Below are 72,089 nucleotides of genomic sequence, written 5' to 3' on the forward strand. Positions count from 1 at the left end.
ATTATAAACTGCATTACAGAGCAGGGGGAGAAGAGTGTGTCGGAGAGAAACCGTTGTGTGTTATAATACTGTTGCAACCCTTGAGTTCGCAAGTGCTATAAAAGTTGCTTCGGCATTGAAAATACGATACGTTTCTGTTACTTCATTTTACTGATTCACGGTGTTCATCATCGACGATAACTCACTAGCGTTAAACTTCCATATATGAGAGGATCTTTCGTCCTCCTCCAAAAATTGTTGTCCAAATAGCTTTCCCAAACAAAACGTTCGGGTTTAGCTTTAGGTCACTTGAACATCAGGTCCAACTCCTAATTCAGATTTCACGAAAGTGGTACTTCATAGGCGTATTTGAATGTACCCATTGTGAGAACACTCATATTTTTGCCAATTTTGAGGAAAATCATCTACATTTACGTGTTATGGGTGTAATTTTAAGTAAAATTAATTTGTTTTCAACAGTATAACAATTCTTCGTTTCTGAAATTTATATCCAGAAGTCAAGTAGCGCAGTTCAGGGTGACAGCGTTTGATGCTGACATCTGTCGGCAGGTAAGTTAACCGCCAACCTACTCTACCGCATGATCGGCAGACGTTTGAAGCTGACATCTGTCGGCAGCTAAGTTAACCGCCAACCTGTTTTACCGCATAATCGGCAGATGGCAGTGTGAACACTTGTGTACACGGTGTCTGCTGCTTTAAACGTGTTCCATTGTGATCAGTGCCGGGCAAAGTATCACACTCAGACTTATTTTACTATGTACTCAGCAAATTATTATAAACTGCATCAGAGCAGGTGCCGGAGAGAAACCGTTGTGTGTTTTAATACTGTTGCTACCCTTGAGTTTGCAAGTGCAACAAAATATTGCTTCGGTATTAAAACTACGATACGTTCCTGTTGCTTCATTTTACTGATTCATGGTGTTCTGAAAATCCGATCTAAAATGAAAACCTTCCGGGGTATGGGACGAGACATTACAGTGAACTATTACTATGCTCCTCAATACCAGTTGTGAGTTAAGTCTGGTTAGTTAGTTGGAGAACCGATTTTTTTTGTTTTTTTTCTTTTTGTTCTGTACTGTTCCTTGAATTTGTTCGTGGAGGACTTCCGATGACACAACCCCCACAGCTTCCAATAAATCTCCCTTGCCGCCAGCTCCGTTTTCCACCTGAACACCTTTGCCACTTACTCCCACAACCAAGCCCACTTCATCTTCACCCGCCTCTACACCCTAGTTTATGACTCTTCCCTTCCCTCTCTTCCCCCCCCCCCCTCTCTTCCCGTCATGGCGCGGCAGGCACGAGTATCGCATCCTCTTCCAGAACATTCGCTCCTTCCGCACCAACAAATACCTACTCATGCACACCCTCTCGCACCACCAGGTTGACACCTTCCTCTTGAACGAAACCTTTCTCCAGACCCACCATTCTATCCGCACCTCTCCCTGTATCCTCCACCACACTGACACTCCTGGTCCTCATGCGCCGGGTGGAGTCATAATTGGCCACCTTAAGCATATCCCTGTCCGGCCACAACATCTCCTCAGTGACCCCACAGAACACCTTATCCTCAGCGTCTTCTTCCCCTCCCTCACCATTACCTGTGCCACCACCTATGTCCACTCCACTGCTCCTCTTCCTTGTGACTTCATCTTCCACATTGACTGCACCTTCTCCACCTATGTGATTGCCACCGACCTCAAAATCCATAGCCGCTTCCCTGCCGCTCTTCGGCGGTGGCATCAGTTCCTCTCCACAATGCAAGGTGACCTTGTTCCTCTTCCCCAGCACACCCGACCTGAAAGTGACACCACCCCTGATGTTGTCATTGCCTCCGCCAACTTCCTTGGGCGTATCGCCGTCGCCATCCTTGACCCCACAGGTAACGATCACCTCCCCATCCTTCTCACCATAACGTATGCTCACCACCCCCCTCTGGCTCCCGACCCTGCACCCCCTCCCAAGGTCGTCCATGATTACCACCATGCCAACTGAGATGCCTACCGGGAATCCATCACCACCCAGGTCGAAAGCCACCCTCTTACCTATCGCCATCTGATGACATCATCCACACCTCGTCCTTGCTTCAGAAGGTAATTACTGACGCCATGGAGGCCCATGTTCCTACTAAAACCATCAACCCCCACCGTCCCACTCCCTCCGTGGGCTGTCCTCCTCCTCCGCGAATCCCGCCGCCTCTATCGCTCCTTCCTGTGCACTTCTGAAAGGGATACACTCCAACGCCACCGACAAATACAGCGAAGCATACGGAACCTTATTACAGCAACGAAACACCGGGACTGGCGCCAGACCTGCACATGACTCAACGCCACCTTCCCTATCAACTCCAAGTACTGGTCCACCTTCCATTGCCCTACTGGTTCCCATTCCGCTCCCCACTATCCCTTCTCCATAATGACCGCCCCTTTCCTGACAACCTCAGTAAGGCCAACCACTTCGCTTCCCACATTTCCAAGATCTTCTCCATCCCAGATGATCCCCATTTTGATTATTCTCTTTTCCCCACCATCACGGAACACGCCAATACCTCGGTAGCTCCACTTGCTCCTAGTCTCCAGTACTTGGGGCAGTTGCCCCCCTCTGACATCAACACTAAAATCATGGCACAAGACATTGAACTTATTCTCTGGTCCAAATGCAACACAGCCCCTGGTCACGACTGTGTCACCTACCGCCACCTTAGAGAAAGCCCCTTTTCCTCCCTGACTGTCCTTGCCCATCTCTATAACGTCATCCTCTCTCTACCAGCTTCTACCTTGACCTGCGGAAGACTTCCCGCATCCTCTTATTCCTCAAACCCAACAACCCCCTTCCGTCGCCTCTTCCTATCATCCCATCTGCCTCACCATCTTCAGTAAGGTCTACGAATCCATCCTCTCCCGCCGTATCCATCAGCACCTTAATCAACACCACCTCCTCCCTGTCACCCAGTGTGGCTTCCGACCACCCTCCTCCCCTCAAGACCAACTCCTTAACCTCATTCACCTTCTCTCCCTCCAGCTTAACTCCCGTCGCTCTGCCATTTTTGTTTCCCTCGACCTCCAAAATGCCTATGGCTGTGTATGGCATCCCAGTCTCCTCTTTAAACTCTGAACCTTCGCCCTGGCAATCAATTTTGTCCATCTGGTCGCTTCCTTCCTCTCACGCCGTCCTTCCTATGTCATCCTCCACAACAACAACTCCCATATCTTTTATCCCACTGCTGGCGTCTCCCAGGGCTCTGTCCTCTCCCCTCTCCTTTATCTCTTGTATACGGTTGATATGCCCAAGCCACGCCCACCTGTCCACCTTCTCCAGTATGCTGATGACACCACCTTCCTGGCTCTCTATCCTACCCTTTAACGGTCCTCTCTTGGACCCCTCACCTCCAGACCATCCAGCAGAAAGCCCATTCCTGCCTCCACCTCCTGAAACTCCTGTATGACCTAATCCCCTTCCCACATCTTCTCCTTTTCCTTGAACACATCCACACCCTGTATGTCGTCTGCAGACTCGCCCCCCAGGGCTCTGTCCTCTCCCCTCTCCATCTCTTGTATACGGCCGATATGCCCAAGCCACTCCCACCTGTCCACCTTCTCCAGTATGCTGATGACACCGCCTTCCTGGCTCTCTATCCTATCCTACCCTTCAATGGTCCTCTCCTGGACCCCTCACCTCCAGACCATCCAGCAGAAAGCACATTCCTGCCTCCACCTCCTGAAACTCCTGTCTGGCTGGACATGGGAATTGCATCCTTCCACCATCCTCCACACCTACAATTACCTCATCCATTCTATCCTCTGTTATGCCAGCATTGCCTGGGTCTCCGCACCCACCCGCTTTTACAAGGCTTTCCAAATCCTTGAACGCCATGCGCTCCGCCTTGCCTTCCGTATCCTCCTTCCTTCCCAAACACAGCTGCTGTACGAACTCATCCTCTTCCCCCACCTCCTCCTTTTCCTCCAACATCTTCGCATTCTTTGCATTGTCCGCAAGCTTGATCCCCCCCACCCCCTGGTTTCCTCCTTCCTCTCCACCCATAGCCCATTGCTGCGCCTCTATCGCTGTATCCCTCCCTCTCTCCACCTCCACACCCTCCATATCCTTCATCAGAGCAATTTGCAGCACCTCCCTCTCCTGGATGATTAACTCTGCCATGACATATACACTTCCTTCCAACTATAACCTGGCCTTGTTCACCCCTCTCCCCAGGGCCCGCTTTTTTCTCTCCCCTCCTTCTCCTAGAGTGGATTTTCCTCCTTCCCCCCCCCCCCACCAAGACCCTACACCCCATCCTCGCCCTCTCCCTCCCACATCCCTCCCTACCTGGCCCTTTTTTCGGCGTGGCCCCCGCTCATTTCCCCCCTCTCTTCCCCACCCTCCCTTCTGCCCTTCTTCCTCATCTCCTTGCACCTGGCAGATCCTCCGTTTAGATCATCATCAGTGTGCCACGTCAGTGTTGTGTTTAGTGCTGTTCTCCTGTGTGTCGAGAGGTGTGATTTTAATTATGTGCTGGCCTTCTACTTAGTGTTACTGTCAGTGATTGTTATGTGCTACGCCATCCATCGATACTTTTATGCTCTGGTCATACTGCACCGTTTTTTTAATTGACCCAGGGTGTGGTTTTTGTGTGCACTACTTTTTTACAGTTTTTATCTCCATTTTACAGTCGCCCCTTTTTTGTCTATTGTCTTCCATAATGTTCCCCCTTTTTTATGTCTGTACACAATGTTTTCTCCTTTATCTTATTTTTAAATGTCTTCTATTGTTCGTTCTATGTCTTTCGGCTGAAGAGCAGCGCATATGCTGTTGCCAGCCCGCCCGTTTGGGGAATTGAAATACAATAAAGAAAAAAAAACGGAAAAACCGATGACACCCGTTTAGGTTGTTCCTTGATCCGTTCACTCAGTTGTTTTATTACACACAGTAGCTAACCCCTCTGACCAACACACTGAGCTACCATGCCTGCTTGTTAGAAAAGGCGCTGTGGCCACCTCCTCAAGCGTGTTAGGTAGCTACTGTTCATCGCCCTATGTTTACATGCGTACAATGGTATTTTAACGGAAATAGTTACCTGTGTCTGTAACAACTGAAGGAATTAATTCATTCTTTGCGTTCCGATAATATCTCTAAGAAGAAGAACAGTAAGTGATGAGGTTGTGGATAGTATACAGAGTGTTACAAAAAGGTACGTCAAAACTTTCAGGAAACATTCCTGACACACAAAGAAAGAAAATATGTTATGTGGACATGTGTCTGGAAATGCTTACATTCCATGTTAGAGCTCATTTTATTACTTCTCTTCAAATCACATTAATCATGGAATGGAATCACACAGCAACAGAACGTACCAGCGTGACTTCAAACACTTTGATGCAGGAAATGTTCAAAATGTCCTCCATTAGCGAGGATACATGCATCCACCCTCCGTCGCATGGAATCCCTGATGCGCTGATGCAGCCCTGGAGAATGGCTTATTGTATCACAGCCGTCCACAATACGAGCACGAAGACTCTACATTTGGTACCAGGGTTTCGTAGACAAGAGCTTTCAAATGCCCCCATAAATGAAAGTCAAGAGGGTTGAGGTCAGGACAGCGTGGAGGCCATGGAATTGGTCCCCCTCTACCAATCCATCGGCCACCGAATCTGTTGTTGAGAAGCGTACGAACACTTCGACTGAAATGTGCAGGAGCTCCATCGTGCATGAATCACGTGTTGTGTCGTACTTGTAAAGGCACATGTTCTAGCAGCACAGGTAGAGTATCCCGTACGAAATCATGATAACGTGCTCCATTGAGCGTACGTGGAAGAACACGGGGCCCAATCAAGACATCACCAACAATGCCTGCCCAAACGTCCACAGAAAATCTGTGTTGATGAAGTGATTGCACAATTGCGTGCGGATTCTCGTCAGCCCACACATGTTGATTGTGAAAATTTACAATTTGATCACGTTGGAATGAAGCCTCATCCGTAAAGAGAACATTTGCACTGAAATGAGGACTGACACATTGTTGGATGAACCATTCGCAGAAGTGTACCCGTGGAAGCCAATCAGCTGCTGACAGTGCCTGCACACGCTGTACATGGTACGGAAACAACTGGTTCTCCCGTAGCACTCTCCATACAGTGACGTGGTCAACGTTACCTTGTACAACAGCAACTCCTCTGACGCTGACATTAGGGTCGTCAACTGCACGAAAAATTGCCTCGTCCATTGCAGGTGTCCTCGACGTTCTAGGTCTTCCCCAGCCGCGAGTCATAGGCTGGAATGTTCCGTGCTCCCTAAGACGCCGATCAATTGCTTCGAACGTCTTCCTGTCGGGACACCTTCGTTCTGGAAATCTGTCTCGATACTAACGTACCGCGCCACGGCTATTGCCCCGTGCTAATCCATACATCAAATGGGCATCTGCCAACTCCGCATTTGTAAACATTGCACTGACTGCAAAACCACGTTCGTGATGAACACTAACCTATTGATGCTACGTAATGATGTGCTTGATGCTAGTACTGTAGAGCAATGAGTCGCATGTCAACACAAGCACCGAAGTCAACATTACCTTCCTTCAATTGGGCCAACTGGCCGTGAATCGAGGAGGTACAGTACATACTGACGAAACTAAAATGAGCTCTAACATGGAAATTAAGCGTTTCCGTACACATGTCCACGTAACACCTTTTCTTTATTTGTGTGTGGGGAATGTTTCCTGAAAGTTGGGCCGTACCTTTTTGTAACACCCTGTATACTGTCTGATCGAAAGTATCCGTACACCTATCAGTGGACGTTAACAGAGGGTGTGTCCACTCATCGTCTTTATGACTCTGCTGGGGGGCTCTGACCATGAGGGGTCTGAACGTCTGTGGAGCAATGGCAGCCCAATCTTCGTCAAGAGCCGAAATCAGGAAAGGCAGTGATGTAGAACGCTGGGGTTTGAGGCTAAGTCGACTTTCTAACTCATCCCAAAGGTGTTCCATTGCGTTCAGGTCGGGACTCGAGGCACGCCAGTTCATTTCACTAATGTTATTGTCCGCGAACCATTGCCACATTAAAAAAAAAAATCGGTCAAATGGCTCTAAACACTATGGGACTTAAAATTTGAGGTCATCAGTCCCCTAGACTGAGAACTACTTAAACCTCACTAACCTAAGAACGTCGCACACATCCATGCCCGAGGCAGGATTCGAACCTGCGACTGTATCAGCAGCGCGGTTCCGGACTGAAGCGCCTAGAACTGCTCGGCCTCGGCGGCCGGCTCATTGCCTCATAGATGCTGCATCATGACAAGAGTGCAACGTCCTGGCCGGCCTGTATGGCAGAGCGCTTCTAGGCGCTTCAGTCCGGAACCGCCTCGAGCATGGATGTGTGTGATGTGCTTGGGTTAGTTAGTTTTAAATAGCTCTAAGATCTAGGAGACTGGTGACGTCAGATGTTAAGTCCCATAGTGCTCAAAGCCATTTGAACCATTTTTTGCGTCGTCCTGCTGATAGCAACAATCATTCTCTCAAAATTGTGAAATTCTTGCTCTGTAGTATGCAGTATACAATCCTGTAAAATGTGTCCGTATCCTTTCGCATTTAGCGTTTTCTTATGCGCAACAAGGGGACCACATTCTAACCACGAAAATCACCCCAATATCGTAACACAACCTGCCCTGTTGTTCACTGTAGACACTACACATAATGGTAGGTAACATTCTCCAGTAATTCATCAAACCCAAACTCTTCCATCAGATTGCCACAGAATACAGCGTGATTCATCCACGTAACATCTTTTCTTTATTTGTGTGTGAGGAATGTTTCCTGAAAGTTTGGCCGTACCTTTTTGTAACACCCTGTAGATCATAGATGAAAGCTAAATGCTAATAAATCAGAATACGTATTTTTCTCCCTCTGGAATTCCGATACCGACCAGCATAATATTAAGGAAAAGTTAGTGAGATTGTTAGGAATTCATCTTGGTACTAAGAGTTATGTTGGAATACCCAGACAGAAAAAGATTGCAATAAATTATCGAGAGTAGTGTAGATGAAAAGAAGCTTAAAAATCTATGCAAATGAAGACCTGCTCCTTATAGTCTCTAATGAATTTTTCCATACACATTTGAACCGTGGATAATACGCTATGTAAATTTTGCTGGGCCTGTGGATGTCTTCCTCTGACAGAAGAAAGTAATAAGATGCATTTTTCGTCTACAAAACACAACTTCCTCCAAAAAACACACCACTGAATATGAAATACTTACTGTTCCTAGCTTCTACACAATCTAACTTCTTGTCTATCCCAAAGAGATTAAATGCCCATATATCTGACACCGGGGCTAGTGCACATACTTACGAAACAAGAAACAGAAACCTAAATGTCCCATGGACTAGACTCCCAAGCCCAATACCAGTTTTGCACACATTCGCGAGATGTTTCTGAACAAAGGACCACAAAGTGTGACGGAACTGCCACACAACAAATATGAAACTGTGATGGAATCCTAGTTAAAACGGAAGGCATCCTATAATGTTGAAGAATTCATATTTAATAATGTAAACGATTTAGTAATTTAATTATGATGTGAGCTAAATGCTGTACTATGTAAGCTGTGTAACATTCAGATGTTAACTTACATCTGTGTACTGTAAATATAACACATTTCATCCTGTTGTCTGTAAAGAAATATCTTGTACTTTGGGATGTCTCATGCAGAAACAATGTTGTCTTGTTCGCGACTCGTGGTTTTGCGGTAGCGTTCTCGCTTCCCGTGCACGGGGTCCTGGGTTCGATTCCCGGCGGGGTCAGTGATTTTCTCTACCTCGAGATGGCTGGGTGTTGTGTGTCTTTTATCATCATTTCATCCTCATTCACTCGCAAGTCGCCGTAGTGGCGTTAACGAACTTGTGGAGCGGCGGCCGAACCGCACCGCGAGGGGTCTCCCGGCCACCAATGCCATAATGCCGCTCATTAATTAACGTTGTCTTCAGACAAATAAACGGATTTAAGTTGGTTTGATATACTGTAAAAAAAAAGTGGTAATCGTTCTGTGGTGCTGTAGTTTTCCTGAATACTTTTTCACCAGATTACACAGCCCCAACCTGAACTGTAGATACCCAAGATTTTTAAAGAGAACTCTGCAAGGTAGATATGAATCTGCTTAACACAGTAGTCTGTTTGCTTCTGCAGAATATTACTTTAGGTGCAATCATTCATTCATTCGTGACGACCTGTAGATCACGCCAAGAAAGATAATCTTCACAGATGTGGAAGGAGTCAAGATATGCATTAACACGACACAGTGATGTCATAGATGTGGTGTCTAGCAAGCCTGCATACTCGGTGCGGTAGACAAACATTCAAACAAATCGTATTAATGATTTTTATTACAAGAAGAAAATTACAACACTTTAGCAGTGGTTCATGGTGTGGGTTCCTGTAGTCATGTCCTAGTTCACGAACCACGGGCAACTTATGAGTGGCCAACTAAGTGGTCCCGACAGTCGGGATACCAGTTACTTTGGAATAAGGCTGGGCATCTCGGACATATTCTGAGTCGTGGTCACCTTTGTGCTCATATGGCAAAGACTACCAAATCCACCGGTTAGTCCCTCATCCGTTAGGGGTAAAACTCAATGGGACTCGGGGCAAGTAAGGCTAGCAACCTGCTTCCCTGGTACTTTAAATATGATGCTGGCAACAATCAGAGCAAAATGCCTCGGATCTTTGGAGGTGACGGAATCCCACCTCTAACTGACAAACCAGGAACTCCTAAGATACCACTTGGCAAACAAATGGTAATGAGATGGGGAGCTATTAATATCAATGGGGGCTACTCTGGGAAGATGGTAGAGCTGGCAGAGGCTGCAAGTAAGATGGGGCTGGACATTTTAGCTGTTAGTGACATTCGGGTAAGGGGTGAGAAAGAAGAGGAAGTGGGAGAATACAAGGTCTACCTGTCAGGAGTCAAAGCAGGAATAGCACAATGGGGTGTATGGCTTTACATCAGGAAAGAAATGGAACCCAGCGTAGTTGCAATAAGGTATGTAAATGAACGACTGATGTGGATAGATTTGACAGTGTCTAGCAAGAAAATTAGGATTGTGTCAGTATATTCGCATTGTGAAGGGACAGATCAAGATAAGATGGGGCTTTTTTGGCCGACTGCAGTGCTTGATGTTCAAAATATTTCATGAATAAATTAGCAATTGCGGGACTTAGGGGGGCTTCCCATGGCTACCCCATCGCTCTGTTCATAAAATTCACCATTGTACTGAAAATAGGCCGAGGATATACAGTGTTGGAACAAGGCTACTATATCAGTAGGGAACATATATTTTGAACATCAAGCACTGCAGTCGGCCAAAAAAAGCCCCTCAAAGAGGTATTGGTATGTGGATGATACCTTTGTAATATGGAATCATGAGGAAGAAGACTTTAATGATTTCCTGGTACACTTAAATAGCATCAACCCAAAGATTAAATTTACTATGGAGAAGGAGAAGCATGGACAACTTAACTTCTTGGATGTATCAGTTATCAAACGGGCGGATGGGACCTTAGGCCATAAGGTCTACAGGAAAGGTACACATACTGATCGCTACCTCCATAAGAACTCAAACCACCACCCTAGGCAAAAGAGATGGGTCATAAAAGCACTAGTGGATAGGGCCAATAATATTTGTGAACCAAGCTACTTACAAGAAGAACTAAATCATTTACGAATGGCCTTTGCGAAAAATGGTTATACGAAAAACGAGATTAACCGAGCACTTCACCCAAATAGAAAAATGCCTGAAAATAGGAGACAGCAACAACCATCAGCTGGAAAAGTATTTCTTCCGTTCATCCATAATATCACGGATCGCATTGGGAAAGTACTAGCCAAGTTTCAGGTAGAGACCATTTTTAGACCTACTAAGAAAATTAGTGAATGCCTAAGATCAACAAAAGATGCTCGTCACGCCATAGCCACCCCAGGGGTATATAAAATTCCGTGTAGTTGTGGCAGGGTTTACATAGGAACTACAAAAAGAAGCATCAATACACGGTTGACGAAGCACAAAAGAAACTGTCGCTAGGGACATATCGACAAATCGGCTGTAGCGGAACATGTTTTTAAGGATGGAGATCACGAAATAAAATTTGGTGAAACAAGCGTGCTAGCGAGGACGTCGCATTATTATACACGTATGTATAGAGAGGCAATTGAAATCCACAAACATCAATACAATTTTAATCGTAAAGAAGAAGGATTAAAATTGGATAAGATATGGCGGTCGACGTTGCATCAATCACGTGACAATCGATTGCCTGCAATCGAGAGAACAAACGATAGCCAGAGATAGCTGCACATCGACGCCACGTGACGTGCGGTGGCGCCCCCTACGATATCCATATAAGCGGCGGCCCCAGCTCCTAGCAGCCAGTCGTTGACTCACCTCGGAAGATGTTCTCCGTAGTTGAGAACGAAACGTCAGGGAGAAGTAGTTCTACAGATCGACCACGGCAACTTAGACCGGAAGTGTTTACTGATGAAGACGCCGGCCGTGAAAGCCTACATGGAATGAACAAACTCCTTTTTTAAACATAAGAACATTCACCGGTATACTTGGGAAGGCAGGGGAACCAGATCTGTCATTGACTATATAATAACAGATCAGGAATTCAGGAAGGCTGTGAGGGACACACGTGTATTCAGGGGATTCTTTGATGACACTGATCATTATTTAATCTGCAGTGAAATTGGGATTGTGAGGCCGAAAGTGCAGGAGGTCAGGTCCATATGGAGGAGGATAAGAGTGGAGAAACTTCAGGATAAGGAAATCAGGCACAAGTACATAACAATGATCTCAGAAAGGTACCAGGTAGTTGAATGTAGTAAATTACAGTCATTGGAAAAGGAATGGAGAAGGTACAGGGACACAGTAGTAGAAGTGGCTAAAGAATGTCTTGGAACAGTAGTGTGTAAAGGTAAGATAAAGAAAACAGCTTGGTGGAATGACACAGTCAAGGCAGCCTGTAATAGGAAAAAGAAGGTGTATCAAAAATGGCTACATACTAGAACTCAGGTAGACAGAGAAAGTTATGTTGAAGAAAGAAACAAAGCCAAACAGATAATTGCAGCATCCAAGAAGAAATCTTGGGAAGACTTTAGAAACAGGTTGGAGACTATGGGTCAAGCTGCTGGAAAACCATTCTGGAGTGTAATTAGCAGTCTTCGAAAGGCAGGTAAGAAGGAAATGACAAGTATTTTGGACAGGTCAGGAATACTGCTGGTGAATCATGTTGATGCCTTGGGCAGACGGAGGGAATATTTTGAAGAGTTGCTCAATGTAGGTGAAAATACGACCAGTAATGTTTCAGACTTCGAGGTAGAATGGGATTGGAATGATGATGGAAATAGGATCACATTTGAGGAAGTGGAGAAAATGGTCAGTAGATTGCAGTGCAATAAAGCAGCTGGGGTGGATGCAATTAAGTCGGAACACATCAAATACAGTGGAATGTCAGGTCTTAAATGGCTACACAGGGTAATTGAAATGGCCTGGGAGTCGGGACAGGTGCCATCAGACTGGAAGAAAGCAGTAATCACACCAGTCTTTAAACATGGAAACAGAAAAGATTGTAACAACTACAGAGGTATCTCTAATCAGCGTTGTGGGCAAAATCTTCTCAGGTATTGTTGAAAGGAAAGTGCGAGTATTAGTTGAGGACCAATTGGATGAAAACCAGTGTGGGTTTAGGCCTCTTAGAGTTTGTCGGGACCAGATCTTTAGCTTACGGCAAATAATGGAGAAGTGTTATGAGTGGAACAGGGAATTGTATCTATGCTTTATAGATCTATAAAAGGCATATGACCGGGTTCCTAGGAGGAAGTTATTGTTTGTTCTACGAGATTATGGAATAGGAGGCAAACTTTTGCAAGCAATTAAAGGTTTTTACATGGATAGTCAGGCAGCAGTTAGAGTGACGGTAAATTGAGTTCATGGTTCAGAGTAGTTTCAGGGGTAAGACAAGGCTGCAACCTGTCTCCACTGTTGTTCATATTATTTATGGATCATATATTGAAAACAATAGACTGGCTGGGTGAGATTAAGATATGTGAACACAAAATAAGCAGTCTTGCATATGCCGATGACTTAGTTGTGATGGCAGATTCGATTGAAAGTTTGCAAAGTAATATTTCAGAGCTAGATCAGAAATGTAAGGACTATGGTATGAAGATTAGCATCTCCAAAACGAAAGTAATGTCAGTGGGAAAGAGATATAAACGGATTGAGTGCCAAATAGGAGGAACAAAGTTAGAACAGGTGGACGGTTTCAAGTACTTAGGATGCATATTCTCACAGGATGGCAATATAGTGAAAGAACTGGAAGCGAGGTGTAGCAAAGCTAATGCAGTGAGCGCTCAGCTACGATCTACTCTCTTCTGCAAGAAGGAAGTCAGTACCAAGACTAAGTTATCTGTGCACCGTTCACTCTTTCGACCAACTTTGTTGTATGGGAGCGAAAGCTGGGTGGATTCAGGTTACCTTATCAACAAGGTTGAGGTTACGGATATGAAAGTAGCTAGGATGATTGGAGGTACTAGTAGATGGGAACAATGGCGGGAGGGTGTCCACAATTAGGAAATCAAAGAAAAACTGGGAATGAACTCTATAGATGTAGCAGTCACGGCGAACAGGCTTAGATGGTGGGGTCATGTTACACGCATGGGACAAGCAAGGTTACCCAAGAGACTTATGGATTCAGCAGTAGAGGGTAGGAGGAGTCGGGGCAGACCGAGGAGAAGGTACCTGGATTCGGTTAAGAATGATTTTGAAGTAATAGGCTTAACATCAGAAGAGGCACCAATGTTAGCACTGAATAGGGGATCATGGAGGAATTTTATAAGGGAGACTATGCTCCAGACTGAACGCTGAAAGGCATAATCAGTCTTAAATGATGATGATGATGAACTTTAGCAATTTCACAGATGTATCGCAAGCAAAGGACAACACAGAAAATAATCGATCTTTCTCACTATAAACAATCCCAAGTCTGCGCTACATAGAGAGTACAAGCGAAGCGATCTAGCGTTGACTATGCTGGTCAAGTTACTAGTCTTGAAGCTGCTATTGAACTGGGCAGTCACCAGTCGGTCGCGGAGCATGTCCTCTTGATCTAGGGGCCGCTGCTCTCGTCCTGGAGACACGTCGGTCAGCGTGCGATTGGCTGATGTCTTCTCACAGCCATATCTTCTCTCTCGTTCCTGACTGGCGTGCCGGCGTTTGACTTTACACCGCAACATTCCTCTCCCACAAAGCGACGGACCGTCGTCGTATATGGGGCACGGCAACAGCAGGGGAGGCAGGAGCGTGGGCGCTCTGAGGACCAGAGCTGTGGCTGCAGGGGACGTCAGCCTTCCGGTCGTATCCCGCCATCCGGCCTTCGCTGTGGTGGAAACGTTCCCCTGAAAACGCCCGGAACCTGAGGCCCTTAACAAGATGTAGAATGTGTCAGCCGTGGTGGCGTGGGCGGGTCCAGCTCCATCGGTAGGACGAGAGGAGGTGGAGGAGGCGAAGGCTCCGTCTTCATTGGGTCGTCCCAGAATGTCGTGATGACACCCTCAGGCGGCTGCTGTGGCCGCGCTGACCTCGGGATCCGTGAATCTGGGGAAAGAGATATAGAACGATCACTGTGCACATGATAGTGGCGCATTGTGATGTCGGCGCTGCAATCCGTCTGGGCCTGAAATGAGATACATTCATGCGCCAAGTCGACGAAGGATCTCGCCTCGTGCCCACCGTCTGCTGCCGCAAAAAAACCCTGAAAAAACACAACATCATGCGGCGCGAAGCGATACTTGCGGCCTTCCTTCGGCGCCGGATGCTGAGGATGGTGGGGCAGGTGTAGCAGTGTTCGATGGCGATGGCCGTGATGTTATTCTGCCGGCGATGGTCCATCTCGAGGATGCGAACGATAGGAGGCGAGAAACAGTTACAATGCTTGATCCGTTGTGTGTGTGTGGTACAAAGTTTGGCCATCTGCTGCTTGAAGGTTCTGACAACACGTTCCGCTTCGCCGTTGGACTGTGGATGGGACGGTGCACTAGTTAGATGCTGTATGCCATTGTGTTCACAGAATGTTTCAAAGTCATTTGACGTGAACTGAGGGCCGTTGTCCAACAGTATGACTTCAGGCAAACCTTCGAGGCAAAAGTAGAGGACAACGCCTGAACTGTGTTACGTGACGTTGTCGAGTTCATTGGCACAGCAAAAAGAAACTTGTTATATGAGTCTACCACAATCCACTAACGAATGTTCCAAAACTGTCCCGCAAATTCTATGTGCATACGTTGCCGTGGTGAATGCGACTTAGGCCAAGCAGAGAATTTTTTTGGTGGAGCGGAATGACTTTCCGCGCATACGTGACACTGTGACGTCATCTGTTCTATTTGGTTGTCCATACCCTGCCAAGTACAGTGAACGATGCTCTGTTTCGTACGAACAATCCACCAATGTCCTTGGTGAAGTAACCGCAACACTTCTTTTTGCAAAGCTTTGGGGATCAATACACGTGACTGTCCACTGTCTTTTTGAACAAGAATCACAACTTGCTGTATAGCGAGGCTATACCGATGTGCAAAGTATTGGCGCACTACAGAGTTCTTTATGCTATGCAATAAGGGATGCCAAGATGTGCGAATGTATTTAGTAAAATGTTCAAATCTGAATCACCTTCCGTGGCCTGTGCAACTTTCCTGTAGCTCAGAGCAATGGACTGAAGCAATTCAGAATCGTGTGCATCGATGTGACAACAAGATGCAGCAGAAGCGTCAAATTCTGTATCAGAGCCAATCGGAAGACGTGAAAGTGCGTCCGCATTACCATGTTGAGCTGTCGGAAGGTTCACAATTTCCTATTGGTGTTAAAACAACAACAAAACCCAACTTTGCAGTTTTTGGGCAGTTCGTACAGGAACCGGCTTCATCGAATGAAACAAGGACTGCAATGTTTTGTGATCCGTTACTAAGTAAAGTTTTCTGCCATACAAATAGTGGGGGAATTTGCTGACACCATACACAATAGCCAACGCCTCTTTCTCTTCTCGTGAATAGTTACATCTACATCTACATGGTTACTTTGCAGTTCACACTTAAAGTGCCTGGCAAAGGGTTCATCGGACCATTTTCGTATTACTTCTGTACCATTCCACTCTCGAATGGCGTGTGGGAAAAAGGAACACCTAAATCTTTCCGTTCGAGCTCTGAATTCTCTTATTTTATTATGATGATCATTTCTCCCTACGTAGGTGGACGTCAACAAAATATTTTCGCATTCGGAAGAGAAAGTTGATGATTGAAATTTCGTAAATAGATCACGCCGCAAAGAAAACCGCCTTTGTTTCAGTGACTGCCACCCCAACTCGCGTATTATATCAGTGACACTCTCACCCCTATTGCGCGACAACACGAAACAAGCTGCTCTTCTTTGCTCTTTTCGATGTCCTCCGTCAATCCTACCTGGCAAGGATCCCATACCGCGCAGCAATATTCCAGCAGAGGACGGACAAGTGTAATGTAGGCTGTCTCTTTAGTGGGTTTGTCGCATCTTCTAAGTGTTCTGCCAGCAAAGTGCAGTCTTTGTTTCGCCTTCCCCACAATATTTGGTCTTTCCAATTTAAGTTGCTCGTAAATGTAATTCCTAGGTATTTAATCGAATTGACAGCCCTTAGATTTGTGCGATTTATAGTATACCCAAAATTTATCGGATTTCGTTTAGTACCCATGTGGATGACCTCGCACTTTTCTCTGCTTAGTGACAATTGCCGCTTTTCGCACCATAGAGAAATTCTCTCTAGATTATTTTGCAATTGGAACTGATCGTCTGATGATTTTACTGGACGGTAAAATACAGCGTCATCTGCAAATAATCTGAGGGGGCTGCTCAGATTATCTAGATCATTTACGTAAATCAGGAACAGCAGAAGGCCTATGACACTATCTTGCGGAAAGCCAGATATCACTTCTGTTCTACTCGATGATTTACCGTCTATCACTACGAACTGTGACCTCTCTGAGAGGAAATCATGAATCCAGTCACACAACTGAGACGATACTTCATATGCACACAGTTTGATTAATAGTCACTTGTTCTGAGCTTTGGACAACACTTTTGATACGAAAGCTATAGGCATCCTCGTCGCGAGATATGTAGTGTCTAGGAAGTCTGCATACTCGGTTCGATAGACAAACATTCAAACAAATCGTGCTAATAAGTTTCATAACAAAAAGAAAATTACAGTAGTTAACTTTAGCAATTACACAGATGTGTCGCAAGCAAAGGGAGACACATAAAATAATCGATCTTCTTCAGTATAAACAATCCCATGTTTGTGTTACATAGAGAGTACAAGCGAAGTGATGTAGCGTTGATGCTGCAATCCAAGTCACTGGTCTTGAAGCTGCTATTGAACTGGTCGGTCACCAGTCGGTCGCGGCGCTTATGTCCTCTTCACATAGGGGCCGCTGCTGTTGCGTTGTCGTCCTGGAGACAGGTCGGTCAGCGTGCGATTGGCTGACGTCGTCTCAGAGCCATCTCTTCTCTATCGTTACTGACTGGCGTACCGGCGCTTGGCTTTGCGCCGTAACAATAGAATCTTAATCTGTATACAAGGTGGGATGAAAGCTACTTTCATTTTTTTTAAAAAAAATTCTTATGTTGTGACCTTGCTTAGCGCTGGGGAACCACAACGTAAGAATCATAAATTATTATTATTGGTGGATATCTATTTTGTGTGTGTGTGTGTGTGTGTGTGTGTGTGTGTGTGTGTGTGTGTGTGTGTGTGTGTGTGTGTGTGTGATACTAATAACTCTCACTTCTTCCTTTGCAGAAATATCGGAGCCATCTGGTCGACGTACTTACCACTCCAGCGTGGTCCCTCGAACTGGCGTCCGGAAGCACCACAACCTAGCCCATCATGCACGTTGTGCTCACAGCTTGAGACCCCATCGCCGCAGCCCTGGTTGATGACAATGGGTGTATATAACATTCACATTTTTTTGCCACTATCTACAGGCGTACGCTTGTTTTCTTCTTATGCACAAGTATGATTTTTGTAATCTGTATACGTACGCATTTGGATTACTTGTATTGTGATGTACACATGTATTTTTTGTATTTATATACATGTATGCTTTAGTACGAGTGGCATTCGACAGGTAATGCAACACATTTTTGTACTCAGCCAATTTCAGCTGAAAAATGCGGAATTTGTTGTGGAACGTTGTGGAATATCCCCGCTTCAACCGCTGTCGTTTCATGAAGTCCCAATAGGTGGTGGCGCTATACGCAGCCTTCAAAATGACGCCTGTAACGAAGGTACGTTCAAGCAGAGAGCGGTTACTGAGTTACTTTTGGCGGAAAACCAGAGCATTGCAAATATTCATAGTTGCTTGCAGAATGTCTACGGAGACTGAGCAGTGAACAAAATCACGGTGAGTTGTTGGATGAGGCGTCTGTCGTTATCACAGAAAGGTCCCGCAAACCTACCGGATATCCCGCGTGCCGGCCGGCCGCAGACAGCTGTGATACCTGCAATGTTGGAACGTGCGGACACTCTTATTCGAGATGATCGCAGGATAACAATCAGACAACTCGATGGTAACAGGATGTCTTTGTTGATAGTGCCGACCCTCTCGTCCACCTGTTAGGGTACTAAAAGCTGTAGGTCCACTGGTTTCCTCGCCGCATAAACCGCAATGTAGGACCATCTCTTCGGAATTTGCTTGCGCATTACGAGGCTAATCATGACAATTTTTTGTCGAACACTGTCACAGGCGATGAACATGGGTTCATCACTTCGAATTGGAAACAAAACGCCAATTCATGGAGTTACGCCTCACCGCTTCTCCTCCGAAGAAAAGGTTCAAAGCCCCTCTCTCAGTCGATAAAGTCATGGCGACAGTCTTCCAGATCTCTGTAGGGGCTACTCCGTTAGATGTCCTCCCTCTGGTGCAACGATCAAATCTGAAATATATTGTTGTACCCTCAGGAAACTGAAGAAACGACTAGTTTTTATTCGCCATAAAAATGGGAATGAACTTCTCTTTCACCAAGACAACGCAAAGCCTCACACAAATCTGCGCACCCGAAAGAAGGTCACAAAACGTCATTGGATTGTTCTTCCTCATTCACCCTACAACCCGGATCTCACACCTTCCATCTATTTGGTCCAATGAAGAATGCACTCTGCGGGAAGCAGTACATTGATGATGGGAGATTATTGATGCAGCAAGACATTAGCTCTGATGCCAACCAATAGAGTGGTACCATGCGGGCATACGCGCCCTCCTAGTAATGTGGCGCACGGCCGTCGCATTGAACGGATATTATTTTGAAAAATACGGTTTTGTAGTCAAAAGCGTGTGTAATGATATGTTGTATTGGAATCTTTAATAAAACCAACCTGCTTTCGGAAAAAAAAATTATTTATTGAACGCCCCTCGTGTATGGTTGCTCTGTATAGCTACACATATATGCTGTCCAGAAGTGTCAGTGATAGTAATTATTTAACAGTATAAAGCAGGAGTGAACGGGAGTTTACAATCATGTATTCAATGAAGAGTATGTCTGAACTAGTTACTAAGCTGTCAATGTGTGAGTGATAATATTGAGGCAATGCCATTTCATAGAGTAAGTAACTGTGAGTGAGGAATTTAAGCAGAGCATACTTGTGAAGTTGGCATAAAAGGATTAATGAAAGGCTCTGAACTAGTAATCCCTTTGAACATGATGTTCCATGAAATACAGTTTACCATAACATCAGCAGTAAGAGAGAATGTGTGGTGGCTTACAATAAGGATGAATGCATCCTTGGCGAAGATACTTTCCTTCACTATAACGTGCACAGAAACTCAATTTCAGATACATGAAAAATACCCTGATGTACTTACGCTATGAGACGTGTAAGCGTAATTACATAAGCACTGATTTTGAAAACCAGGGAGGAGTGATGGTACTCGATTTTTTTCTTCAAAACTGTCATGTACCATAATTGAATTCCAATAAATTAGTAAGCCCAGCTAATCAACATTACTGGCCATTAAAATTGATACATGAAGAAAAAATGCAGATGATAAATGGGTATTCATTGGACAAATATATTATACTAGAACTGACATGTGATTACATATTCATGCAATTTGGGTGCATAGATCCTGAGAAATCAGTACCCGGAACAACCACCTCTGGCCGTAATAACGGCCTTGATATGCCTGGGCATTGAGTCAAACAGAGCTTGGATGGCGTGTACAGGTACAGCTGCCCATGCAGCTTCAATACGATACCACAGTTCATCAAGAGTAGTGACTGGCGTATTGTGACGAGCCAGTTGCTCGGCCACCATTGACGAGACGTTTTCAATTGGTGAGAGATCTGGAGAATGTGCTGGCCAGGGCAGCAGTCGAACATTTTCTGTATCCAGAAAGGCCCGTTCAGGACCTGCAACATGGGGTCGTGCATTATCCTGCTGAAATGTAGGGTTTGGCAGGGATCGAATGAAGGGTAGAGCCATAGGTCGTAACACATCTGAAATGTAACGTCCATTGTACAAAGTGCTGTCAGTGTGAACAAGAGGTGACCGAGACGTGTAACCAATGGCACCCCATACCATCACGCCGGGTGATACGCCAGTATGGCGATGACAAATACACGCTTCCAATGTGCGTTCACCACGATGTCTCCAAACACGGATGCGACCATCATGATGCTGTAAGCAGAACCTGGATTCACCCTAAAAAAGACATTTTGCCATTCGTGCACCCAGGTTCGTCGTTGAGTACACCATCGCGGGCGCTCCTGTCTGTGATGCAGCGTCAAGGGTAACCGCAGCCATGGTCTCCGAGCTGATAGTCCTTGCTGCTGCAAACGCCGTCGAACTATTCGTGCAGATGGTTGTTGTCTTGCAAACGTCCCCACCTGTTGACTCAGGGATCGAGACGTGGCTGCACGATCAGTTACAGCCATGCGGATAAGATGCCTGTCATCTCGATTGCTAGTGATACGAGGCCGTTCTGATCCAGCACGGCGTTCCGTATTACCCTCCTGAACCCACCGATTCCATATTCTGCTAACAGTCATTGAATCTCGACCACCGCGAACAGCAATGTCGCGATACGATAAACAGCAATCGCGATAGGCTACAATCCGACATTTATCAAAGTCGGAAACGTAGATAGGCATTTCTCCTCCTTACACTAGGCATCACAACAACATTTCACCAGGCAACGCCGGTCAACTGCTGTTTGTGTATGAGAAATCGGTTGGAAACTTTCCCCATGTCAGCACATTGTAGGTGTCGCCACCGACGCCAACCTTGTGTGAATGCTCTGAAAAGCTAATAATTTGCATATCACAGCATCTTCTTCCTGTCGGTTAAATTTCGCGTCTGTAGCATGTCATCTTCGCGGTGTAGCAATTTTAATGGCCAGCAGTGTCAATTACAGCCAACCTACTAGAAATGAGAGCACAAGTATAATAAAGTCAATGTCAGCAACTGCCACAGCTAATGACTATATTTCCATATTATATTCTTCTTCTTCTGGAAGTCTGTCTAAATATATTTGAGAGTGAGTACATGCTGCGCAAAGGCCAACCGAGCGTGGGAGACAGGCAGCGTCCTGTCATAAAGGGGGACTGTAGGCCTTGTCTAAGGACAAACGCCGCCAGGGGAAGGAGAAGTGCAGCGAAAAAGTTTGGAACAGTATATGGCGTCTGGCCTAAACTCCAACAAAGATCCATCGTCTTTGTTGTGTCTTAACCGACGGAAAGCTGTTGTATCGTGGACATTTTGCGAGCAGACAATAATGGATAGCAGTATCGTGGTGCCCTGCCGTCTGCAGGAAGCCAGTATTCTGAGAAACACTAGACCCGAAGTGGTAAAAAGATAAAAACCTGTGAAGTCGAGCAAAATGATAGGTCATACGGCACTTGTGGTTATGAATGCAGCACCTGCAGCCGTCAATCTAACACTAAGTTAATTGCCTTGTTGTTGATTCTGATAAGAAGAGCATCTATTATTGGATAATAACAATAATGTCTAGAGTGCTGTGACCGCTAACCGTACATGGAAAAGGACTGGTCGGGTAAAAACAAGGAGCTGGGCAGATGATGGTAGTCAGCAACTGCTTATTTCTGAACTCCAGCACGAAAAACTCTCAAAAATGGTTAATTATGTTGAAACTGAGTATAGAAGGATTGTTACATTATTAGAACGGACCTGATTGGTCAGCACTCAGAAGAATTATTGTTATTGGTATGCAACATCATGCTCAAGTTAAAATTCTGCTTCTTGCTGGAAGCGCTCTGTGGAACATTCTTCCGTCCAAGACTCGCCAGAAGACACTTCAGCCGAGAGAGTGACTTCGATTCTGGGCTATGAGGAAGTGTACTTCAGTCCAGACCAGATGACAAAATATTCAGCCATCACAGGCGCCACTCGCTGGCGCCTAACACTAAGTCTGGTATTCTGATCCGACAATTTGGATAGCCTGCCAGAAGGCATGGATGTAGACAGCCGCTAGGCGGCGCCTCTATAACCTGCGAGCGTTGCTGTGGCCGCCACAGAACTCTGTGCGGGCCACGCCTACCGCGCCAGACTACCGGCAGTGATGGGGGCCTTGTAAAGGCGGCAGCGCAGTCTTTTTTGAAAGCTAGATATTTTACTGAATTACTTCAGGGAGTTCCCTTCCATCAAATTGGATTTGGAGGTTACGTGGTCTCCTCCTAGTTGTGAACAGTATGGCCTGACATTTATCAGGGTTTATTTTTACCTTCCAAATGGTGCACCATTGGGTTATTTATTCCACGTGCCTTGTTAGGTTTAGACAATGTAATTAGCCGGCCGCTGTCGCCGAGCGGTTCTAGGCGCTTCAATCCGGAACCGCGCGCCTGCTACGTTCGCAGGCTCGAATCCTGCCTCAGGCATGGATGTGTGTGATGGCCTTAGGTTAGTTAGGTTTAATTCGTGTGTAAATAAGCTGATTCGAAAAACAAACATTAAAAGGAAACAAATGTGTGCTCGTTTTAGCAAATGTAAAATATTAGATACAGGCAAACTGAACAGAAGCATACATACCAGACATGGTATGCACCTAAATTTTGAAGGCAAAAAATTCTTGTGTGACAAAATATGGGAAATTATCAAAGAAAAAGACGAATTAAACAGAGTTCTCAGTCACAAAGTAAACAATGATTTTTTTAAAGAGGAAAGCGTAGTAAATTAACCCGCCAACTAATAAAACAGAGCAGCTAAGTGTTTACTTAAATAAAACTAAACCCCACCTCTTCTTAGCGAGTGAATTGGGATGCAAGGAAGAGGAAGCATATGGTTACAGACTAGAAAAATACAAACTTATAAACTTGTACTGCAGAAAGACACACAAAAGTGGTGGGGTAGGCATTTATAGTAGAAATGATGTAAAATGTGAAAAAGTGAAATGGATAGATGATCTGAGTACTGAAATGGTATTTGAGGTTACAGCACTAAACCTAAAGCCTGGAAACAAGAGCCTTATTATAGCAGCACTGTATAGGTCACCTGGAAGTAGCACAGAAGAGTTTCTAAATTGCCTAGAGGACTTGCTGGAGCGGACAGCAGTGTATTAAAAACACTTGTTGCTTGTTAGATACATCAACATAGACTCATTAAATAATAGTGTTAATTATTTGGGCTATATGGATGTATTACAGTGTTATAACATTAAACAAATGAACTCAGAACCCACAAGAGTCACTGCAAATACGAAACAGAGCAGCTGAGTGTTTACTTAAATGAAACTAAGCCACACCTCTTTCTAGCGAGTGAATTGGGATGCAAGGAAGAGGAAGCATATGGTTACAGACTAAAAAAATACAAACTTATAAACTTGTACTGCAGAAAGACACACAAAAGTGGTGGGGTAGGCATTTATAGTATTGACCATGTTCTCACAAATGTAGGAAAACAGAAAGTAAATGTAAACATCCTAGAAAACTACATTTGTGATCACAGAGCCCTTACTATGGAAATTGATGTAGGGAACACAGATGTAACTGAAAGTGGTACAGTTATATATAAAAGAAAATTTAATTATTCTAAACTTAAGATGGCAGTAGGGAATGAAAAATGGGAACCAGTGTAGAATCCAACTGAAGTGAATGAAAAATGGGAATATTTCTATAAGTTATTCAGTAACACTTTAAATGAAACCTGTCCTTTAGTTAAAAAAGTAAATAAAACGGTAAACCATAAAGCCGAGAATCTCACTTCTGTAATTATTGAACTGAGGGAGAAAATGAAAGATTACTATATACTTTTTAGAGATACTAAACTACAATATTTCTCAACAAAATATAAACTGCTCAGAAAAACATACAGAGAGTCCTTGACTAACCTAAAAGCACAGAAATATACCTCTGAAATAAGGCACTCTAGATGTATCAGTACAATTGCCTGGAAAGTGATGCATAAAAAAAGTGGGAAACAGAATTCCTGTGAACACAGCAACATGACATTAAAAGAAAATGGCGAAGAAATAAATAAATGACCCAAAAGAAGTGTGTGAGAAATTTATACAGAAGTTCAGTACAGTTGGTACAAATGAAGTTCATGTCAAGCCACAAAATTTTAGTCTTGGAAAATCTAGCCAGTCCTTTTATATCCACGGCATTACTGAGAGGGACGTCCTAGCAATCATATCAGCACTTCGACCAAAAATGTCTTGTGGCTGGGATGACATTTCACCTAAACTGCTAAAGGAATGCAGGGATGAATTAGTGAATCCCCTGACTCACTTGATAAATACCTCCCTCAGTAATGGTGTATTCCCTGAGCTTTTGAAAATTACTGAAATTATACCAGTGCATAGAAAGGGATTAAAAACTGACACTAAAAACTACACACCAATATCATTAAGCTCAGAACTAGGCAAATTGTTAGAGAGAGTAATACTAAATCAAGTTGAATCATATTTCACCAAACACAATCTGTTAAACAACCTACAACATGGATTTAGAGAAGGGAGATCTACTACAACAGCAGTAGCATCTTTTATACATGAAATATTAAATAAGCTCGACAAAAGTGACAAGGTAATAGACACTTTCCTAGATATGAGTAAAGCCTTTGATACTGTGAATCATACCATTCTTCTGTCTAAGCTAGAAGAGTATGGGTTGAGAGGACTAGCCTTGAAACTACTTACCTCCTGTTTGAAAGACAGGAAACAGTGTGTAAAGCTAACTTATAAAAATAATGAGCAGCTCCTAACAACCAAATCAACCTTCAGGACACTTCAATGTGGCGTGCCTCAAGGAAGCATACTAGGGCCTTTTCTGTTCCTTGTATATGTAAATAACTTATTTGAACCCCAAAATTGCATGGTTGTGTGCTATGCCGATGACATATCCTTCATCAGCTGTGGCAGTGATATGCAGTCTGCAGCTAACAGTACTGAGATCAGTTTTAATATTCTGTCTGCATACCTCACAGCAAATAAGCTTCTTGTAAATAAAGACAAAACGGTAATAATGAAGTTCATCCTCAGTTATAATGCTGCCATAATTGATACTGTATTCACATCCCCATTGGGTCTTGCATATGCAAATTCACATAAATTTTTGGGTATAGTTGTTGATGAACACTTATCATGGAAAGAACATGTAGATAATATTTGCAAGAAAATCAGTAGAAACGTGTATCTACTGAAACGGGTCTCAGCCTTCTTGGGCCATGATACTTTAAGGCAAATGTATTTTGGGTTGATTCATCCGCACCATGGGGTGGGGCATCAGCAGTTCATATAGATAGACATTTTAGATTACATAAAAAGACAGTAAGAATGGTAGCCAAGGTAAAGAAGAGAGAGCCTTGTAGAGACATCTTTAAAAAATATAAAATTCTTATGGTGTACACAGACAGTCATGTTCGTGAAACAAAATCCTGAATTTAATATGCCAAATAGTAATGTACATAACTATGATACACAGGGAAGGGAAAATTTTCGTAGAATTGTGACCAATAAAAAGGCAACGGACCACAGCCCACATAGAATGGGAGCAATTTTCTACAATGCACTACCCTGTGAACTCAAGAAAGCAAATCTAAATATGCTAAAGAGTAGACTGAAGCAATTATTAATAGAGAAGTGTTGTTACTCTACAGAGGACCTCAAGTTGTAGTGCTATCTTGGAAAACAATGTATATAGACAATGTCTCTGATCTATCAGTGGTATGAAAGAATGTAATTATACACTGTATTATGTGTACTGTACTATTATAAATATAAGCTAAATTGTGTTACACTATAGAGGAATATACTTGTAGTGCCCTTTTGAAAAAGGGTGTGTACAGACATGTGTCTGATCCATATGATGTTGTGAAAGAATGTAAATATTTTACTGTATATGTTTAATGTAACCTAAATTTTCCTGACTATCTCCGAAAACGTTTTGTTATATGGACAGAAAATAAATAAATAAATAAATAGCATTCGCAAGTCAAGAGACAGGATGCACGCAGAGTTAGTTTTCAGATTGATGTTAGGACTTTTGCACTTCAAATTCAAGTACAATATTTTGGAATCTTGAACTCAACTTGTACTCAATCAAGATAAGTGGGTGCATGCATGATTCTTTCTGTAGTTATTTCGTCTGTCATTAACATTTGGCAAGCACTGTGCGACTAGTATGAACTTAAACGTCCCTGCGATGAGGTGTTGACTTTAACTTATTCATCCCACCCCATTAATCCATCTGTTAATTTAATTCCGTTGTAAACTTTTATTAATACAGAATGAACGTAACGATTTCATGTCCTTGTGTACTTGTGTGTAACCTGAAGTTCACAGAAAATTGTAAAAAAATTGGGTTTTACAGTGACCATCATGTCATTCAGTAGTTTGATGGAACTCCCTATTTTATCACCTTGTGAGTTACAGCACTCATGTTTCATGTGTGCTATGGCCAGACCTGTTTAATAAATTAAATTCATTAAGTTATCTGTTGTGTGACACCTGTAGTTAAATTCGTGTGATTCTGTGGAAAGAAAGTCACCTGATACAACTTTTCCTGACATCAACAGGAGTATGTTGATGGCTCAGTAGTAACCTCACACCGTCTCTGACAGAATTGCAATGTCATTGGCTACCTGCAAATTTTTGTATTTCTTCTCCTGTTTTTAATTCCCTTTCCAATTTTTTCGTTGCTTTCCTTCACAGTTTGCTCAACACATACACTGAATACCACTGCGGAAAGGCTAAAAACCTGTTTCATTGCTTTCTCAAGAATTTGGCTCCAAACCAAAAAATCATGATCAATGGAAACAATTCTGAAAAGTGCGAGCTCTGCTTGTACCCCACGTGCGAGGCTAGCAGTCTTAACCCCCTCCTCCAGCCACCTGTAAGAAATGAGAATGGCCTCAGGACCCATTCAATTGGCGTCGTTGATGCTGACTTGAGCCACAAGCTGCAGACGGCTGCACCCTGTATGCTCGACAGCCTTAGGCAAGGCCAAGTACACATGTCAAATGACGCCCCCCAGCAGACATACTCGATCCCATCCCTGAGGAAAGCCGATCACTTTGGGTCCTAAATCTCTGACATCATCTCCATTCCTGATGACTCTCACTTTGACTATTCCCAATTTAATACTATCCATGAACGCACAGATATCATAATCCCACCGCTGACTCCCACCTTCCAGTACTTGAACAACATGCCACAAACAAAATTAATAACCCGAGTCACACCACAGGACATAAAATAGGTACTTCACACTAAATGCAACAGCCTCCCTGGTCATGCACATACCACCTATTGCCACATCAAAGAATATACTATCTCCTTTCTAATCACCAAACCAAGGAAACATTTGTACTAAGAATTAAAGTTATTATAGAAGGCGAAGTTAATGGGAGAATACAACTAATAGAATGCTACCTTGATGAATTGTTTAAAACAGAGACAAAAATGTGGACAGACAGCACAGTTAAAACCACTTGAGAAATACTTGAAGAACAGTAAAGACTAGAAGAAACAAATGAAGAAAAGACACTGACGTGACAGAAGATACCCAGACCATTAAAAATGGAGCAACATTAAAAACGGAGGACCTGCCCTGCCACAGTAGGATGTAGGATGAAGGGGTGGGTACAGAGGGAGAACAGAGAGTGGTGGTGATGAGGAATGAGGACTGGTAAGAGGTGGTGACGAAATAGGGGTGGCTGTGGTGGACTGGAAGAGAGAGATAGATGGTACTGGGAAATATAGATTTGAGAGGAAAAGGGATGGGTGTGAGGACAGATCGGGGGAAGAGAGGAGGTGTTTTATGAGAGAGAAGGAGAAGGGAGCTCTCGTGTGTGTGTGTAGCGGGGGGGGGGGGGGATGGGGGAGAATTCAGAGTTGGTAGGAAGGCTATAAGCCAGGGTAGACTTTGTGGTATGGGAGAAGGAGATGGTTGAAATGTCTTTGCCGTCCGTTGTGGCCGAGCGGTCCTAGGCGCTGCAGTCTGGAACCGCGAGATCGCTACGGTCGCAGGTTCGAATCCTGCCTCGGCCATGAATGTGTGTGATGTCCTTAGGTTAGTTAGGTTTAATTGGGTTGAAGTTGGGTTGTTTTGGGGAAGGAGACCAGACAACGAGGTCATTGGTCTCATCGGATTAGGGAAGGACAGGGAAGGAAGTCGGCCGTGCCCTTTGAAAGGAACCATCCTGGCATTTGCCTGGAGCGATTTAGAGAAATCACGGAAAACCTAAATCAGGATGGCCGGACGCGGGATTGAACCGTCGTCCTCCCGAATGCGAGTCCAGTGTAGTTAGGTTTAATTAGTTCTAAGTTCTAGGGGACTGATGACCACAGATGTTAAGTCCCATAGTGCTCAGAGCCATTTGAACCATTTGAAATGTCTTTGGGACAGGACTTAGTGTGCAGGTGAAGGGTTGGTGGAATGTTTAAGTAGAGGCACGGCAGCGCACTAGGATTGGAAAGGAGAGGGGACACAACAATATTGTTGCAGTCGAGTGTATGGATGGTGTAGGTTATTTGTTATTTGGAGGTGTTCACTGAGAGTGAGGAGAAGTTGGAATTTGATGAGTTGGTAAAGGATCCTTGAAGTGAGGCGCAGAGTATGACGTTCGAGGATCTGGAGGGACTTATAGAACTTAGCAGGGGCAGAGATCCATGCAACAATAGCATCGCAAAGAATGGGGCAGATCACGGATTTATGCGTATGGAGGACAGTGGAGGGGTGTAAGCCCAGTGTACAGTTGGTTAATAGTTTTAGTTGACTGTGGTCTTTCTATGGGATGGTTGTTGGCGAGGTTTCCATGTTACATGCCAGTCGTAGGCTAGTCCAAGGTATTTGAGTGTGTCAGTTAGTTGGATGGAACAGTTGTAAACATTGAGGTAGAAGTGTGAGGTAGAAGTCATGGAGAGAAAAGGTGTGGGTGGTGTATCCTGTAATTATTGCCTGGGTTTTGGAGGGGTTAATCGTAAGGAGTCATTGGTTACCCAAGGAAGTAAACGGATCGAGTTGGATTTAGATTGACCGATGGGATTTCTGAAGCAAAGGATAGAGGGCGAGGAAAGCAGTGTTATCAGCATGCTGAAGGATGTGACCGGGAGAAGACAGTCCTTAACACTTGGTGGTTCTTTGTTCAGAAACATCTTGCCAATGTGTACAAAACTGATTTTGGGCTTGGGTAGCCTAGTCCACACGACATTAAGCAAGTTTCTGTTCCTCGCTTCATAGCTAGAGTTAGATATATGGGCATTTATTCTCTTTGAGATGGACAAGAAGTTGGAGTATGTGCAAGCTGAGAACAGTAAGTATTTCGTATTCAGTGGTGTGTTTTTTGCAGGAAGCTGTGTTCTGTAAACGAAAATGCATCTTATTACTTTCTTCTGACAGAGGAAGGCACTCACAGCCCAGCAAAGGTTTCTCCGAGAGTTAGTCCACAGTTCAAGTGTGTATGGAAGAATGCATAATAGACCATAAGGAGCAGGTCCTCATTGCCACTGTTTATGTTTCTTTTCATCTTCGCTACTCCCTATAATATATTGCAAACTCTTTCTGCCTGGGGATTCCCAGTGTAACTTTTATTGTTGACGTGAATGCGTAAAAATTTCACTGACTTTCCCTTAAGATTATTTAGGCGAGTACCAAAATTCCTGCTTTATTAGCATTTAGCTTTCATCTATGATCTATACATTCCACTTCGTCATCGCGTACTTTCTCCTTCTTTCTTATAATTTCGGAACACAGAGAATGAATTAATTCCCTCTGTTGTTACAGACGCAGGTAACTGTTTTATTTTTTTTATATCATTGTATTCATGTAAATATGGGCCAAGAAACAGTAACTACTTGAGATGCTTAAGGAGCGTTTTTTTGAAAGTAGTGATAGCGGTTTTTCTGCTAATTTACCAAGTGTCATTCAGGTATAGTACTGAGGGGAATTGAAATAGTTCGTAGTTTCGTTAAATGTACAGGTTAAGACTCTAAAACTTGCTTTTCTTTTATGAGTGTCTCGTTCCATACCCCTGAAGGTTCTCATTCTTGGTAGTATCTTCGGAACACCATGAATGAATAAAATGAATCAAAAGAAACACATCAGAATTGTAATACCGATGCACTCTTTTGAAAAACTTGCATATCTAATGTTTGTGGCACTATCAAAACACATAACACTCCAACAAAAAAGCAACTCTCTTATACTGAATGCACACGGAATCCGCCTTATAACTACCCATCCTTCAAGACCGAATTGTGTCTCAGTGCACTATAATGCAGTTTGTAGGACCTTGCTGGGTACTTAGTAAAACACACTGATCAGCCAGAATATTATGTCCACCTTCGGCAGGGATAAAAGAGGCGACGTGTCGTGGCATGGAAGCAAGGAGGCGTTGGTAGGTCACAGGTGTCACATCTGCTACACAAGTCACGTAATTCCCACAAATTCGAAGGCGGGGGTGGGGGGTGAGGGGTGGGGGACGGGGGGCGGGGGGTGGGGGGGGGATGTGAGCGATGAGCTCTGTTTCAATCACATTCCAGATGTATTCAATCAGTTTCAGATCTGGCGAGATGGAGAGGGCGGGAAGCACATCAATTGGAACTGCCCATTGTGTTCCTTGAACCACTCCATCGCACTCCTGGAATGGTGATATGGCGCATTATCTTACTGAAAAATGCCATGCTATTAGGAAACATGATCGTCATGAAGGGGTGTACGTGATCTTCAACGGGTGTGCGATAATCCTTGGCCGTCATGGTCCCTTGCACGACTTCCACTGTACCTAAGGACTCCCGCATGAATGTTCTCTAGAGCATAATGGAGCTGTTCCCATGGAAGATGACGAATTCGTGCCCTCCTATCGGCATGATAAAGAACGTATCGGGGTTCATCAGACCATGCAACCCTCTGCCACTGCACCTACGTCCAATGCTGATAGTTACATGCCCATTTCAGTTTTAGTTTCTGATGTCGTGGTGTTAACATTTGCACATGCATAGGTCGTCAGCTGTGGAGGCCCATCGTTAGGAGTTTTCAGTGCATTGTGTGTTGAGACACACTTGTACTCTTGCCAGCATTAAAGTCTGATGTTAATTCCACCTGTACTGTTTTACCAATCTGTCCAACCTACTGCGACGTCCGACATCTGTAATGAAGCGAGGCAGCAAAGTCCCAGGATGTCTGGAAGTTGTTTCACCTAGATTTCGCCACGTGTTTCAGACGCTCACCAAAGCACTTCTCAAACACCAGACACGATGTGCAGGTTCCGAAATGCTCGTGCCGACCTTCCCCAGTCTACACATGGACAGCATGCTCACTGATACTACACGCAGGGTGAGTGTGTCTGACTAGCAGTCATTCCTGTCCAGGTGACGCTGATATCGCCTGGTTGGGTTTATACCGATAGTAGGTCGGTGGTCATAACGTTCTGGCTTATCAGTGTATGTCTGAGTGTTACATCACCCAGCACAGATCGCAACAGGACACGTTTAAAGCTGCAGACTCCATGCAACAATTGTTCGCGCCTGCATCTGCCTATCATGTAGTATAACAGATTGGTGGTTTTTTGGCTGTTACCGGATGGCGATACATTACTTCTGGATGTAATTGTAAAATTAAAGCTCGAAAATGTAAGATTGTTATACAGTTTAAAGAAAAATGTAATTTTGTACCCTTGGCAGGTATAAAGGAGATGAATTTACTGACGCAGTCGGAAAAAAATGTGTGTTCTCTCATTTTATAGCTACAAATAATTCTATTAACTACAGAATTTGTCAGTTGCAGGCATCCAAAGGTTGGAAATCCTCTTCTTCTTGGGACTAAGAGCTGCCTGGGCAGATCTCAGAGTCTCAATTCCGATAGGGAAGACTTTCAGATCGTCTTGTTCGTCGCCTTCGCTGTCAGGTCTCTTTACGTGTCATTGCCTTCGTCACAAACGCTCGCTACTCATCACCGCTTTCACTGCTGGTCATCATCATCTCATCGACTTTTCGCCTCGCCAGTGATCATCTCCTGCTCGTATCTTCACTGCCATTTGTCGCCTCCATCAGTATCACCGCCGCGTCATCGCCGCCGCCTCCATCTGTTGACCGGCGCAACCCTACTGCACCTTATCTAGCTGCTTCCATCCCTGCCACATTGGAGACGTTCTCATAGTTCACATCTTCACCACAGCTCGTCGCCGTCGTCCCAGCTCCACTTGGCGACACGCACACACATCAGTCTACCCATTCATCACTCTCTGTCGTTGTGGATCCCCCTGCTATGTCAATCGTGTTCACTCTTCCATTTCCTGTTTCCGGTGTCATCACTTGGAGCATGTCCTCCCATCCACCCCCTTCATCTACCCCCCCTTACCTACCATACCCTGTCAGACCATAACAGTTACATATGGAACTCTCTCTCTGTCCCAGCTCCCCCTAGCTTTTCTCTTCCAGCCACGACTCACCAGCTTGCTCCACTATTGCAGCCCATGTCACTGTCCACCGAGTTAAAGTCACAACAGTGAAATCACAGACATCACCTCACTGCGCTGACCAATGCAAGCCATACTGAAGGACCTTCACAACTCCCAGGTAACCATCACAACGTCATACGTCGCCACCCCTCCCTTCATCCCATAAAAACATCCTTCCCTCCAACATCCGTTAAGTAACCTATGAAACTTCAAACCACTGACATTCTGAAAGGCCACGAACTGACATTCAGCATTTGGATACAACTCGTCCTCCTCCAACTTCTGTCCCTACCATGCACACATTCATCCTCTCCAGTCCTGAACCAAAATTCCTTAAATCCATATCACTCAACCTCAAAATCAAAAATTACCTATCAAGCCTCCACATCCAACGAATCATCCCAACAAGAGTCCAGCCTACTAAAAAGCCTTAACCTCAACTTACATACTGCCCTCTCCAAGCTTCCTTGCACTACCTTTGGTCACAAAGCCTCTTCACACCTCTCACCACCACACCCAGGACCAAACAACCTCAACCTCTCCATTGCCCTCCCACCTTCACAGCAGTGATCACAAAGATTGACCTTGAGATCATGGATGAAGAAATGGCAGCTGAACTGAACAACCACCTGGATTTGGAAGTCTAAAAAGCCTTTTGGATCAATAATTACCTTGGACCCACTCACCTCATCCGTGTCTGCTCTGCATCTGCCGCCACCATAAACCTTCTCCTTAAAGAGGGAGCCCTGATCTACCACAACTGCCACAGAGTCGAACCTCCATAATCCCATCCTCAGTCCAGCCACCGTCAAAAATGTTGTTGTTGCAATGACCACCTTACTGCAGATTGTAAAACCCCACCTGGCTGTTGTGAGCCGCGGCTCGTTAGCAACCGCGTGATGCCGCACAATAGCTGGACCACGTGGTGCCAAACGTTAGCCGGACGAGAGGGGTAGCCCCAGCGCATGCTCCAGCCGCGTGGCTGGGAATTCCGCTATGACGACGACAGTGCTTTGTATCGACGAAGGAGATGTCTCTGCCGGCAGTGCCAAAGATGGCGGACTTTGTGAAACCTTAATGGCACACATTTCACAGTTCGTATAGAAATTAATAGTAGCCAGATGAATCATGGGACCTCAAAAAGAAACAAACACATTACTATTATTTGCACGACGATTCTGATGGTGTAATCAGATTTTCAATATCTTTATTTGTTTAAAGTTTAGTATCTGATGGTAAATTATACAAGTAACACCCAGCAACGAATTTCCAAAATATAGGCTAAACGCTTCATCCGATTTTGTCGATCGCAGTGTCTTTAGGAAGCTATTACTGTAAACCTAAATTGGTATGAATTACAGGCATGTAACTTAAATAGTACTTGATTACTATCTTGATTACTATTGCTCGCGTCAGGCGATAAGTACTCCACAGTTACACGGAAAAACGGTAGCAACACGCTTATAAATAAACTTATTTATCTAGGCCTTTGTATACAGGGTGTTACAAAAAGGTACGGCCAAACTTTCAGGAAACATTCCTCACACACAAATAAATCGTCAGTGGCGGAACCAATAGCTAAATCAACATATTCAGCGGTAACTATTGCCCGTCCTACACGGAACAGGAAACAAACTCAGCGTTTTTTGTGGTGAGTAACACGAGAGATTAGGATTCGAAGTTGCGTGAAGCATCTCTCTCGTGTGTTCAATATGAGTTTTCCACACCTTAAGCAATACTATCAACTAATGTACTGAAAAAAGCCACTCCTAGCAAACATCACGCAAATGCAGAGGTGAGAAAAAAATCAAACTGTCTTTATTCCACCAAAATATATGTAGCCTCAAGAATAAAATAGACCAGTTGCTAAAAAATTTAAAAGACGAGTGTGAAAGTGAGCCTGATATACGGTGTTTCTCAGAACATCACGTTATGAGTGGAATCCATATGCTACAGATTGAGAACTTCAGTTTAGCTACTCATTACTGTAGATCTGTTATGGAAAAAGGTTGTTGTTGTTATGGTCTTCAGTCCAGAGACTGGTTTGATGCAGCTCTCCATGCTACTCTATCCTGTGCAAGCTTCTTCATCTCCCAGTACCTACTGCAACCTACATCCTTCTGAATCTGCTTAGTGTATTCATCTCTTGGTCTCCCCCTACGATTTTTACCGTCCACGCTGCCCTCCAATACTAAATTGGTGATCCCTTGATGCCTCAGAACATGTCCTACCAACCGATCCCTTCTTCTGGTCAAGTTGTGCCACAAACTTCTCTTCTCCCCAATCCTATTCAATACTTCCTCATTAGTTATGTGATCTACCCATCTAATCTTCAGCATTCTTCTGTAGCACCACATTTCGAAAGCTTCTATTCTCTTCTTGTCCAAACTATTTACCGTCCATGTTTCACTTCCATACATGGCTACACTCCATACAAATACTTTCAGAAATGACTTCCTGACACTTAAATCTATACTCGATGTTAACAAATTTTTCTTGTTCAGAAACGCTTTCCTTGCCATTGCCAGTCTACATTTTATATCCTCTCTACTTCGACCATCATCAGTTATTTTGCTCCCCAAATAGCAAAACTCCTTTACTACTTTAAGTGTCTCATTTCCTAATCTAATACCCTCAACATCACCCGACTTAATTCGACTACATTCCATTATCCTTGTTTTGCTTTTGTTGATGTTCATCTTATATCCTCCCTTCAAGACACCATCCATTCCATTCAACTGCTCTTCCAAGTCCTTTGCTGTCTCTGACAGAATTACAATGTCATCGGCGAACCTCAACGTTTTTATTTCTTCTCCATGGATTTTAATACCTACTCCGAATTTTTCTTTTGTTTCCTTTACTGCTTGCTCAATATACAGATTGAATAACATCGGGGAGAGGCTACAACCCTGTCTTACTCCCTTCTTAACCACTGCTTCCCTTTCATGTCCCTCGACTCTTATAACTGCCATCTGGTTTCTGTACAAATTGTAAATAGCCTTTCGCTCCAAGTATTTTACCCCTGCCACCTTTAGAATTTGAAAGAGAGTATTCCAGTCAACATTGTCAAAAGCTTTCTCTAAGTCTACAAATGCTAGAAACGTAGGTTTGCCTTTCCTTAATCTTTCTTCTAAGAAAGGTGGTGTTGCAATATTTATAAAAAATAATATAGTGTATAAATCCCTAGATTTAAGCAAATACTGTGATGAACAATATTTTGAGGTGTGTGGCATCGAGTTAACAGCAGACAGAGCAACTGTTATTGTTTTGGCTGTTTAAGGACACCTGCTGGAAATCTAAATGTATTTCTAAGACAAACTGAATCACTTCTGTCCCACCTATGTAGGAAAACAATCTATCATTGTTATGGGTGACTTCAATGTGGACCTTTTAACAGAAAATAGAAACAAAAAGACTTTGAACATTTAATGTACTGTTACAATTTAGTACCAGTGGTGGACACTCCAACTAGAGTAACTGCCAGCTCTAGCACTTTAATAGATAATGTATTTGTAGATAAGGATATTTGCATTAATTTAACTATGAAAAATATTATAAATGGTCTCTCTGATCATGAAGGGCAATTCCTCACTCTAAACCAAATGAATGTACAAAGAAAAGAAAATTTCTTATGGAAAACATTTAGGATTATAAAAAGACATACCGCTGAAACCTTTGATCAGCAATTACAGCTTGTGGACTGGTCTCCTGTATATGCTACAGTTGATGTTAATTCAAAATTTAATATATTTATCAATGAAGTTACAAGCCTTTTTGAAGAAGCATGTCCTAAAAAATCAGTGAGAGAAAACCTGTTCAAATCTGGAAACAAGCCTTGGAATACTAAAGACATCAAAATCTCTTGTAAAACAAGTAGAGAACTATATGTCGCTGATAACAGCAGGATTACACACTATAAAATCTACAATAAAGTTCTGAATATGACCATTCAGGCAGCAAAGAACATGTGTTTGAAGGCAGAAATTGACAACTCGAGCAATAAAGTAAAAACTATCTGGAAATTTGTAAAGAAGGAAACGGGGAAAAATGCAGTTTGTAGTGAAAATATCCAAATCAAAAGTGAGGGTAATCTTGTTAGCGATCCAAAACCAGTTGCAGACACATTCAACAAGAATTTTTTAACAGTAACAGAAAAAATATGTTTACAAGGGTCCATGAAGCAAGCCATCAATCTTTTGAAAGCTAGAGTACGTGGTTCAGTACAACACATGAAGGTAAAAGCAGTCACTGTTAAAGAAGTTGAAAGAGTTATTAAATCCCTGAAAAGTAAAAACTCTGTTGGAATTGACAACATTTCTAACAAATTATTAAAATACTGCTCCAGCCAAGTAAGTAAAGTCCTTTGCCACATTTTTGATGCGTCACTTAAGCAAGGAATAGTTCCTGAGAGGCTTAAGTATGCAGTTGTAAAATCGCTGTACAAGAAGGGTGATAAGATGGATATTGCTAACTATAGTCCTATATCACTACTGACAAGCTTTGCAAAGGTTTTAGAGAAACTAATGCATGCCAGGATAGTTAAGCATCTCAGTGAACACAATATCTTCAGCAAAAGTCAGTTTGGATTTCAGAAAGGTTTGTCAACAGAAGATGCAATATTTGCAATTACTGGCAAACTCTTGAAATTTATCAACAAAAAATTAAAAGTGATTGGCATATTTTGTGACCTAACAAAAGCATCTGACTGTGTAAATCACCAAATTCTTTTACAAAAAGCTGCACATCTCGGTATAAGTGGTGCAGCAGGGAATTGGCTTGACTCATATCTGTCAAACAGGAAACAAAAAGTTGTAGTAGTAAGTGAAGATGGTGTCCCATTATCTTCAGAATGGGGTACCATCACATGTGGAGTGCCGCAGGGCTCAGTTCTGGCCCCCCTACTTTTTATTATATTTATAAGTGATCTCCCTCTCTGTACAGAATATTGTAGATTCACCATTTTCGCTGATGACACTACACTACTTATTCATAAGTCAGTAGATAAACTTGAGGTAACAGCAAATAAGGTTTTAAATGAAACGGTGAACTGGTTTAACATTAATGGTCTTCCTTTAAATTACTGGAAAGAAACTACATTCAGTTCCACACAACATCCAAAGATGAGGAAATAGTAGTAAAAATAGGTGAGCAGACAATAATCAGCGTAGATTCCTCAAATACCTAGGCTTGCATATTGATAGCAACCTGAATTGGTCAAACCACATCCTGCATCTATGCAATAGACTAAGTTAAGCAACGTACGCATTGATTTTTCCTATAGAAATATGGAAATCATGAAGTCAGCATATTATGGTTACTTTCATGCAATTATGGCATTTAGAATTATATTTTGGGGAAATCAACCACTGGCTAAAAAAGCACTGTGTGTACAAAAAAGAGCCATAAGGATCATGTGTGGAGTCCATCCTAGAGTCACACGCAGGAATCTTTTTAAGAAGCTTGAAATACTTACATCCACTGCGCAATATATATTCTCTTTGATGTGCTTCATAAGGAAAGAAAAATCTGTGCATATCACAGTCACAATACTAGAAGGAAACATGATATCCACTATGAACAGCCAGATCTAAGGATGGGGCAGAAAGGAGTCCATTTCAGTGGCTGTAAGATTTTTAATGCCCTCCCTTCAAAAATTAAGTGTTTGGTAGATGATGATCTCTTGTTTAAAAAAACCTTAAGGCAGTTCCTATTGCGAGGATCATTTTATACAATAGAAGAGTTCCTGAACTACAGTGTTTAACATTTCTTGTATAGTAAATTGCAAATGTATGCCCAAATTTGTATTTGTAATACCGAATATTTTTATAGTAAACATATATATTGCAATATTTATTTCTCTGTAACATTTATTACTTTGTAATCTCTATATATCTCTAAAATGTATTTTTTGTAGTGGGACCTAAGTTACTGTCTACTGTTTTTGTTTTGTTTTATGTATCACCATAAATTCTGGCCAAAAGCTTGTAAAATTGACACGTTCCATATCCTGTGATAGTGTCACAACATGGATCACCGGAACGAGAGATAGATAAATAAATAACTAAGATAAAAGATAGGACAATGGCTATCTTCCCTGCTCGCTCGGCCTCTGCACAATCAGTATTCACTCGCAACTGCACTTAGACGGATAACTAAAAGAAGAATTTAATGTGTAAATATAGTCATTAGAGGTGGCAATCACTGGCTTTGACTTTAATCACACTTGTATACTTATTTCTAGCTTGGGTGTAGTTTAGGTTAGCTACACTTATTAATTTTCTTGGAATTTAATTATGGTATGTGACAGTTTGAGAAAAACTGTAGTGTAACGTGGACTAAGAGCTTCAAATGGCAGTTGAACACAATGATCTGTTTTAAAAAGGGATTATAAGGTCAACATAAGTAGAAGTAAAGCATGGCAATGGAAATTAATCGAATCATTCAGGTGATCCAGAGGGGATTGGATTAAAAAATAAGATGCTAAAAGTAGTAGACGAGTTTTTCTATGTGGGCAGAAAATAACTGCCATTGGTTGAAGTAGCGAAGATACAATATGAAGATTGACAATAACAAGAATAGCATTTATGAGAAAGAGGAATTTCTTGACATCTAATAAACACTACCTGAAAAAAAGTGAAGCATCCAGAGAGCATGGTCAGATGTCAGTGTAACTTTGTACGCTTATGCACTGTCAGTAAGTACATAAAAGATTAGAGTCGCATTTCCCTGTGACAGGAAAAATGACCACCAGAGCACATTAGCGTTAAGCGTTGTTATTAAGTGTGGTAAGGTGTAAAAGAGGAGTGAACTGCGTCAGCCGTTGAGCAATCATTGCAAAGGACATAAAGGTGCCATGTACTCATGTGAGAGAGTATTAACGGCAGTAAAAGCAAAATGTATGTTACAACCCAACTTCCAAAATAAGCTATTTTTACACAATTATATGCCATTTCAGACATTTTTGATCAAAATGAAAACTTCTATAAACTATGATTCTTGTGTTTCTCCCGGCGTATTTGATAATCAAAATATCCACGGCTGTACTGCCGGTCTACAGTGTCCAACGGGCACAATATTTCGGTGATCATACATGTCGCCATCATCAAGTGAACTGACGGGCTGAGCTCCTGTGAACGTGCCGGCACGGAGATCCGTACGCTATGGCTGCTCAGAGGGAACTGGATTCGGTCGCGGCGGCGACCGATTTAAATACCCTCCGCCCGCGGCGCGCTCCCTCCTTGTCCGCGCCCCGCGCCTCGGTCGCGCGGTGGAACAGATTGCGACGGCGTCTGAGATGACGTCGGAGTGATGGGTCTATCCGCCGTGGTCGTCACAACTATACGTTTGCTCGATTTACTCTTGATTAATCCAATCGCTGGTTCCCAAGCTTTGCTAAGATTATAGCCACAGTCACGGTTTATGAGGTCGTGATTGGTACGAATTTCGATGGCCTCTCATGATGAGTTTTGACGTCGTTTCCTTGTTTACGAGGGTACTCCTGCGAGAGTCACTAGAATTGATTAGTCAGAAGTTTGACGAGAAGACCACTGAACTTTTTAGGCATGTCTTGACTTCCACGTATTTTCTTTTTAATGGAGAATACTACGAACAAACGGAGGGTGTCGCCATGGGTAGCCCACTCTCACCGGTGGTAGCGAATTTGTACATGGAGAACTTCGAGGAGGAAGCCCTGTCGTCATCCGAATGGAAACCTGCTTGCTTTTTCCGTTACGTGGACGACACGTTCGTCATCTGGCCACGTGGTATGGATAAACTCCTTGACTTCCTTACACATCTAAACTCCATACACCCCAACATCAAATTCACTATGGAGACTGAAACGGAGGGTAAATTACCTTTCCTTGACGTCTTGGTCAAGAGAAGGGCTGACGGCACCCTAGGTAATGGAGTGTAACGGAAGACAACGCACACTGATGTGTATTTGCACGCAGACAGCTGCCACCACCCTTCACAGAGGAATGGGGTACTTAAAACTCTAGTACATAGGGCGCGCACTATCTCTGACGCAGAGAGTCTACCCCAGGAATTGGAACATCTGAGAACTATTTCGAAAAAATGGGTACTTAGAGTGGCAGATTCAACGTGCTCTCCGCCCAACCACTACAGCATAACCTGTGGAGATGGATGAAATCACGAGGGAGGAGCTAGGCACTGCGTTTATTCCATATACAGGCGCACTCTCGGGGAAAATCGCCCGCATTTTGAAGAAACACTGGGTCGGAACTGTGTTTTGTCCTCCGAATAAAACTCGTGCACAGGTGGGGAGCGCCAAAGATGACCTCGGTTTGAGGAAGGCCGGCGTGTACCAGATTCCGTGTCAATGTGGCAAGTCGTATATTGGTCAGACGATGCGTACCGTCGAGGATCGATGCCGTGAACACCAGAGGCGCACTCGACTGATGTACCCGAGCAAGTCGGCGGTCGCTGAACATTGTTTGTCGGAAAATAACGCTATGGAGTATGAACGCACGAGGATTCTGGTACAGACGTCGAGATACTGGGACAGCGTTGTTAGAGAGGCCATCGAAATTCCTTCCAATGACTACCTCATAAACCGTGACTGTGGCTATAATCTTAGCAAGGCTTGGGAACCAGCGATTGGGTTAATCAAGAGTAAATCGAGCAAACGTATAGTTGTGACGACCACGGCGGATAGACCCGTCATCTCAGACGCCGTCGCAATCTGTTCCACCACGCGACCGAGGCGCGGGGCGCGGACAAGGAGGGAGCGCGCCGCGGGCGGAGGGTATTTAAATCGGCCGCCGCCGCGACCGAACCCAGTTCCCTCTGAGCAGCCATAGCGTACGGATCTCCGTGCCGGCACGTTCACAGGAGCTCAGTCCGTCAGTTCACTTGATGATGGCGACATGTATGATCGCCGAAATATTGTGCCCGTTGTACACTGTATACCGGCAGTACACCTGTGGATATTTTGATTATTCTGTAAAATAGTTCCATAATTCGCCTGAAAATAACGACCACATTCTGGGAAACTCAATTTCATACAAAATAACATATATTTATACAGCTAGTGATGAAATATATACAACTAAAAGTATGATAATTGAGAAATGTATTGACTGATAATAAATGAGTAAAATGGTATAAATAGACCATACAGGATATCACTTGAAATTAAATAAAATCCAAATTAACAGATTTAAAAATTGTACTCAAACTAACAAAATCATTACCAGTAAATTACATTACAACATCTTTGATACTATCACTTTTAAAATTATCATTATAATATTATGATGATAATAAGCCCTTTAAATAGGTAGGATATAACCTATACTTAAAATATGGAATGTAAATCTTAAAATTATATGACACATTAATGATTATTTAACGTAATCATTCTATTTTTAATTATTATATACCACAAATCAAAATCACTACTAATTTTTTACTGTACCCCAGTATATTGTTAATGTTACATACTTCAATCATTGCATAATTATCATAAATCTAATTCTGTTTTAACAGTTCATTAGTATAATTAATAATACCATTCTAATTTATTCTTGGAAAATATATATTACAACACATTATGCAAATACTATAAAACATTTTTGTTGAACATTATCATCCATATTGTATGTTTTAGTACACTATAGAAGAAAATAATAAATAAAATATATATGCATAATGATGATGATGATCATTCACAAGCACTGACAACTATTAATTAAATATATACAAGCAATGATAGTGATAAATGTAATATTACAGCTAATGATAATGTTATCAATGGTATACTTTAATTTCCTAGTGTTATAATGTATTTATTCCATTACTCGTAATGTTACTTTTATGATCATGTGCACTCAGTTCTATTTTATTCCATGTTTACAGCTTCTAATTAAATTCATTGATCTATTTAATTCATTATCATCGAATAAGCGTCTTTTTTAGTCTTCAAACGTGATTCTGTTTCTCACTACCACATTTTTAACATCTTTTGATTTTTTACATTCATCATTTCCAACAAGATTTGCAACATCTTAGCTCAAAGAATGAGATTTTCACTCTGCAGCAGAGTGTGCACTTATATGAAACTTTCTGGCAGATTAAAACTGTGTGTCAGACTGAGACTCGAACTCGGGACCTTTGCCCTTCGCGGGCAAGTGCTCTACCATCTGAGCTACCCAAGCATGACTCACGACCCATCCTTACAGGTTCAATTCTGCAAGTGCCTCGTCTCCTGCTTTACAAACAAACATCCCCCAGGCTGTGGCTAAGCCATGCCTCCGCAATATCCTCTCTTCCAGGAGTGCTAGTTCTGCAATGTTTGCAGAACAGCTTCTGTGAAGTTTGGAAAGTAGGAGACGAGATACTGGCAGATTTGAAGCTGTGAGGATGGGTCTTGAGTTGTGCTTGGGTAGTTCAGATGGTAGCGTGCTTGCCTGCAAAAGGCAAAGGTCCCAAGTACCAGTATCAGTCCAGCACACAGTTTTAATCTGTCAGAAAGTTTCATCTTATCTCTTATTCCAATGAATTCAATCCCGTGTCCAGCCATCCTGATTTAGGTTTTCCGTGATTTCCCTAAATCGTTTCAGGCAAATGCTGGGATGGTTGCTTTGCAAGGGCACGGCCGATTTCCTTTCCCATCCTTCCCTAACCCGAGCTTGTGCTCCGTCTCTAATGACCACCACCACCACCACCACCACCACCACCACCACCACCACCACCACCACCACCACCACCACCACCACCACCAATCTGTATCTTCATAACACAGTTTAATATTTGTGCCATATTTAGGCTCCATTACATTTTAATGGATATTATACATTAATTGCTTTGATTTGTCTATATACACATATCAATGTAGATCAGCTTATTTAATTTAATTTCTGTTTAATTCATATGAACTGCTACCAGATTTTCATTAAATCTTGTTCTGTGTTTGACATTGGGTTTAGCTATTAATTTACCTCATTTTATACTGTCTGAAACAATCTTTATATTGACACAATTATGTATAGTTTCCATTGTCTTGCCAAATGAAGTATAATTCATGAGCTTATAGAAATATTTTTCAAATCTATTATTTGTTTTCATTCCTGTATTATTATCTATATGTTTTTTCAACCAGTTCTATTGACTAAATTTTAATCTTCTCTATAGTTAAGTTAATTTTAATCCCAATGTTATACATTGTTTTCAATTTCTGTAATGTCTCACATTTATATATTTATTATATATTTTATTTATTTTCTGTTGCCAGTGGTAGAAAGCTGGATTTAATTACAAGATTCTAAACATCTTGCTGTACAGTTTTCTAACAAATCTGTTAACATATCGCCTTCCAGATACAAATCATGATAATTAGCCATATATTTTACACCAAATAATTCCTTTAATTATGAATGTTCATAGTCATCATCACTAATGTAACATTCATTCAAATATATTTTAAAAGAAGAAACAAATCTACAAAAATGTCAATTATCACATACACAGTGTATATTGGGACTTATATTTAAAAAAATTCGTAATTTTACTGATGTTGTAAGTTTAAAAGAAGATTATGATAGTTGGGAATATAGCATTGGAATCAAACAACATACAACTGATTTATTTTGAATGGAAAACATAAATTAAGCACGGATTTATTTAAAATGAAAAAATAATAGATATTTAAAAATGACTAAACTATTAAATTTTTGTATATGCAATTTTTAATTTTTTATATTGAGTTAAAATTAATACTTTCAATTGATATATTAACTGATGGAAATTTGTTAAATTTTAAATAATAAGATGATGTGAATGGCCTCAATTTTTAGAGGTGTGGTGTCTGGTAATAGTAAGTGCAAACTAACAGCTGGCCCAAAATTGCAGCCATGTTAGCAATTTTACATCTAATTATAGCTTATGCTTATTTTTTTAGCACTTCAAACATCTATTCAACACCTTATCGGAAACTAGCCATCCTGGTAGCTACTGTCTCATAGCCTATTCCCACCTCTGTAGGAATGGAGTAGGGAGATTCTTAATAATGGTCATGTTTTGGAAGAAACTGTCAGAAGCTGTACCAGAAACTGTATCTCTTAGCCATTTCAGGGATAGCAGTAGGGGGGTAAATGTAGGTTGGCATTTTGCATGTGAATAGCACAATAGAAAAAATGATAACTCTGTCTGCTACTGTAACAACTGAACTGTTAAATTCCACTTCATGTAATGTGTGGTAGAATGAAAGCATCTAAAAATCAGTGGTCATATCACATGGATTGAAAATGGCTGATTTTGAAAACTGCTATTCTGACGATTCAGCTGTCTGGATTGTGTTACTAATTATTCATTTTTACAATAAACTTTCAAAATATACATAAATAACAAAAAGAAATTTTTCAGTAAACTTATGCTTTTTAAATTTTACATATACATCTACATGGTTACTCTGCAATTCACACTTAAGTGCCTGGCAGAATTCATTGAACCATTTTCATACTATTTCTCTACCATTCCACTCTCGAATGGCGTGTGGGAAAAATGAACACCTAAATCTTTCTGTTCATACTCTCATTTCTCTTATATTATTATGATGACCATTTCTCCCTACGTAGGTGGGTGTCAACAACATATTTTCGCATTTGGAAGAGACAGTGATTGAAATTTCGTAAATAGACCTCGCTGCAAAGAAAACCATCTTTGTTTCAGTGCCACTGCAACTCGCGTATCATATTAGTGACACTCTTACCTCTATTGTGCGATAAGATGGAACGAGCTGCCCTTTTTTGCACTTTTTCGATGTCCTCAGTCAATCCTACCTGGTAAGGATCCCATACCACACAGCAATATTCCAGCAGAGGACGGACAAGTATAATGAAGGATGTCTCATTAGTGGGTTTGCTGCATCTTCTAAGTATTCTGCCAACAAAGCGCAGTCTGTTTCGCCTTCTCCATAATATTATCAATGAGGTCTTTCCAATTTAAGTTGCTCATAATTGTAATTCCTAGGTATTTAGTCGAATTGACAGCCCTTAGTTTGTGCGATTTATCATATACCCAGAATTTATCGGATTTATTTTATACCCTTGTGGATGACCTCGCGCTTTTCTTTGTTTAGTGCCAATTGCCACTTTTTGCACCATACAGAAATTTTCTCTAGATCATTTTGTAACTGGAATTGATCGTCTGATGATTTTACTAGATGGTAAATTATAGCATCAACTGGAAACAATCTGAGGGGGCTGCTCAGCTTATCACCTAGATCATTTATGTAAATGAGGATCAGCAGAGGGCTTATGACACTATCTGGCAGAATGCCAGATATCATTTCTGTTCTACTCAATGGTTTGCCATCTATCACTACAAACTGTGACCTTTCTGAGAGGAAAACACGAATCCAGTCACGCAACTGAGACGATACTCCACATGCACACAAGTTGATTAATAGTCACTTGTGAGGAACGGTATCAAAAGCCTTCTGGAAATCTAGGAGTATGGAATCGATCTGAGATCCCTTGTCGATAGGACTCACTTCTTCATGGGAATAAATGTATGTATTCATCTTTCTGTGGTACATTTGCTTTTAGTTGGGTATTAATTAAGCAATTATTTGTTGGTAAACTATTTTCTCTTTATTAATCAAATGTAATAAACAGAAATTCCAAAATTAAAATTTGGTGCCCATTATTTTAATTTGCCATGAAACAGGATTAGATAACTGTTATCCTACTGCAGTGTGATTTATTTTGCTTTTAAAATATGATAAATTAATATGTTTTTCTTTCTTAGAGTTTGTTATTTTAACGGATATACTTGGTAATTTTCGTCGAAAGAATAAGCATTATTTGATATATTAACTTTAGGGTAATTTTTGAAATACTATCACTTTCAACTATAAACGAAATGCCATGTTTTTTACTTCGATCTCTTTAACAAGTTCTTTACAACTACTTGTTCTATCTTGATCTTTACATTTCTATTTATTTACTGGGTGTAATGCAGAAGCTATGGACCTCACAAAATATTTTTGATCATTATTTATACTTTAATACTAGCTTGTTTCACTTTTATTTCCATCGTAATTCGAATTAAGATGAGCCTCTAAAATAAACATATGTATTAACTGGTAACTGTAACCCGTTAATTGTATTTAATTTCCAACCAGAATCTCAAGCCTGAAAATTAGCCATTTTTGTTCAAATGACCATTTTCTCTTTCTTACATTTTTTAGATATATCTTTTTCTATAGAAATCCTATAATTTATGGTTTGATATCTGCATTCTATAAATTTATTATTTCTTGTCATTTTATATTCACAAGTTTAATTAAAATTTATTTCCAGACCATTAAGTATTTTTAAACTTTCGTTAACTGATTTCTTAATTCTTGGTTTCATGGCATTCAGAAACGATTAGGTTTGACTGAGTATATATTACTTTGGAAATTAATTTTTTGTGCTTTTTAAAATACTTTCCTGTCAAAATAATGTTTAACTACTGTTCTGTTTTTTGGTTCCACGAAAACAAGTTGTTATGAAAAGGAAATATTTAAAATAATTGTTAGGATCAACATTTTTAAAAACTCCACAATCGACTTCAATCATAGAATAAGGTAATTGTGCCCAGTGTTTTCTTTAATTCTTTTTACTTCTTATTGTGTGATTAATTTTAGATATATATATATATATATATATATATATATATATATATATATATATATAATTAAATATATAATTATAAATTAAATTTTGATATTCAATTTATAATAGTTTTTAAATTTTTTAATTTACAATTATCACAAAGTTCATTTACAGTGAAGATGCTTTCAAGAAAATCATGAGCTGCAGCCACATTGAACATATCAGTGATTTCTAGTGAAATCTTATTTTCAAAGCTTTCTAGTTTAACATCCACTTCTTTATAAAACTAAAAATTATATCCATCAATTATTTTATTACATTATTTTGACAAAATTATTTTAAATTCATTATTGAGTTCTTAACTAATTCTTTTGTCATCTTTAGTATTTACATATTCAGCATTAGTAATAGCATATAAAAAATTTAATTCCAGCTCACTAACGTATTTATGGAAATTAGAACAGGTTTTGTTATTTTGCCTTTTCATTTATAAGAAAAAAATTATATTTTTAAAAGTAAAATTTTTTATAAAAATAAAAAATTGGTAAAGTGTAAAATAATAATATAAGATTTCAGTATCGTGAAACGCCACTATTTTTATATTTTTCACTGTGTTACATTTTCGTTTAATATTTTCTTCTTCAAAATAATTAAAATTGTTCCTATTAATTTAATTATTATATTTTTTGGCAAAATAATATTAAATTAATTATTGAGTTCCAAAGAAATCTGTTTGCCATATGTTGCATTTAAATATTTGCAACCAGTTATATAAAGAAATTTACTGTACTTCAATAATTAAAATCGTTAGCATTGTTGAGTTTGAGAAATGAATTCGTTCATACAAAATAAAAATCTTCCCCAATGAACCGTGGACCATGCCGTTGGTGGGGAGGCTTGCGTGCCTCAGCGATACAGATAGCCGTACCGTAGGTACAACCACAACGGAGGGGTATCTGTTGAGAGGCCAGACAAACGTGTGGTTCCTGAAGAGGGGCAGCAGGCTTTTTTCACTGAGAAAATCCAGTATGTCAGCCAGGTACAGGGGTGGTGCACCATTGTGCATGCAGTAAACATTTTGTTCTTGGTCATCCTCATCGACCTGTGAAATCAACAACTGTTGTAACATATCCATTTCTCATGGAAAAAAGCGGTTGTACACTTTTTTGTGTTCCATGCACAAAAAACGTTCAGTTTAGGGCTATCATGAACGTGTTGCAATGTTTGATGTGGATTTTCAGTTCCACAAATCTTAGTTATATGTGTTAATCTTGCTACTTAGGTGAAAAGTCGACTCCTCAGAAAATACGATTTTGTCCAAGAAAGGTTAATCCTCATGTAATCGATTTAACATATCCACAGATAAGTTCTTGCAAACAATTTTATCAGTGTCTTTTAGTGCTCGAACGATCGTCAATGTGTATGGTTTCAAATGAAAACCGTTTCTCAACACATGTGAAACTGTCGAACGTGGCATTTGCAGTTCGCTAGATACACGCCGCGTCGATTTCGAAGGGTTGTTCACAAAACGTTCTCTCACTCACTCAACGACGTCGTCACATGTACTTGCATGATCTGATGGTTTCCCATGTCTTACCGAATACTCTGTATCTACAAAACATTTATGCGACTCGTAAATTGTAGGCCTACTAGGAGGATCTTTAGCGTACTTCATACGGAAATTACGCTGAACTGTCATTGTCGACTTCGATTCTTCAAACCAAAACATACAGCTAGCACGCTTGGGTCCAGTGAAGGCAGCCATCTTTAATGCAACTGCCACTAGCGCTCCTTATGGTACAATTCGGCACTACCGAACTATTCGAGACAAAACTTGATATATTTCCCTGTAAATTGAGATTATAGTCACCTCCATAGGTACTATGTTCTCCCAAAGTTGTGAAGTCTTTTTTGAAACATCTCATATAAGTATTGGAGATAGTTGGGTTCATCTAGATCGTTGTACATTATATATGGCATTTAAAATCTTTGAAATTAATCGAACACATTATCCTATATATGACAGAAAATCTAATAAAAACTTAATCCATAACTATGTTACAACATTATTTGATTTTGTAAATATACAGAAAGGAAATAATATTTCATCAAAAATAGAACATCCCATTTTTTTCGTCACTTTTATTAAATTTAACTTCGTCTCTTTGCGATAGAATTTACATGGAAGGATGTATAGTTAATAATGGTAAAATAAAAAGTGAATAAAATGATCTAGCTTATCCATTAGAAAATTTTAGTCGTTTATGTGAGAAGGACATTTAATTGTTATTTTTACTTCAAGTTCTAGTGCTGGAGATACTATTCTCGGATGGTCTAATAAAAATGATGGAGGAATCGAAACAAAAGGTACATTACCAAATGAAGGAAAAATTGTTATTCAAAATATGGCAATTAGAATAGCTATTGTTAAATACGATCTCAGTTATGAACTGTGATTAGACCAAGAAAGATTGAAAAATCCTAAAATACCACTATATTTCTTTGAATTACAGACAACAGAAATTGTTGGATGAGTCATAAAGATAAATGTAGAGATAATCATAAGAAATCGCTATAATTCAACATAACTTCATATGCCTTATTTTATTTCTGTATTTTTCAAACAAAAAGAAAAAATAATCAATCGGTTGATTTGTAATTATTTGATAATGTTAAATTACAAAATATTATTAAAGCGAGTTAAATGAAATTTCTCCTCAAGAAATGTTGAATTAAGATCCCATAAATAATTTTTAACAGGGATTCAAGTCATAATTTTAAATAAGTAAAAGAATTAAAAGGCGCTATTGATATAAATTCATATAATTTCATGACAAATTATCCTATTTACATTATAAATATGAATAGAAGAAAAATATTGCAAATCAAAAACAAATATGAAATTATGTGCTGCTTGGGATTTTTCTGATTCTTTCCATATTATTAACAAATTTTTATTATAACTAAGGAATTCAGATTCTTTAGTATCTTCATCGTAATATTCTATAACATAATCAGAACCATTATTATGCTCTACACTTTTCAAATGTACTATAATTAAAGATGGTTTAAAAAATATTTTCAAATATGAAATTTAGCTTGTTTTTATTTCAGCTTATTATTTCTTTCAACCAAATTTTTTTCTCAAATTTAAATTCATCCCATATGTTAGTAATGTATTTCATTTGCTAAAATTTTTTATAAAAAGGGAAAATATTTGGGAGAGCTAATTTAAAAATAATTTTGTTATAATTTATAAGAAACAAGTTTTACTAGATTTTAAAAATGAAAAAATTAAATTAACAAAATTAAAATTTAAGAAATTAAAAATTTTTCAGGTGTGAGTTTTTAAATGTTTTATATTTGATTAAAATTAATAACTGTAATTAACATTTATTGATGTAACTCAGTTAAATTTTAATTAATAAATTGAACTGAGTGGCCATAATATTAAGAAGGGGTGGGCTCCAGTAGTAGTAGATGTAAATTGCCAACTGACCCCAAAACTGGGGCCATGACAGCCTTTAGCATCTGCTGCTATAGGAAAAGGAATTATAAGAACCAGCAGCTATTACAATATACCAGACATCTGCTCCATCAGAACAGCAACTTTTAACATTAGACAATTCCAACATATTTGCTTGATCACAGGTCTTTATATGTTTTCTTGCTGTTTTTACCAAGTATTTCTACAGCCATCACATTGTCATCCCCATGTGGCACTGCAATGTCTGAGATGACCTTGACAAGTATTTGTCAGTTAAGACCCCTTCTGCTACCAAGAAGCTGAAGGTTGCTAGACACTTTAGAGCAGAACGAGGAGACGTGATGAATCACAGACATACGTATGTACTGAACAAGTGAAACACACACACACACACACACACACACACACACACACACACACACACAGTGTCTATGGCAGGGATGGAGGGACTGCCAATCATAAGCCTCGCCCTGCCCAGTACCGCAAAATCACGCACCGCGTCCAGATACAGTGCTACGCTGTACTATCTGTCTAATGTGCTTTAGCACCCCAGCCAGAACTGTGTCAGGGCACAGCGCTATAGTCTGCTGACTAGCCACTTCAGTGTACCACTCCATGCAAAACCATGTACAGGTATAGTGCTACAATCTAACAGCCAGTTAGTATGCTGTACCAATCCATCTGACCCCATGATCGAGTACAGCACTGTACTTTACCATCCATGTATGCGCTACAACATTCATTCATATGCACCTAATGCGCTGTACTACACTGCCCGAAAATGCATCCAGGTACAGTGCTACAGTCTATCAGCTGGTTGATGCGTTGTACCACCCTGTGCAAACCCATGTTCAAGCACAGGGCTATAGTCTACAATCCGCTTAACGTGTTGTACACAAGGGGCAGTCCCTACCTCCCTCCTTGCCATAGAAGCCACGTGCGTGCGTGCATATGTGTGTGTGTGTGTGTGTGTGTGTGTGTGTGTGTGTGTGTGTGTGTGTGTGTGTGAGAGAGAGAGAGAGAGAGAGAGAGAGAGAGAGAGAGAGAGAGAGAGAGAGGGGGGGGGGTTCACTTGTTTGGTAAATACGCAGACTGTAATAGAAATGCTTCTACAGAGCTGTATTCTGAGAGAAAACAAGGTCTGCAACCTCACACACATTTGGCAAAGGCAGCAGCGGTTGCTGTTCACATGTGGGTCGGTGGCAGCAGCAGGGACGGTGGTTGAGGTGATGCGGGAGTGAAGAAGAGAGTGAAGCATTCCACTACCCCCATAGACCTACAGGTCTTAGCAGGAATAGTTTGGGAGCAGGATACAGGAACTCTAAGTGACTCACTTCCATCAACTTAGCAAGGCAACTGACAGACAGTATGTGATTAGCATTGGACATCGTCACATATTTTGGTATTAGAATAAGTGCCTACCTAGCCTGTGGGAAACTCTCAGAGACGTCACAGAAGAGTCTTTAAATGTTACATGGCAAGTGTAATCCGACTGCAGGAAAAAAAATTCTCACCCCTGCCATGGGTGCAACGGAGCGCGAGGGTATCACATGTGTGATTCGCGAGTTAGAGTCAGAATCAGGCGTGTTTCGATGCAACGAGACCTGTTAACAAAATTAAAATCTCTCACTTTCACAGGGAGAGAGATGACCATTGTAATAAAATCAGCTATATTACCGAATTTATAAAGTGACACGGTATTATCCTGCTACAACTCCTCTGTGTCACTACATTAAGAGACTTCGTAGGTGATGAGACATTTAGCTTATTTAAGAGAATTCGAAAGAGAGTGGGCATCCTGTGACAGAGGTGGAATACGTTCTTAGTACTTCTGTCATGGGCCAAAGATGACTAATATACTCGTCCCGTGATACAGGACGTAATAGTTACTGAGCTGATAAGAACAGATTTTTCTTTTTGTACCTTATGAGATAACACTTAGAGGAAATATAGCCTATGCCATATTGTTGTACAGGATTTTCGTAACAAGTAACGGTATTGTAGAAATGTGAAAACGCGCGAATGCTCCCATTTTTCCTGTCTTCGAAAATAACTAGTATAAAAGTGAGAAATCTACTTTTTATGTGAGAAACTCTATGTGTATCAACGATATCCCTAGTTTGTATTCGATAAAGCGCATTTTTTTTTTTTTTTTTACATTGGTGGAGGGTCAGGGGTGCAAGCTGCACTGCCTTCTCTCGCAGCATGCTGTGGCCAGTGGCAGGAATGAGAATGAGGCTTCAACCAACTGGAAGTTCCGGCTTAGCCCTGAGTGACTGGTGGCTACAAAGAATGCTCTAACCAGTCGATTCTTGCCCACAGCCACAGGGACAAGCCCCGTTGGCGTAGAGAGCCTGTATACAGAGACAGTGGCCCTAGGTGAAGTTGCCCGTGATTGGTTTATCAGCTTTGGCGCCATTTTTCTGCCAAACGTCTCTCGCGCTTCCTATGTTCGCCGTGCTTTTGAGTTGAATTAAAGTTCAGAGGACTTTTGGGAACGATTAAAAGGTATCTGAATTATTGAGAGACTTGTTATGCGTTGTGCATGCATGTTCGATTTAGTTGTATATCGTTTTTAGTACGCAATTAGCGTTTACGATGTTAAATACGAGTTGAAATAATGAAGCGTTTTGTGATGAAGTCGGTAGGCCTACATGTTTGAAGTAAACACGTTAGTAGTTGCACAGTATTGTTTTTGACATCTGTAATTCGTTCTGCAGACGTTCGTAAACGATGCCTGGTTGTGCTGCATTTGGTTGTTCCAATAGAGGCGAAGGTGGATTTTGCATGTTAGCATTTCCACGCAATGAAGAAAGACGAAAGCAGTGAGCAGTCGCAGTCAACAGGGCTGACACAAATCAAACAGGAGCCTTGTGGAAACCAACCAAGTACTCTTATCTATGCGAAGTAAGTCGTTTCAGCTTTTTACTACATATAAAACAACTTGCAATATACATAGTTATATTTGAAAACACACCTGTAAATTGGCTGTGTGAAAATTATTATAACACATTACTCTTATAAACATGGAATTAAAATGGGATTGTGTATCTAATGTGTAAGACTTTTGCTAAGCTGCAGACGTCGTAATTACGTCCTTCAGTGTCATAAGGTATTTTTTTAACAGTACTGTATTGAAGATTTCCACGAGTGTCATTTGATTTCTAGGCCACTGTTAGTAATTCCAGGTAATCTGATTGTAGTTTTGTAACTATTTCATTAATACTGTTAGGGCAGCCGGCCGGTGTGGCTGTGCGGTTGTAGGCGCTTCAGTCTGGAACCGCGTGACCGCTACGGTCGCAGGTTCGAATCCTACCTCGGGTATGGATGTGTGTGATGTCCTTAGGTTAGTTAGGTTTAAGTAGTTTTAAGTTCTAGGGGACTGATGACCACAGATGTTAAGTCCCATAGTGCTCAGTGCCATTTGAACCATTTGTTAGGGCAGGAAGTTTCCTTGCTGGAAACGCAAAGTTCCTGTAATTGTTGTGCCGTGCTCATTCGACTTTATAGCGTCAAACTTTATTTCGTTCCGAATCAGAACACTAGGCATTATTTTGGTTTCAGTATTATTGCCTGACGGTTGACGCAGGCAAGTTGTAAGCACGTTTTCCGCAGTTGTCGTGATTGCTCAAACATTATTCATAGTAAATAATTGTAGGTACTCTTGAAGACAGTTTTTAATAGGCCTACTTACTGTAGGGTAGAAGGGATACGGTAGTTTTCATATTATATTTGGTCGTTCTTACAGTAGCCTACATTTAACGTTACCTGATTTTTGTAATCTTTTTCGTTTGTTATCTACGAGAGGTATTCAGAAAGTCGTAAGCAGTTGTTTACTTGTGACATGCAAAAAGTTTGAAGACGTGACAAGAAATACCAATACGTCTCACACTTTTTGCATGTCGCAAGTAAACAACTGCTTACGACTTTCATTCACCTGACGTAATACAGGTACGTTAAATCTTTAGCGTTATGCACTTCCGATACAAAACAAATGCTATGCACTATAATTTTTTTATTTACGTTACTTTCATTGCAATATGTCTAGTAAACGAACTTTAAACGAGATAAATTCAAGTAACGAATAATTTTTACAGCCACTATATCAAATTTTCCTGTGCTGTACGTAGTAGGCTACTATGAGTATATTATAGCTGTAAAGAAAGGCGTTTAACGAATGATTGCGCCATATTGTCTTGTGCTTTTGATTCGGTGAGTGTGTACTCCACTACTCCACTACTGGCCATTCAAAAGTCCCGCCCACAGTTTGGCACAAAAGTGGCCGCCGTATCGTCCGGTTGGCCACTATGGTTGAGCGGCGACAGATGTGAACGTATGTGTTGCGTGAGAAGATTCAATATGTCAAGGGTTAGCGCTGGACGATTATTCTCCCACGTAAATTGATCAGTTGGCTGCTTGGCGGTCATAGTGACAGTTTCTCCAGCTTCTGAGCGTCTGGTATGGCCAGCATGTGGACACCTGGAGATGTACGTGTAAGTGCGGGCATGGCCGATGTGGGTGCAGGTCTCTAGTCCTCTCCCGCCGCAGCTCCCAGGCAGTTGGCAGACAGTGCTCACTATGCGATCACGAGTGTGTGCCAACGGAAAGCGTTTTTTCGCCAGATATGTTCGGTGTAAGGTGGAAACGTTGTAGTGGGGCTGGGTGTTTGCGTTCTCAAACATCGGTGCATACATAACCTTGGATATATTTAGTGCTACAATCTGTTTGTCCCCCCCATGAACCATGGACCTTGCCGTTGGTGGGGAGGGGTGGTTGGGTTTAAGGGCGCTCAACTGCTGAGGTCATTAGCGCCCAGTCACTGTTGTTAGAGCACATGGAATCTGGTAAAACTCAAGGGGATGGAGGGGACACCAGAAGGACCTGACAAAGATGCAGACAAAATAAGTAAAAAGATTAAATGTCTTTGGACAAGCCAGTTAAAGTTATAAAACGCAGAATACGAGCAGCTGCTCGAGCGTCATCAGCTAAAACATCCGGTAAAGTAGATGGCAGGGACAGGACAACACGAAATTGACTAAAACGGGGACACGACAATAAAACATGGCGCACTGTTAATGCCTGACCACAAGGGCACTGCGGGGCTGGGTCACCGGAGAGCAGGTAGCGGTGGCTAAACCGGCAATGCCCAATCTGCAACCTGGTCAGAAGGATCTCCTCGCGCCGAGATGGTCGGGAGGATGTTGTCCAAGCAGTTGGGAGCGGTTTTACTGCCCGGAGCTTGTTTCCTTGGAGGGATGACCAAGCATCCCACCACAACGACACAAGCCTCTTACATACATCTCCACGAACGTCGGATGACGGGACACAATGGGAGGCTGGCCGAGGCAGGAGGACTGCAGCCTTGGCTGCAGCATCCGCAGCCTCATTCCCAGGCACTCCTACATGTCCGGGAACCCACAGAAAGCTGACAGAACCACCATTATCAGCGAAAGAATGGAGGGACTGCTGTATCCGTTGAATCAAGGGATGGACCGGATAGGGAGCTCCAAGGCGCTGAAGAGCACTGAGTGAGTCAGAGCAGAGTACATATGATGAATGGCGGTGGCGGCGGGCATACTGAACGGCCTGATGGAGAGCAAAAAGCTCGGCCGTAAAGCTGGAACATTGGTCGAGGAGCCGGTATTTAAAGGTGGCTGCCCCGACGACAAAGGCACAGCCGACGCCATCGTCAGTTTTGGAGCCATCGGTGTAAATAAAGGTGTGATCGGCAAGTCGAGCACGAAGTTCGATAAACCGTGAGCAATACACTGCAGCCGGAGTACCCTCCTTCGGGAGTGAGCTGAGGTCGAGATAAATATGAACCGGAGCCTGGAGCCAAGGTGGTGTCGGGCTCTCACCCTCTCTGAAGGTGGTAGGGAGGGCAAAATCCAATTGTCGAAGCAGGCGACGGAAGCGGACTCCGGGGGGCAGCAGGGCAGACACATACAACCCGTACTGACGGTCGAGAGAATCGGCGAAGAAGGACTGGTAAGAGGGGTGGTCGGGCATAGCCGACAGCCGGCAGGCATACCGACACAGCAGTACGTCGCGCCGGTAGGTCAACGGTAACTCGGCAGCTTCAGCATAAAGACTCTCGACAGGACTAGTGTAGAAGGCTCCGGTCGCAAGACGTAACCCCCGATGGTGGATGGAGTTGAGCCGGCGTAAGAGGGACGGCCGAGCGGACGAGTAGACGAAGCTCCCATAATCCAGCTTCGATCGGACTATGGACCGATACAAGCGAAGCAGGACAGTGCGATCCGCTCCCCAAGATGAACCGCTAAGAACACTGAGGACATTAAGGGAACGTGTACAACGGGCCGCCAAATAAGAGACATGTGGAGACCAACACAGTTTCCTGTCCAACGTGAGCCCTAGAAACTTAGTTGTGTCCACGAATGGGAGAACAACGAGACCGAGATGTAAGGATGGCGGAAGGAACGCTTTATATCGCCAAAAGTTGATACAAACCGTCTTTTCTTCAGAGAACCGGAAGCCATTTGCCACGCTCCATGAGTAGAGGCTGTCTAGACAACGCTGAAGGCAGCGCTCCAGGAGGCATGTTCTCTGGGCACTGCAGTAGATCGCGAAGTCATCGACAAAGAGAGAGCCTGAGACATTAGGTGGAATGCAATCCATAATTGGATTGATCGCGATGGCAAAAAGGGCTACGCTCAAGACGGAGCCCTGAGGCACTCCGTTCTCCTGGAGGAAGACGTCGGACAATACGGAACCCACACGTACCCTAAACTTTCGATCCGTTAAAAAGGAATCAATAAAAAGGGGCAGGCGACCGCGTAGGCCCCACCTGTGCATAGTGCGGAGGATACCTCCTCTCCAACAAGTATCATAAGCCTTCTCCAAGTCGAAGAACACGGCTACCGTTTGGCGCCTTCGCAAAAAGTTGTTCATGATGAATGTCGACAAGGTCACAAGGTGGTCAACAGCGGAGCGGCGGCGACGAAAGCCGCATTGGACATTAGTAAGTAGTCGTCGAGATTCAAGAATCCAGACTAACCGAGCATTAACCATGCGCTCCATCACCTTACAGACACAGCTTGTAAGAGAAATGGGGCGGTAACTAGAAGTAAGGTGTCTATCCTTCCCGGGTTTGGGTATAGGAACAACAACGGTGTCACGCCAACGCATGGGGACTTGACCTTCGGTCCAGACGCGATTGTAGGTACGAAGAAGGAAGCTTTTGCCCGCCGGAGAAAGGTGTGCCAGCATCTGAACGTGAATGGCATCTGGCCCCGGAGCAGAGGACCGGGACAGTGCAAGCGCACGTTCGAGTTCCCGCATAGTACAGGGGGCATTATAGGTTTCCAGATTCAGCGAGTGGAAGGAAGGGCGCCGAGCCTCTGCTGCCTCTTTCCTGGGAAGGAAGGCAGGATGGTAATGGGCGGAGCTTGAAACCTCCGCGAAAAAGCGGCCAAAGGCGTTGGAGACAGCCACAGGATCAACAAGGACCGCATTACCTGAGGTCAGGCCAGGTACCGAGGAGTGGGCCTTAATGCCCGACAGCCGGCGCAGGCTACCCCAAACGACGGAAGAGGGAGTAAAACTGTTAAAGGAGCTGGTGAAAGAGGCCCAACAAGCTTTTTTGCTGTCTTTGATGACTCTACGGCATTGCGCTCGGAGTCGTTTGTATTCAATACAATTCGTCAACGTAGGATGGCGGCGAAAGGTGCGTAAAGCACGTCGTCGAGCGCGGATAGCGTCCCTACAAGCCTCGTTCCACCATGGGACGGAAACGCGACGTGAAGAAGAAGTAGTACGAGGAATGGAACGTTCGGCAGCATTGATGATAACAGCCGTGAGGTATTCGACCTGACTGTCACAACTGGGAAAATCGTGGTCTGGAAAGGTCGCCAGGGATGAGTAAAGTCCCCAGTCAGCTTTCAGAATGTTCCAGCTCGAAGGACGTGGGGATGGGGTGTGGTGCAGGAGACGAACGACACAGGGGAAGTGGTCGAGAGAGGTCTAAATGGGAATAGGTGTGAGATGTGTCCGAAAGAAAAGTAGGGGCGGCAGTATTGAGGCAGACAAGATTGAGCTGGTTGAAAAGGTCTGCTAACAGGGAGCCCCTCGGGCAGGATGCTGGAGAGCCCCAAAGGGGATGGTGGGCATTGAAGTCTCCCGTTAACAAAAATGGTGCAGGTAGCTGAGCAATAAGTTGCATCATGTCTGCCCTGGTAACGGCAGATGACGATGGAGTGTAAACGGTACAAAAGGAAAACGTAAAAGTGGGGAGAGTAATGCGGATGGCAACTGCCTGCAGGCCGGTGTGCAACGTGATGGGACCGTAGTAAATATCATCCCGGACCAGCAACATAACCCCTCCATGAGCTGGGATACCTACCACAGGGGGTAGGTCAAAACGCACAGAGGTGTAGTGTGCCAAGGCAATTTGATCGCATGGGCGTAGCTTCGTTTCCTGGAGGGCTACGACGAGCGGACGGTGCAAGCGGAGCAGCAACTTCAAGTCCTCTCGGTTGGAGCGAATGCTGCGAATATTCCAGTGAATAAGTGCCATCGTAAGAAAAGGAAGATGAAAGAAGGGGTCACCTCGAAGGCCGCTGAGGGCCTGGCTTCGAGCGAGCACTGCCGCCGCTATCAGTAGGCGGACAGTCATCGTCCATTGCGTCTATGGGTTCATCGGCCATCGCGGGAGGATGGCCGGGAGGGGGAGCTTCCTCCGCCGGTGAACGGCCAGATGTACGGCTACCAGCGGTGCGGCCAGGCGAAACGGATGACGGCCTGGGGCGGCAACCGCTGGGTGGCGCAGGAGAAGAAATGCGCCGTGGCGGAGAAGGAGAACTGTGCTTCCTATGAGCCTTTTTGGAAGGACGTTTGGTGGAAGTACCGGTCGAAGGCTGGGAGGTCGAGGTACGTAGGAAGTCCGCACGGGATGGTTCCTTCTTGAAGGCCCGTACATCTGACTTCGGGGTCTTCGTCTTAGCAGAAGCTGATGAAGGGGCTGGTGTCTGTGGGGTGATGGGAGGAAGAGGAGACGTCGACCGCGCGATCTTAGCACTGGCCGAACGGACGACCGTGGTGCTGAAGGTCAGATAGCATGTCTGGGTTGCTACCTCCCTGGTAGTCCGAGGAGAGGCGAGGACAGTACTGTATTTCCCCGCTGGGAGCAGCGTGGGCTTCCTACTAGCCAATAGCTTGCGAGCAGCCAAGGTGGACACTTTCTCTTTGACCCGAATTTCTTGGATACAGCGTTCTTCCTTATAGACAGGACAGTCGCGAGAGGATGCGGCATGGTCACCCTGACAGTTCACACAACGAGGAGACGGAGGTGGACAGTCACCCTCATGGGCATCCCTGCCACAAGTGACACATTTAGCCGCATTGGAACAAGACTGTCGAGTGTGATTGAAACGCTGACACTGGTAGCAGCGCGTAGGTGTCGGGACATAGGGGCGAACAGAAATAACCTCGTAGCCCGCCTTGATGCGCGATGGCAGCTTAACACTATCGAAGGTCAAGAAAAGTGTCCGGGTCGGTACAAGGTCATTGTTGACCTTTTTCATGACCCTATGGACAGCCGTCACGCCCTGCTCAGCGAGGAAAGATTGAAGCTCCTCGTCAGTCAATCCGTCGAGGGAGCTAGTATAGACTACACCACGAGACGAATTCAAAGTTCGGTGGGCCTCCACCCGGACAGGGAACGTGTACAGGAGTGTGGCCCGAAGCAGTTTTTGTGCCTGAAAGGCGCTCTCAGTTTCTAGTAATAAGGTACCGTTACGCAACCTGGTACAAAATTTGACAGATCCGGCTATGGCATCTACGCCCTTCTGGATAACGAAAGGGTTGACAGAGGAAAAATCCTTTCCGTCCTCAGATCGAGAAACGACGAGGAACTGTGGGGCAGGCGGTAGTACTTTTGTCACTGGTGGCTGGTCACGTTTCCGTTTTTGGGCAGAAGTCGAGAGAGATGGAGTGGAATCCATTGCGGAGGAATCCCCCATGATTGCCAGCGTCTCCGATGGCGCGCTCCTTCCTTGTGGGGACCCTCTCAGAGGGCACTCCCGCCTTAGGTGAATGTTTACACCTTAGGTCACACCTCCCGAGAAACAGACGGAGGGACCAATCGGCATGGTCAGAAGGTATCAGCTCAGGCAATCACCCCTCCCCGGGCCTGGCCTTTACCAGGGGGTACGCGCGTGCCTTACATGTCTACCCAGGGCGGGGAATTACGCGTTACTGGCTACGCGTGCCAACGCGTGGGTCGGCCTTCAGGCAAGCACAGGGAGGAAGGAAGAAGAGGAAAAAGAAGGGAGAGAGGGAGAAAGAGGACAGACTGTCTCAAACGCCGAGGCGGAGACCAGAGAAGGCAAGGAGAAGAAGGCAATGAGAAGGCAAGGAGAAGAAGGCAATGAGAAGGCAAGGAGAAGAAGGCAATGAGAAGGCAAGGAGAAGTCAAGGGAAAGAGTAAGGAAGACAGTGAGGTGGAGAAGAGCAAAGAAAGGAACCAACAAAAGGAAGGAAGAAACGAGAAGTGAAAAACCAAAAAGACTACAATTATAGGTCGTGGAACCGTCCGTCTCCAGACGCAGGCGCTAACTACCCCCGTGAGGGGGATGGACTCCTTTTAGTCGCCTCTTACGACAGGCAGGAATACCTCGGGCCTATTCTAATCCCCGGACCCGCAGGGGGGATGTATGGAAGTGAAACATGGACGGTAAATAGTTTGGACAAGAAGAGAATAGAAGCTTTTGAAATGTGGTGCTACAGAAGAATGCTGAAGATTAGATGGGTAGATCACATAACTAATGAGGAAGTATTGAATAGGATTGGGGAGAAGAGAAGTTTGTGGCACAACTTGACCAGAAGAAGGGATCGGTTGGTAGGACATGTTCTGAGGCATCAAGGGATCACCAATTTAGTATTGGAAGGCAGCGTGGAGGGTAAAAATCGTAGGAGGAGACCAAGAGATGAGTACACTAAGCAGATTCAGAAGGATGTAGGTTGCAGTAGGTACTGGGAGATGAAGAAGCTTGCACGGGATAGAGTAGCATGGAGAGCTGCATCAAACCAGTCTCAGGACTGAAGACGACAACAACAACAACAACAACAACAACAACAACAATCTGTTTGTGGTTCAAATGGTTCAAATGGCTCTCAGCACTATGGGACTTAACTTCTGTGGTCATCAGTCCCCTACAACTTAGACCTACTTAAACCTAACTAACCTAAGTACATCGCATACATCCATGCCCGAGGCAGGATTCGAACCTGCGACCGTAGCGGTCGCGCGGTTCCAGACTGAAGCGCCTAGGACCGCTCGGCCACTCGGGCATGGATGTGTGTGCTGTCCTTAGGTTAGTTAGGTTTAAGTAGTTCTAAGTTCTAGGGGACTGATGACCTCAGATATTAAGTCCCATAGCGCTCAGAGCCATTTGAACCATTTTTGAGCTTCTCCAGCACACCTTCCCAGGTCAAAAGATGTTGAAGAAACTTCATCCGCGAGCAGCTGCATCTCCTGGACTCTACAGACTACCTAAAGTCCACATGGAACGAATGCCTCTCTGCCCAATTATGAGCAAAACTGGAGCATCAATATATGAATTAGCAAAACGCCTGACGTTGATTCTCAGCCACTTTGTGGGTAAGTGTCAGCACCATATAAGAAATTCGGCGCATTTCGTCCAGCAGCTTCAGAACTTTCGATTGGGCCAAGAAGACCTCATGGTCAGCTTCGACGTGATATCCCTCATTACTAGGGTCCTGTAAAAGACTTCCTAAGCCTTATAGCAGAAAATTTCGGACCAGCGCTAATGAAACTCTTCGAATTCATGCTTACATCAACTTTCTGTTCGGCGGGAACAGCTATGAGCAAACAGATGGAGTAGCGATGGGCTGCCCACTACCACCAATAGGTTTATGGAGGATATTGAAGAAGTCCAGGAGTTGACAGTCTACAAGTCCTTTTGCTTTTTTCTACATGTAGACGATACATTCGTAATCCTGCCGCATGGACGACATCGCCTTCAAGACTTTCTGCAGCACCTGAACTCGCTGCACCAGAATATCAAGTTCACGATGGAGTTAGAAGAAAACAGCGAGCTTCCATTTCTGGATGTGCTCATCAATGGAAGACCAAATGGCACACTACGACAAAGTGTCTATCTTAAGCCAACACATGCAGAATTGTACCTGCATGCCTCCGCCTGTCATGCTTTTCACAGCGAGAAAGTGTCCTAAGCACATTGGCGCACAGAGCACGCAAAATCACGAACCGTGACAACTTAACAGCTGAATTACAGCACTTATATGCTGTGCTCCACACGAACAGTTACAGCAACCGCAAGGTAAACGTGCCCTATGACTGAAGAAGCCGAGACCACAGCCTACTGAGGACAAAAACAAAATGGCTGCACCGACGATTGCACCATACGTCGGGAACACATCGGCAATGATCGTCAGAATACCCTGAAAACACAATGTCAAGTACGTCTTTCGCCCTTCATCCAACACGAAAACCTTGTTAGGACCAGTCAAGGACTACTTAGGACTCCGGAAACTGGGAGTCCTCCACGTCTCTTGCTAGTACAGGAAAATGTATATAAGCCAGACCATATGGATGGTACAGGAGAGATGCACTGAGCATGAACGTCACACAGACAACATATAACCGACGAAGTCAGTCGTGGCAGAGCATTGCATCTCCCATCTCCTGGAGACATGATAGCAACTACGATGGCTCGAAGTAGTTGCAGCTGTTGAATACTTTCTGGGATTGTATTCTCAAAGAGGCAGTAGAATCCGACTGCATGATGAGCTAATAAATAAGGTCAGTGGCTCTCAGTTAAGCAACGCCTGGGATACAGACTTCAGACTGATCAAATCAAACTGGCAGTCTACACTGAAAAGCACTCCCATCAAGACATATCAAGAGAAGACACATTGTCACCATGGTGGCTGAGATCTGCACGTGGCCGCCATTGTGAAAGGACTGTAAATCTAGATCTGTGACTGGGCACCATGCTGCCCCCCCCCCCCTTCCCCACCTGGAGCCACATTTCCCCCACCACCAGCCATAGACCTTGCAGAGGCGCCGAGATGGAGGCTGCAAGAGGGAGGTATATAGAGTCATCAGCCATCACAGATCAGTCAGACTCCAGGAATGCCTCAAGATGGCAAGAAATCGACTTGCCGAAAGATCGAGTCGTTTGGATGACGGCACCCAGCTGAATACCTGAGAAATATTCATGTTAAACAATTAATTTGATAAGGTAGCTCAAATGGACTATTTCCTGGCATTTTTTTATATCGTAGTTGCGCCAGTTCTTCCTTCGCTCCAGCATTAGCCAATAGGAATGCAGTATTCTGAGCAGGGATGAAACCCTCTGTCTGTGTGTTTGGTTCCGTTGGTCCATGGATGTGTTCACACAAACCAGAAGTAACCACTTGAAAGATACAGTGACGGGAACAGGAAGCGAGTCTGAAATTTCCTGATGAAAGGATGTCACCACTTTTGTTTAGAAGCTGCGAGAACAAATGGAGGTCCTCAGGATGGTAGGCATGTCACGTTGGTCCACAGGTTTGAGGTGCAGGTGTTACAACAGGAAGTAGCCACTTGAGAGACAGTGGACGTGGTTTCCCAGGTATTGAATAGAAAGGACATTGGTCTCTGGCCCATGGTCAGTGGTACTTAGTACTGCAATCGGAAATTAGGACATTGGGCAGTTTTCAACCTCCATGGTGTGCAGACACGTGCACTCTGTGCTCCAACTGGTGCCCGGCAGGGCCCATATGACAGACACACGTGCAGGCAACCCAAAATGGCAGTTGATACACCACACTTTGTTCCATTCCTCAGTGCTTACAGTTATTATATCACGGGAAGTGAAGGCGAGGGTTGCAGATATGAGCTCTACCCAAGGGGGAGCCCTGTCTTCCACAAGCTGATTAAATAAAGAATATGCAAATTGAACTGAACATTATGTTATTTAGATTCATTTGAATTTTGTGTCGTGTGATCCTTCCACACCAACATAGATTGAGTTTTTATCCTGCCAATTTCCCGATGGGGGAGGGGGAGTGGGGGATCGGAGGGTAGGGCTGGGGGATTTCACAGGAGGTGGAAATGAGGCTCAGAACTGGGGACGGGGTGACCAAGAAAAGTGTCCCTTGTCCAAGAGGGGTGAGGTAGGAGGAGTGGGAGGGGGAGTGGTAGAAGGTTCCTTGAGACAGTTTATCCACAGGGGGTCATAAACCACTTAGCAGAACAATAGGTTAAGGCGAGGGGCACGTGAGGAGTGGTTAAATTGATCAGTTTGATTAATTAGCATATCAATTTGATATCAAAAGTGCGCCAGGGCCGACTTTACCCTAATACTCAGTCAATTCATAAAAGAAGAAAATTCAAGATTTTAAAAATGGTAATATAGAATAATAATGAATATTAGCTGGATAGACTGAATAACAAATGAGGGGTACCAGATCGAATTTGGGACAAAACGTATTTATGGAATTCACTGATTAAAAGAAGGTATCATTTGGTAGGACACATACCGGTGTATTAAGGAATTGTCAATCTGGTAATGGAAGGAAGTGTGTGGGCTAAAAGTTGTATACAGAGATCAAGGCTTGAATACAATAAGCAGGTGCAAATGGACATATTATGTGATAGTTATGCAAAGATGAAGAGGCTTGTACAGGATAGACTAACATGAAGTGTTGTATCAAAAGAGGCTTTGGATTGAAGACTACAACAACAATAATAAGGACAACAACAGAAGGACGGACGCTGTGTCAGTTCACGAAGATAGTTGGTTAGAGAGTGGTATGAAATAATACATCTTCCTACTGCATCCCAGACGTGCTCAGTGAGTGACAAATCAGGAGACTGAGCAGGCCAGTCAGGGATCTGTATGTTCCTCACAGGTTTTGAGGTTCTGAACTGCAGTGCGGGGTCTTCCATTACTATGATAGGAAATACCGTCAGGTTCCCGGTAGGGTAGGACAACAGGGTTTTCAATACTAACCATACACAGTGGCGAGCATTCAGCCTCCTTTCATACATGGTACCAAAGCAGTCCTATTGTCATAGCCAATAGCTCGTTGTTAATTTCTGTTAGTGTTCTTGCAGGTATACTTTTGGCAAATTAAACAACGGAAGTACTGAAACTGAAGGCTGAGTCTACTGGCGCCAGTGTAACTCCACCTACATTGCTATGTAAACATAGTGTAACACTGTTGAAGCTACTTTTGGTCCACAGGCTTCGACTCCACAATCTGCATATTTCGCAGCTGCTTTCATGAAAAGTCTTATTTTATCTATCAGTTCCCCAGGACCACACAAGCATGGTCATTGAATGAGTCATTACGTAGTTGACAGAATACTGAAAACCAAAAGTATAAACAAAAGAATGAAAGAATTAATGTATAAATACGAATAGCATTATGAGAAGGATGGACTGCTACACACCATAAAGACGACAGGCTGAGTTGCAGACAGTCACAACGAAAACACAGGTACACACTGAGCTTTCGGCAAAAGCCTTCTTCAGAACATCTCCGGATGCTCCGGCGAGAGCAGTCAGAGATAGCAGTCATGTTTGCGTAAAGTTTGCTCGCTTGTGTAAATATATGTGTGTGTTTTTCTTTTCCTTCTCAAGAAGGTTTTGGCTAAACGCCCATGTGCAACAGTCTCTTCATTGTGCCTGTCTGCAACTCAACGTGTCATCTGAATGGTAACACTGTTAACACTCCAACCATGATTTTCCATTATTAAAACCGAAAACGAAATAATCGGGACGCCTAAAACGAATGAATAACACAATACAGACAAATGTCCGGAATTACTTTGAGGAACCGTTACGCCGCTGTAGGGCTGGGCTAGCACTTGGATGGGTGACCATCCGGTCTGCCGAGCTCTGTTGGCAAGCGGGGTGCACTCAGCCCTTGTGAGGCAAACTGAGGAGCTACTTGATTGAGAAGTAGCGGCTCCGGTGTTGTAAACTGACATACGGCCGGGAGAGCGGTGTGCTGACCACATGCCCCTCCACATCCGCATCCAGTAACGACTGTGGACCGAAGATGACACGGCGGCCGGTCTGTTCCCTTGGACGTTCCAAGGCCTGTTCGGATGGAGTTTACGAACTCTTATACAGTAGAACTAGTGCACCACAAGGAAACTTTTATATTTATGTATCAATACTTTGGGGTTATCATACAAATTTGTTTCAGTTTTGCTGGAAGACTGTTGAAAATGAAATTGCTTAGTAGTGCACACCTTTCTGAACTATGTTTCAGAAGCTGTTATCCAATGCGTATCGTTTTTCTGTCTAGTGTTCACTGAACAAATGTTGCAGTTTCCTCTGAATGAGTCAATAGTGTCAACGATAAATCTGAAGAGTGAATACATGTACAGAAATGGCAGAGCTAGAATTCCGAGATGCATGAACGACGGGCGTCAAGAAGTTCGCGAACTGATACCGCAGATCAGTTTAACCTCTCTTTCTGAGCTAAGAATATTGTTGTCCAAAATGTAACAAGCCGACCGGAGTGGCCGTGCGGTTCTAGGCGCTACAATCTGGAACCGCGTGATCGCTACGCTCGTAGGTTCGAATCCTGCCTCGGGCATGGATGTGTGTGATGTCCTTAGGTTAGTTAGGTTTAAGTAGTTCTAAGTTCTAGGGGACTGATGACCTCAGAAGTCAAGTCCCATAGTGCTCAGAGCCATTTGAACCAAAATGTAACACCACATGAGAAAACATAGTGAAAGGAAGCAAAGTGAACAGGCCCTCGCGTTTCTGTGTCAGAAACAGTGAAAATCATTCATATAGTGAAGATATCAGCATTAGATTTCGCACAAGATCTTGAACGTGATACTTCCAAGAAAGGTTTCCATCTACCCTCGGTCCTCATAGTTTAAAATGATCGGCTTCACTAGCAGTTGGGCCACCCTGGGACAATAAAAGTTCCTTTTTACAAGCGTTGCGTTTCATAAAGTGTACGCATTGCGTTTTGTTACAGTTGAGCGTTAACATGTTCTCTGAAAGCCACGTGCTATTACCAACTATCCTCCTAGCTGCATAATTTTCATTACATTCCACGTCTTTCACGATGATACATGCGAAAAAGAGTACTGTTTGAGTCATATTTCCCGTTTAGTGGCATATGTTTGATACATAGCTAGAAAAGTTACGCACCAAGTAAATAAACTTGTGGCATCCCCCCCCCCCCTTCCTCTCCCCTACACTTACACGACTCCAGTCAGAGTGACGTCTCTTCTCTGTTTGTCTGTTTTTGGAGAACAATATTCAGCTTCCTACTTTCTAGACATGAACTCAACTATTGTTGAGTTTTTTCTAATACCACAATGTTCCAACTTACACAAAAAGCAGTCCGTACTCCATACAATCAAATGCCTTTTTTCCGATCAAAGGGAGTACCTGCAGTCTTCACCTTACCATTACTCCCTGATAGTGCCTCACACACAGGAGAATAAATTGCGTTTTCTGTGGATACGCTTTCCCTGATGCCAAATTGAGTGTCTACCAGAAAATTATGTGTACTGAGATGAGCCGCTATGCTTCATGCGTTACTTTCTCAAAAACTTTCAAAACACTGGTAGCAACGAAATTGTCTCGTAACTGACTGTATTATTTCATTCCCCCCTTTTTATCAAGGTGTTTCATTAACGAGAATTACTATCTGGGAGGTAAATGACCACAACTGAAAGCCATTGACTGACAGTACAGAACTAATAGATGACGCACTGATCTTCATAATCCTTTTTGATATTTCATGGCATAATGGGAGTCTTTACTCTGTAGAGACTTAATAATTAATTCGTTTTCATCTTTACCTCTTTACTGTAGGTGCAGTGAAATTCTGTAATCGCGTTCTGACTGTCAGTCACATTATGATCCAACTCCCTTTTCCTCCTACATGATATTCTGATGTTACTTATTGAAAGTGGTTGCTTATTAGAGTTATCAAAAAAAGTGATAGAGGTTTGAAGAATTGTATTAAATTTGTCACTCAAGTTGTCTGTAGTGTAGACTTCTCACTAAGTTTACTCTTGGAAATTGGCTTTAAATGTCTGGATTACGAGGGGCTCATATGTCTAAATCTTTTGTTTGCGGTACTTCTTCGGGGAAAAACCCAGTCTTGATTCCTTTCAGTTTTACTACCTACACGCCGTGATCTGACAGGCCATTATTAATTTTTCTCTCACCGTGCCTCTCAACAAGAATAAAATCTGTGAGAATATTGAGCACGATTGCCCTGCTGTTTCCCTGAACTCTAGCTGGACAACAAGTTATCTGTACCAAGTTGTAAGATTCAAGAAAATCCATTAGTAATCTTTTCTCTGGAAACTCAGTCTATAGGTTTATGCAGGGTGTCCCGGGAAGAATTATCAGTATTCAGGGATATGACAGGAACTATCATCCAAAGCAAAAACTCTAATAAACATGGGTGAACAAAGGCTCTAAAATGCATACGTTAAGAGCTATGAGCACTTCTTAATCTTTGCTACCTGTGAAACACATCTCTTCAACGGAAGAAGTGCTAATAGTTCTTAATGTATGTATTTTAGAACCCATGTTTATTAGGTTTTTCTGTTTCGAATGATCGTTCCTGTCATATCACTGAAAATTGACTATTCCTCCTGGGACACCTTGTATTGAAGTCAAGGAGAACTATGTATATTATTATATTCATATTCATAACAGCTCACAAATGATGCTAAAGCATCTTTTAATGTTTTTAATGCATATATCCTTCTCATTCCTCCTATAGCATATACAGGGTGGTAAATTGATCGTGACCGAGCCAAATATCTCACGAAATAAGCGTCAAATGAAAAAACTACAAAGAACGAAACTTGTCTAGCTTGAAGGAGGAAACCAAATGGCGCTATGGTTGGCCCACCAGATGGCGCTGCCATAGGTCAAACGGATATCAACTGCGTTTTTTTTTAAAGTAGGAACCCCCATTTTTTATTACATATTCGTGTAGTACGTAGAGAAATATGAATGTTTTAGTTGGACCACTTTGTTCGCTTTATGATAGATGGCGCTGTAATGGTCACAAACATATGGCTCACAATTTTAGATGAACAGTTGGTAACAGGTAGGTTTTTTAAATTAAAATACAGAACGTAGGTACGTTTGAAGCTCCTCTCCTCTCCCATCCCCGCCCGCTGCCACGTCTTCACTGTTGTGTCCCCCCTACCCTCCATCTCTACACCCTTCATCTCCTTTCCCAAGGTGGCTTCCATCAACTCCCCCTCCCAGATGATGCCCTCTCTCCCTCCATTTATCCCTCCTATCAACTCTGATCCTCACTCCCCCTCCTTTCCTCTGTCCTTTTCCCAGGCTCCCTCTCCCCCCTTCCATCCTCTTTTTTCCCCACCTCCCCTCTCTCTACCCCCTTCTCTCCCCCGAGTCCTTTTGCATTTCCCTCCTCTGCCTCCTCTCATTCCCTCTCGCGTCTGCCCTGCCCCTCTCCCCCTTTATGAGTTCTCTCCCTCCTTGGTTCCCCCCTTTTCGTTTTTTCCTTCCTCCCTCCTTGTTCTTCCCCCTCCTTCAGGGTCCCCCCCCCCCCATCTGCCTTTGGCTCGCGAGTGTCATCTTTGTGCCGCCATTTTCGTGCAGTGTCTTACAGTGAGTGTCTTACAGTGAGTGTCTTACAGTGAGTGTCTTACAGTGAGTGTCTTACAGTGAGTGTCTTACAGTGAGTGTCTTACAGTGAGTGTCTTACAGTGAGTGTCTTACAGTGAGTGTCTTACAGTGAGTGTCTTACAGTGAGTGTCTTACAGTGAGTGTCTTACAGTGAGTGTCTTACAGTGAGTGTCTTACAGTGAGTGTCTTACAGTGAGTGTCTTACAGTGAGTGTCTTACAGTGAGTGTCTTACAGTGAGTGTCTTACAGTGAGTGTCTTACAGTGAGTGTCTTACAGTGAGTGTCTTACAGTGAGTGTCTTACAGTGAGTGTTTTACAGTGAGTGTTCTGTGTTTTGTTTCTTGGGAAGTGTTGCGAACGTCACTGGGTGTGCTTTTTATCTCTTGCGAACAGAAACCAGACTGTCGCCATGTTTTTTAATTGTGTGTGTACTATGTTACTTGTCTGATTCCTGTGTCTTTTATTAACATTGCCAACCCCTTTTGCTTTCTGTTTTAACTTTCCGCATTTTTCCGCCATTTTACACTTTAAATCACAGTTTTATCGCCTGGTTTTCTTGTTTATTTCTTTCTTCCGTTTTTAAAAACAAAGTCTGTAGGCTGTAGAGCAGCGTACTAAGCTGCTGCCTGCCCGCCCCCTTCGGAGGGAATTGAAAATCAATAAAGAAAAAAAAAATACGTTTGAACATTTCATTTCGGTTGTTCCAATGTGATACATGTACCTTTCTGAACTTATCATTTCTGAGAAAGCATTTTGTTACAGCGTGATTACCTGTAAATACCAAATTAATGCAATAAATGCTCAAAATGATGTCCATCAACCTCAATGCATTTGGCAGTACGTGTAACGACATTCCTCTCAACAGCGAGTAGTTCGCCTTCCGTAATGTTCGCACATGCATTGACAATGCGCTGACGCATGTTGTCAGGCATTGTCGGTGGATCACGATAGCAAATATCCTTCAACTTTCTCCACAGAAAGAAATCCGGGGACGTCAGATCCGGTGAACGTGCGGTCCGTGCTATGGTGCTTCGACGACCAATTCGCCTATTATGAAATATGCTACTCAATACCGCTTCAACTGCACGCGACCTATGTGCCGGACATCCATCATGTTGGAAGTACATCACCATTCTATCATGCAGTGAAACATCTTGTAGTAACATTGGTAGAACATTACATAGGAGATCAGCATACATTGCACCATTTAGATTGCCATCGATAAAATGGGGGCCAATTATCCTTCCTCCCATAATGTCGCACCATACATTACCCCTCCAAGGTCGCTGATGTTCCACTTGTCGCAGCCATCGTGGATTTTCCGTTGCCTAATAGTGCATATTGTGCCGGTTTATGTTAC

Source organism: Schistocerca cancellata, chromosome 4 (genome assembly GCF_023864275.1).
Source record: "Schistocerca cancellata isolate TAMUIC-IGC-003103 chromosome 4, iqSchCanc2.1, whole genome shotgun sequence".
Taxonomy (NCBI): Eukaryota; Metazoa; Arthropoda; class Insecta; order Orthoptera; family Acrididae; genus Schistocerca; species Schistocerca cancellata.